A 71127-nucleotide genomic window follows, 5' to 3' on the forward strand; every position below is an offset into this window, starting at 1 on the left:
AGTGTCCCCCCCCCCCCAAATTAAGTTTGGCTTCAGCAATGCTGAACTTGTGGATTGGTTCTTGAATTTACTCCTGCATTTTGTAGCTGCTTTCCTGCTTGTTTAAATGGGCCTAATTTTGTGTTTGCAGTGTCCTGTTACCCTGAGAGCTGCACTTTAGTTTAACAACCAGTACTGACTTCAGCCTACAGTCTCATCCAGACAACATTTGCAAGCTCTGATTGCACCTAAGAAAGAATTGACTAATGTTCACCCTTATGAATCTTTTGCAGCTCAAATCACAGGCTAAATACATTTTTGCTCATATGAAGGATGGCTGAACATGTCAAGAACCAGACTCATGATTCATGGAATATTTTGCTGTTTGGAGTCTAAAGAAGCTGGATATGCTGGATATGGTGTGCTCTTGATGCCCCAAGGTCTATGCACACACTCCAGGTCAAAGGCACAGACCTGACTGATGAAGAAATGAGTGTGTGTGAGAAAAAGAAGGGGTGGGGTGTAGTGGTGGGGGGTTATTATCCGCAGCAGATGTCCCTCCCAAGGACAGAGGAGCTCAGTGTGAGATGGAGCTCGACTGTGGGATAAGTACAGGTTGGACAGAGCAAGGGGTAGTTAAGTGGAAAAGACTAACAGATGCTGGGGCTAGTTTACTCAAGGGGGAGGAAGCCTCACCACAGTCGAAGCACCGACACCCCAACACATTTACACACAAGCACACTGTGTCTTGGAAAAACAACTTTACTGTGATGGCTGCAGAACAGTTTGTGTCTCTTTAAGCTATTTTGACATCAGAGGCAGCATGGAAACACGTCTGACTCTCCTCAGCAAAAACTGATGCATTGTTGAATTCAACTTCAAAACAGTAAGGGCTCTATTCACCAAAATGATGAGAAACTCTTTTTTTCTATGTTGCTGTTTAATCATGCAGAGTTCAGTGAAAGTTTGTGAGTCCACAGCCAAGGCAGCAGATCTGTGAGCTAAAGAAATAAGGGTTGGGGTTACTTTGTGGACATTTAACTATAGTATAGTATACAGCAGCTATGAGCAGCACCTATGATTACCTGCACATGACGTTCATAAATGACCTTTAAACCTTCAGATTTAAATGGTGAGTTAGGGCAAAGGCATCTCTCCTCATGAGGTTTTAAATACATGTCCACTTATTTTGCAGTGATGGAGCAGTTTAACTGATTAGCATCGTAATAAAAAAAACACATAATATTGCAAGGAGTGAATTCCTTAATCCCAGTCACAGTCACTCATTACATCCCTTACAGGTGTAACTGATGTCAAATGTTCCAGTGTGACAACACTGATTTGAACAATGCATCACTGTTTTAAAACTAAATAATAAAAGCCACAGCTTCAGTGTGTCTTTGACAGTCACTGCTGTAAGACTTTATTTCTCTCAACCACTCGCTACTTATCACATTACAATGTTTGTACATTATTGTTATAAAAGGAAATGTATTCATATGCATATCGTGTGACATTTAAAAAAAACAACACACAAACAAGAAGACAAATTGGCAATAAATAACCAGCACAGCAAGCAGCCAGAATCTTTAACTTAGATTTCTTCCTGACACCATCTGTGCTTCGTTTGACTACATTTTCAGGGGGGCAGGGCAGCAATGTTTATGTCGCATCAAACTGAACAACAATTTTCAATCATTTCACTGAGGAAACACACTCATACACTCAAGCTGTCATGTTTAATGCAGCACAGATGGAAAAATTGGAAATATGTTTGTTCCCAAAGTTCTAAATTCCCAAGATCGCGTGTACGTTTTTGAGTTCCCAAAGTTCCTTTTATCGATATCTTAATGACAAGGTTAGTTTCCACGTTGCTTTATTCCAAGGTTATATTCTCGGGCGTTCCTTTAGTTTTCTATGGTCTGATTCTGAGGTGTCCAGCTCTCATGCAAGCCCAGGTCATATGTGTCTGAAATCCTGAACTCCAACAGTCTTTACAGGATCTCAAAGTATTTCAGGGTCTTGAGTTTCTTCTTTTTCTTCTCAGCCTCTAATTTGCTAAGTTCTCAGAGCCCTGAAAAACGTCCTATGTTCCCAGGATCCTGTGTTTCCATGGTGGTCTGTCCATAAGGTCCTAAAAAACCTTTCAGATCTGGAGGTTCAAAATCCGGAAGAAATTGTTGGTTGTGTCACAGACTGGACATTGTATTTAGGCTAAAGCCTTTCAGGAACATCACCCCTTTCTTTTACTCTCATATTTTTCTCTAACCTGACCTCTAAGCTAACTCGAGAACAGAAAATGTCTTTGACAAATTCTCACAATAGCTGATGCTACAATAAGTGAATCCAACTAGAGGAAAATGTTGCAGGCACCTATTACCTATGGTGGAGCTCTGGACAAGCGTACATTAGCAACTAACACCAATTAATATTCCTACCATGCAAACGCAGAAGGAAATCATTACTTTCATAACGAGAGAAATTTGTTGATGACTCATCAAAACATTTCAAATCAATCTTATCAGAACTTGAATGTCTCTTCATTATTCTTTTTCTGACTTTATTTTCTGAAGAATTGCATATTTTTTTCCTTTCTTATGTCTTTCTTTATTAGATTTTGGAAGGCATTGGCTAGCCTGCCAGCTCAGCCTGGGGACTTGCCGCCATCCACTTGTACAGTGGGTGGAGCAGCCGATGGTAGCCAGGAATGAACCTGAACACTGGCGACTGTTTTTTGCCCAACCCTGCCCAGGTATTGTATGTATCAGGTTGCACCTGCCCTTAAGCTATTGTTGTCCTTGGCTATCATCTTCTCTTCGCGTTTGCTAGCTTTTATTTTATCTGGTCCTCACTGCATATGGCAAAATGCAATATTGTCATGTAATGATAACAGAAGTGTTTCTATGTCGTGCAAAAACATGAATGTGGTGGATAACGTGTATGCTAAATGGAGTTCCTGCAGTTCAGGAACTACAACATGACAGTGGCCAGGAAGCTGGAAAAAAGGAGTTGTGCAGGTGAAAGAAGTAAGACTACCAGATAAATCATGTTTTTTCTGATTAAAAAACAAACTATAACATCTTTATACCATTTTTTGTTATCTTTTCTTTAGTTTTAGATGTTTATGCTGTTAGATTTTACACTGCAGAGAAATAGGAAAACATGAGAAAACATGACATAAGCACCATTAAAGGCAATTTTAGTCTTATACACAACATTTTCAACAACACGAGGGTGGAGAAACACACACTTTAGATAAAACAAAAATATCTGGATACAATCTCAAAAGATGTGGGCTGAAATACTCTTACTGGAGTAAGGGTGAGGGTTCCTTATAGTGTCTCAAATACTATCTTGAATCAAAGAAAGATCCCAAAGCATAAGAGTCACCAGATCATTCATTTAATCTATGCTGAATACTCATATAGAACAGCTGTTGCATAAAATGTTGACCAGAATAATGTTTGAGGTATCCAGTTACACAATTTTACAGCCAGCCAATTCAAAACCGATATTTCCTGTGGTCACAGTATGACTCCAGTAAATTCATGAAAACCACTGGCTCGCTTAATACATCTATAACTGGTTGTTGTTGTTGTGGCATCGTTGTATTTGTCTATACTGGACTGCTTCCTGTTGAACTAAAATTTTTATTGTTACCCATGTTTTTTTATGTTAAATAAAATTTTAAAAAAAACACACACACAGACACACCTAAAATAAACAAAATAAAAATCTGAAAAAAAAAAACCCATTAAAAATCCACATCTCACTTTTTGTTGTGTAACAGAGAAAACATCTGTTGCAGATGTTTTTCATACACAATCACAATAAAACTCGCAATAAACCCATAGAATAACGTCTATGCTATCACACATGACCTCACCAACCACACACACACACACACACACACACACACACACACACACAAAACACACCCAGTTGCTCTCTGTCTCCCTCTCACACACAAACCACTGGCATACCAGAGAACCTATATTTAAAATGAGCCCCGGGGATGTTTTTTATTTCCAGCGTTTAGACATTCTATCAAAAGTGGTCAATGTGGATAGTTGGGTGTAGAGAGACTGAGTGAATCAGTGAAGCTGGTGGTAAACATAGGTATGACAAAATATAATCACAGCATAGGATGAGCAATGAGTCAACAGCTTTTTACAATAAGATAATGAATGCATATTCAGAAAAAGAGCATGAGAGTGTGATTATGGAATGTTTCAGTCAGACCCAAATAGTTACAAATTTGCCAAAGCTGCAAAATACCACCTTCCAAACGTGTAGCTGTTCCAAATACAGCCCTATCATCCCACGTCTCATTTTCAAAGCCTCTCTTTTCTCCCTCTCTCCTCCCACCACAAATCCCAGAACCTCAAGCAACAGAGAGAGAGACAGAGGAGATGAGGGGAGCGTTTAAATCTGGCGTTCCGTGAGTGGTCGGGTCGGTGTCTGGAAACCTTTCACATCCTGTTTACGCCGGGCAGATTTCAGCTTGGGACCGCAGAGAGCTGGCACGGCCTCTGCCTGGACACAGCTTCTCCCTCTCTTTTCTATCTGTTCCCTGCTTCCTCTGCTTTCACATCTGAGTTGGCAAATCTTTTCCACACCGCCTCCTTCCAATCGACACTTTCAAACTTAAAGCAAACAGGTACAAGTCTGGCTCTCTCCGCAGCCCACTGCCTCAGGAAAACGACTCAGGCGGAATCAAAATCCTGATTAAAAAAATATCCTTTTTTTTTTTTGCAGCAGGGAGACCAAATGTGGCAACTTCACACAGTACTCCCTTCAGATTTTAACATCCAGGCATTGGTTTAATAGAACTATGTTGTCATTTTCACAGCACCCGGTATCAAACAAAAAGTTCCAGAAAATGAATATCTGACAAGCTGTCATGACTGTCAAGAAAGGGAGCAAAATCCTCAGTTTTTTTTTTTACTCAGAGAGCATAAAAAATATAACATCACAGTCTGCTAAAGCTGATCAAACGTTGAAGCTTATTAAGACGGAGCATCCAATCTGAGGGGATCATTCTGTAATTTCTATCCCATGCTGTTCAGACTCCTTTAGCGGCACTTACAAGATTTGACTACCATATTAGAAAGCTGCTCCACACGTGGGGTGCGCCCTATGAAATACATGATGGTGAGGGGCTCCAGGTCCTGAGGAACGCAGCAAGGCGAGGCAGACGCTTCAGGGTTCAACTTGTTGTACAGGGGCAGGATCTAAGCCGGGAACAGAGACGGAGATTGTTATTGAAGACCCTGAAAATATATTTTCTTTCCAAGTTTTTTCACTGTGAACAGTGAGGTCATGTGTGAACATGATTTTTGGCCGAGCTTGCGCTCTTTCGGGTGTTACACAGAAGAGTTGTGTGGTTGTTTTTCTTACACTGCCAGGCAACTAAATCATGCTTTCACTTGGTAGGAAACAAGCTCGTTCAGTTATATAAGAAGATGGATGCCACTCGCTCATCTGTTCAGAAAAATTAAGTTAAAGCCAGAAACCAATTAAGACACAGTGCTTATGAGACGTTTTTAAACTACTCTTTAAATCAGCCGATCCCATTTACATAACTATTAAAACCATTCTCTTCCTTCTTCTTTTAAGCTCCTTTGGCAGCAATGATCAAGACAAGTCTACCGGGAATGATACAAACTTGAAATACTTTTCCTTTGGCGGTTGTTTTGGTGGAAACTTTCACATTCTTCTGAGTTGGAAACTCAGTGTCAGTGTCCAGCCAGATTAAGGTCTCTCCAGAGATGTGCTACTGGGTTGAGATCCAGAGCGTGGTTCAGTCCTTTACATACTTCTCCTAAAGACACTCCAGTTTTTTCTAAGTGGTGTCAACTCAGTAACTTATTGAAATGTAAAACTTGACCCCAGCTTATCCATTTTGATATGCATAATCCTTCCTAAATGTGCCCACTGAAATTATTAAGACACATGTGGACCCTTAACTTTCTCCATGGGTTGCCTTACATCAGCATGAAAGTTGGGTATCATTCATTCATTCATTATCCTGACCGCTCAGTCCAATGAAGGGTTGTGGGGAAGCTGGAGCCGATCCCAGTAGTCTTTGGGGCGAAAGGCAGGGTACACCCTGGACAGCTGGCCAGTCCAACGCAGGGTGAAAGTTGACAGATAATAATCTTGTCATCAAATCAATTAAAAATCAATAGAGTGCTGATGATATATGTAAGAATATCGTGATTTGATGTTGCCACTAAATCAAAACATTATTAAATACAGATTGTTTTTGAACAACTGTTAAAGTTTCCTACTTTGCATTTTGAGAGCCAAAAACAACTGCCAATATAAAACAGAAAAAACCCACAGAAACAGAGATCAATCTTTTTCTTTAAATCAAATGTTCATGGCTATTGGAATAATATCATTATTGTTAATACTTTTGGACACAAAATGGGCCCCACTTGAACATCAGCACTTTAAACACTGCCAAACTCGGTTTAAAACTGTTTAACAAAACAAGTTATTATTACAAACTCAAACACATTTTTAAAAAAAAAATCTGCCATATATACACAAGAATTCAGTTCATGAAGGGCCTGAGAGTAAAATCAGAAGGTTTTGTAACACTCGTGAAAGCCACACTCTAAATGATACAAACACAGTGTGTTCTGTAAACATATATATTCTGTTACAGCCTTCTGTGAGGTGACAGCCCACTTATGACCCTGTGGGTTAACCAATCTCAGCTAACCGTGGTGTTCAGTCACCACAAACAATGCACTTCAAACTCATTTAAGGAAAAACATCACCCGCAAATTTAAGCTGTCTCTGTATTAAAGTCAGACTGAGAGGTGATTGGAGTTTGGCTCAAACCAGACTGTTTTACCAGAAAGTCTGAGAAGCTACTCAGCATTTTCTGACAATCACAGATGTTTCTGCTTAAATAATTTGGCTGTCTATGCACTGACAAATCTGTCACTGTTTCCACTGAAATTATTCAGCACAAAAGGTCATGAATCTCCAGATTGGAGGAAAAATATCATTTGGAAAAAAGAGCTAATTTGTCTTCACTTGGACTGAAGAAGAAAACGTCTTGTAATCCTGCTTGTAGAACCTGCAGCCTCTAGTGGTCGTAGCAGTAACTGCAAATCTAAAACCGTCTCAATCAACAGAGACGATCACAGATGTGTTGTAGGAGGAATGGATTATCATGCTCATTTTCCTAACTAAATGATAACAATAATCCTAACTAAAGAGTTCTGATTTCCACGTTTAGCCAGCAGTGTGTATGCCTGAACCAGGGGGTCCTGTTCTGGTGATCCAGCAGGTTTTAGATGTTTCCTTTCTCCAAAACACCTGATTGAAATGAAATGACTCTTCTCAACAGATTATTGCTAAATGTTGCCCAACCCTGATGTGCAGCAACAGGAAACATCCAAAACCTGTAGGACAGCGGCCATTTGGACCATCCTGGTCTAGGCCAAAGTGGGACAAAGGTGTCCTAGGTAACTGTTGTTTTGTTGTTAAATGAACATTAATTAGAAGTGGAAAAACTTGTATGTTGGCCTTAAACTTGTTACTCATATGAACCATATTTAAGCTCCTCTAAGCTTTAGAGAAGATGAAAGACGTGATTCATACGGCCTGAAAATTATATCAGATAATTATGAGAAATAATACTAATAATTTACAGACATAAAGTCCTTCTTTCTACACAAAAACTAAACTTCCTGAATGACAACTGGTGGCAAACGAAGAAGCAGCAATTCTTTCAGTGAAATTTTGGAGCACGAATTTGGTGACGCGTTATCTTACAGAAACAGATGACTCCAGACACCCACCATGTTATAGTGGTTGTTGGCACTCCAGAGGTAAGGACAGTTGCCGGCACAAAAGTTGGCTTTGTAACCTTTTGGTTCGTGGATCCACTTCCAGTTGAGGTCACGCCTGAAGTCGATATACAGCGAGCGCAGGCAGCAGCCCTGGTCGGAGCCACTATGTCACACAAAGAAAGACAAGCAAAGTGCATTTCAGCTGCCATCCTGCTCTGCAAGCACTGAGGCAGCGAGCCAAAGCCGGGTCAGGGGAAAATTACAACAGGTCACCACTGAAGAAGCAGCCATCACAAGGTAATGATTATGTAAAGCTGCCAGAGCTTTTCCCCTGCAACATGAGGGTTTAAATAAAACACTGCACGCCTGTTGGCCTGCAGTCTAAACACAGGGTCTGAACTGTTAGTTTTACCACACAATAGTCCGCTAAGTGGGTCAGAAGGTAAAAAAAAAAAAAAAGACCAAAAAAAAAGAAGATACAACTAAAAGGCTCAAAGGAGTGTCAGCACTGTCAGTCAAACAAAACCACTCGAGTGGCATGTTGTCGGCCTACCGGGAGCAAGTTGTGGTATCTATGGCCGCTGCCCTCTTTTTGCGGCTTTTCTTGGCCGGGTTGTCCACTCTGTCACTGGGAAGCAGGGTGAGGATGAGGTGCGGCGTCTTGGTGCTGAAATCTCCCTGGCCTTTAACCTGACCGGGCTTCCTCATCTGACGGAGTCGTTCATCATCCACACCTACGAGAGAATAGCGTAAAAAACATAAATAATGTTCATTGTTTCACATTTCCTCTCTTTTGAATGTTAGACAAGTCGTAGTTACCCCTCTTTGAGCTCATAAATGCCATATTTATACAGCTACTGTTTAATATTTAAGCCTGAACACAATCTATACATTACTAAAGTACGAATAAATTCAATACCAGAAAAATATTAGACACTCTTTTCGTGTCAAACACCAACTATGTAAATTGGCGGTGCTGTTTCCACTGTTTTGCTTTCATTCTCAATACTTTATTTTTCATGACACAGCAGTAAAACTAATTAATTTTACAGGTTTTGAATTGAATTTTATAATAAATGCTGATAAAAGAAATGTGATACAGATGTTTTCGTGAACCAGCAATGTGCCACAGCAGCACAAGAACTCCATACAAGCTCGTGCTTGTCTTACATCAGTATCACAAATTGCATTTTTTTTTTCCCAGCGTGAAAAAGTCCAGACTTGGCTGAGCTGTGTGTAAATCCTGAGAGTGCCATAATTTGAGGGCCTACATGAGGCAACACAGACAGTCTGGTATTTAACAGTATCTCAGTGTGTGGAAGAACAGTTTCTCCTTTATTTCTGTATGATAGTGTTGAAGTGATTCATGAAAAACTGGGGGCACCTTTTAGAAGATTTTTTCCTCTTTACATTCACATCTTATGACTTGCTTGTCAGCGAGGTGGTGAAGTTTGACTTTGCTCTTGCATCTTATCAAAATCTCTGACAAACTGGCTGTCAAATTTATTTATATGCTACGGTTAGCATATAAATACAACAAACGTTCATCCTGAACAGCCACACACAACCACCTGCATGAAGTCCCCTCAGGCCTCAGGAGAGTAAAATCTTTCTGTGATGTAAAAAATAAAAACCAGCAGCAACCAACCGGCAAACAAGGCCTCCAGCTCCTCGCTCTTGTTGGGAACGATGTTGTTGGTGGAAGGGATGAAGGTGCAACAGGGACAGTGAATTCCCAGCTTCAGGCCAAGATTATTTTCTGGAGCAGACAGCAACAGGAACAAGAGCATATATTGGGGTGAACTAAACCCTGCTGCCTGGATCAGAATGGGCAAATGGATTGCTGCTGCTAGAGCTGACCTGGATCAGACACCCAGTCCTTAATGGTTTCTGTGACATCAACGGAGATCCAGGATCCCTTGGCCCTCAGCTGAACGGTGCGGGAGTCAATGTAGCGTTGAGTGGAAGTGCTGTCTTCATCTGGCTTTAATAACTGATGCATTAAACACAGGAGAGAGATGAAACAAATATGCATGTGGATTTACAGCGCACACATATTTTTGTCATTTGAAGTGATTTTATCCTGACCTAATGTCTGACATGTTCATCAATTTGACTCCTTTTCCTACTGCTGGCATTTTAAAACAAAATGCATTTCGTTTAACTGATGAAGATTTTGCTTCAGTAAATCTTGTGAAATGCTGAGGAGCTCCTGACTCAGCTTCACTCTAAGTGGAGCCAAATATAGATTGATTTTATTCTACTGCACTCTAAGTGATACAAATATAACAAGAAGCTGTTGCTGTGGTTACCTGATAAACCTCCACTCTCTGCTCCGATGCCCGGGCCTGTGGGTTAGGAGCTCTGAAGATCCTGAACTCAGCCTTGACCAGTGTGCTGCTGATCAGGTCAACTCCACTGACATCGAAGTGGACAACTCTGTAATAGGGGTTAGGTGCTGCTGGCTGCACAGCATCTGAATGGAAAAAACCCAAACATAAAAGATAAGTAATGGTCAAATGACATGTTGTTCTTCTTTAGACTGTGGGACTGATGCATTGTCTTGGACATAATTATTGCTGATAAGTATCTTCACTCTAAATTACAGGCTTTAGGGTGGTAACTAAATGTGTTGGCTCTAACAATTAATGCAAGGCTGACTGGTGGGTTTTAGTGTGTAAAAAATCACCTACTGTTGGGTAATTACATAGTATCCAGCATCGTTAATCTTATATCTCCAGTTTAAGGTCTGACAACAGCAAAGGTTTTGTCTTATGGTGAGAGCTGTCTGCTGTCAACTACAAGCTCCTCCGCAGTGAAGTACTGCAACGGGAGGCTTAAACAGCCCCAGTGAGCAGAGAAATCATGTAACATTTGTGCAAATACTTGGAATAATAAAACCCTGAATAGAAACATTACTGTTCTGTGAAAACTTGAGAAAATATTTTTACACTGTTTACTGACTCCAGACCTCTGGATATTTTTTTCTTCTGATGAATCAGTAATGACTGAATGATGTAATCATCAGTAAATATGTTTCTCTTTGACTGTAGATGTTTGTTGGCAACTGTTACAACTAGATGCTGGTATATAAATACACATATCTGCAGTATATATATATATATATATATATATATATATATATATATATATATATATATATATATATATATATATATATATATATATATGTGTATATATATATATATATATATATATATGGTTGCTATGAAAAATACAGGTATGCCCTCAGGCTGCGTTAGAAATGATCACATATAGTGTTAATTTATATAATGATTATGCCAGTTTGACTACATGAATCAAATATAGTCTGACTGAAAACTAATTACTTAAAGGGTTTTATTCAATATTGAGAATAAAACACAAAAGAGAACGAGGGAAAAGTCAGAGGACCAAGTTTAACTGGCTTGTAAATGACTGCTGATGCAGTGCAGGACCTGCTGGTAATAAATGATGCTGAGCTAAGGTTTGGATGTGATGTGGTCAGCATTGCCCGGAACTGATGGATGTGGAGCCGCTTTCTTTTAATTCCAACTTGACAGGAAGGGTGGTGCGACTGCCACCTTAAGACCTGACTGAATTTATTTTATGGCTCGAGTATTGTAAGTGCTACTTACACCTTTTTAATATTTAAGCAGTCTTGAAACAGAAAAAAAAAACACTCTTTCATAACATGTTTCAAGGATGTCATAACTACAAATTAAGCTTGAACCACCCCACCATCAAACACTGGAGCTACAGGTCATAATATCTTTAACTGAACCAATATCTTCAAAGTCTGCAACAGGTGGGAGAGCTTTCTGGGGTCAGCATGTCATTCTTCAGGTTATGGCTGCATTTTCTCTCATTTTTTTCCTGCTTGGACACTAAGCATAGATGATAACTGAGCACAGAAACACATTTTCTTGTCAACATTTTTTTCACCTTACTCTCATCTCTTCCTTGATATAATAAAACACAAGTACAGGTCTAAGTGACACCTTGATAACCTTTCCTTCACATCACTCACTTGAGTCTGTGCGGGGGGGCAGCATATCAATCCTCTGCACCTCTTTGGCATAGTAGTCCTCCTCGCTGCTCTCGCGCTCGCAGGCGGACTCAGCCAGCCGCGCGCGCTCCTTGAGCAGCTCTCTCGTGCTGTTGTAGAGCAGTACGACCTCTGGGGGCACCGAGCCGGGCGGCGGGTCGTCGTCGTCGTCGTCCGGCGGGCTGCGGATGCGCAGTTTGCTGAGGATCTGTCCGCGCACCGCCTCGATGCGCCTTGACTTCTGCGCGTCCAGGTTGATGGACTGACACGTGTTGATCCCCTCCACCAGCAACAGGTCGGAGAACCGGAGCAGCAGCTGGAGCAGCGCGAGGCAGGGGAGCCACATTGTCCAGCACAAAGTCGGCACGGTGGGGAAAGCTACGTCTCCAAACCAGGCGCCAAAAAGTCCGCGATAAGTGATTTAAAATGCCGAAATACTGGACAATACCTCCAGTGTAAAGTTCTTGTCTTTTTTTGTCCAAACTAATTCATGTGGAAAAGGAAAACTCTAAAGTCCTTTGGCGCATTTAAAACATTTTCACCTACATGTTCGCCTGCTGTACCTGACACACAAGGCTGCATTGTTGTTCAACATTTAGGGTTTATCTCGGGAAATTAAGTATAATTTAAACTGTACTATATGCTTCTAAAACACACCAGACCCAAAATCGACAAAAGAAGAAGAAGAAGAACTTTACTTTACTTTAAATCTAGCATCAATTCCAGGTTGGTGCCTTCAAAGCTGTGGAGCCTTGTGCCGGTGCCTAAAGATGAAGATAAAAGAATCTGACCCAGACATTAAAGCTTTATCCGTATCCCTTTTCCTTCGTCCATCCTCACATAAGTGAACAGCTTTCATGAGAAAAGAGTCCACGCAGGAGCTCAGCCCATGTCGCAAATCCTCCAAACAAAACCCTGGACGGAGCAGTTTATCTGGAGCAGCACGGTCCCAGCGCGTTTGCCTCTGAAAGAGCCATCGGTGGAGCAAAAAACTGGCTCATATCCACTTCCAGAAAACATTTACGGTTTTAAAAAACCCAATAAGGTCCTCCCATCCCCCGATATATGTAAACAGAGAGCAGCCTGAGTTAAAACGTAGAAGAAGAAAATAAAAACTGATTTATGTTGGAAAAACCATGGTGGGCCAGTTAGTTCCCCTCACATAAACATCAAAACATACGGGGAAAAAAAAAAGAAGTCAGACGATGTAAAAACACATGACGCTGAAAATCATGAAAGAAATCCTTGTTCTGGGAATTTTACAGTGAATTGAGAATTCCTGTTTTAAATGAGCTCCTGTCTGACGTGTGCAGGACTGAACACACCGCTGAAAACTCGGAGATGTGCTGCATGATGCCACTCCATTATTCTGCAGATCCCCAGTGAGAAACAGCTCCAGACAGACACAGTCTCTGAGGGAGTGGAGGAGGAGGTGGTGGGGAGGCGGGATGCCACCAGGATGAAGAGTGTGATTATGTAGGCAAAAGCCATCCTCTTTTCATCGGTAGCAGCACACACAGACACACACATAGCTGCACCTTTGCAATTATCCCACAAAAATATTGCAACGCCCGTTTTCAGCAGGTAAATCTCCCCACAGGCATCGCGCACCAGTGTTCTACCATATTCTGTCACCCATATGATGTGTGACCACAGCATTATTATGGTCTGTGTAGCTATTAGTGCAGTTCAGTCTTCAGATTGAAGCAACAATTGAGGTCCCACTTCCGAGCCTCTGTATGCTCAGTGGTGATATTAAATGCTTTTTAATCAATATCACTTAAATAAAACATGTCACAATTTGTTGCAACTACATTTTTACACGACAGCAAAATGCTAAAAGTCCACACATCTTTCCTTGTTCCCACCAATGAGTATCATAAATGAGCGTTTTTAATGCTACATGTGGGTGGATATTTGGTAAATATGTACAGAAACAGTGTTTTTGCTGTGCCCAGGCTAACTGAAGTTGTGTTGCATAAATATTTCTCCAAAGCCTACTTCCTATTCCAGCCTTAGCTTGTCCACACTGACAGCCAAATACTCATCCTGATTTTATTAGATCAATAAAAACAATTTAAAAACAAACAAAACAAAAAAAATCCCCCTTTTATCTTTGTTTTGTAATTGGCTTTTCAAACTGTCAGTCAAGCTCCTTTCTTTCCTATTCCTCCCCGGTCTCATTGTTAATTACAGCTCAGCCCTTTTGGAGGACTATTAATCTGCCAGGGGTGGCTTTTATTGCTGCTCTGCTGCCATCCCATTATACCGCTATTATAGTTGTGGGTGGAGGCCTGTAATTGCTGTAAGTAGAAGGGAAAGGTAGGAGAGACTCAGGCAGCCTTGAGGCTTCTGGTCAGACCAACCCCTTCGTTTCATCATCTGTCCTGGCAAAGTTTCTAAAAATGATAACACTGCCAGCAAGCAAACAGGTTCTTGTTCCAACTTGACTGCTGTAGCTTCATGTCAGACAACCAGAAATGATTGGAAAGACATTCATCATCTGTCAGCAAGTTTCACATCAAGTGGCATCGTAGATCACAGGATCCCGCCCAGGTGGGGTGTTGTGTGAGAAATAGCTGTTATGTGTGGCTGTTAGAGGAGGGAAAAAAGGACTTCCTTAAAAACAACTTTTAGCCTGCCTGCTTTTTCTGACTCTTTTTTCCTCAGCCAAAAATAGACAAGCCACTGCCACGTCATCTGGCCCTGCGAGAGGGCGAGCTGGGGTTCAGAGCCTGCCTCTCTGGGCTTGTATTTTAGCATGTCTGTAATAAAAGTCAATCCATATTTTCCACAAAAACCTAACGATTTTGGCTGTCAGGAAAATCTGGACAGTTTTATTGAGAAAGAAGAAGAAAAGGGGGAAAAATGCTCAGTTACAAAAATAAATAGATACAAACGAGGGTTACATTAATTTCTGTCTGTTATTCCTCAAATCGTTTCCATCCGTTGGCAAAATCAGCTACTTAAAATGTCATAAGAACAGTTAACTAAACAGTGAAAGTCTTTTCTCATGGCAACATCTCAAACCGAAGTCCAGCCCCTCTCTGAAAACACAGTCCTGACTGGGTGATGGTTAGGAGTGAGGTTGTGTGTGAGAATCACTGAGACGTCGTTTACACCTCGTCTTCATTCAGAAGCATGTTGGGGATTCCTCTGGAGATTGGAAACTCTCGCCCTGACTCGGGGCACTGCAGGCATCCTTCTACTACCTCCACCTGCAACACACAGGCAAAGAAACACCACTAGATGTCACCACTTAGTAAAACTGTCTGTTGGAAAGTACCCACAGACTCCACCACCGTCTACACCAGGGGTGTCCAAAGCCGTTCCTCGAGATCTACCATCCTGCAACTTTTAGATGCAACTCTTCTTCAACACACACACTGTCTTGTTACAAGGCCTCTGCAGAGCAGGATAGTGTGTTGGATATGGGTTGCATCTAAAAGTTGCAGGATAGTAGGTCTTGGGAACTGGACTTGGGACACCGAGTGCTGCATCGGATACATTTTAGGACAGCAACTGAGTAAAATTTTATTTGCATTTTATTCTGCCCCACAAGAACATTTCTGTTCTGAGACAAAAACCCCAAACTGCAGTCATGTTGCCTGCATGAGTCACATGTCAGGCTTGAAATGACTGCCACAAACAGGATGAAGGGAGTTCAGTTTGTCACATCGTCTCTGCTCTGATGAGACCTGAAAACTGCTCCCCCCTCCATCATCCATGAGGAGTTTCCACGTAAAGAAGCTCAGAATAAAAAAAAACACAGATTAGATGAACTCTTTCACTCAATGGCATGCTCTATAAATGTTGCACTTTCAGCTGCCAGCACAGTTGCCTGACTTCCACACATGAATGAGATAAAATAATACACGTCTTGTTTAGACTCTACAAATCTTAATGGACTGAAGTAGAGCCCTGTGTAGGAATGTTTTCTTAATCCCACTCATGCCCCCTCCCGGGGAATTTTCTGACCATTACCGTCTGTTTCTAAGATCTAAATTATTACAACTCTCCACTCTATAGTTCCCCTGATTTCATACTTTCTCTCATCTTCCATTTAATGGATAAAATTTCCATTTGTGTTGTAACGTCCTGCTTTAATCATTCTGTCGCTGGCATTTGTTGACTTCTTTACTGTGGTGAAAGCTTGCTCACAACCAGGACCCATGTTTACATTTGTGTTAAATTTGGCTGTTCCTGCATGATCTGTATCAACTCCCGCTATTCCGAGGCAGCCGTATGGACTAAATCAAACACTTTGTTTTGGCAAAATCTACAGACTGCATTCAGTGACTTAATGCCACAGAGGTCATAGAGTTGCAAGTTGGACACAACTCTAAACTTATTGCACCACATATTAAAGCATCGATTCAAATATTTGGCTGATTCTGTATTTAGTCCCCGTAGTTACCCGCCCCCCTCTCCACACACACCAGAAGTGACTGAATATATGTTCATAGTTGGAATTATTTTCAGAAGAAAACCAACAAATAGATCAAGCTTGAAGTTAGCTACTAACAGCATGATACTGCAAAAAAAAAAAAAAAAAAAAAAGAGTTGATTAATAAAAGTATTGGTTTAATTTAATTTCCAGTAAAACTCCTTACTACTTATTTTTTGTCAGACAAACAAACATTTCTGATCATTTCCAACATTAAAAAGTAGATCACTCAATCCAGAAGTGACTGAATATATGTTCATAGTTGGAATTATTTTCAGAAGAAAACCAACAAATAGATCAAGCTTGAAGTTAGCTACTAACAGCATGATACTGCAAAAAAAAAAGAAAAAAAGAGTTGATTAATAAAAGTATTGGTTTAATTTAATTTCCAGTAAAACTCCTTACTACTTATTTTTTGTCAGACAAACAAACATTTCTGATCATTTCCAACATTAAAAAGTAGATCACTCAATCCAGAAAACAAATGGTTTACTATTACCTCCAACTATGATGGATAAATTTAGAGCCAATTTTCAAGAAATGTCAGAAGTGGAATTAGGAACAAATGACGACACAGTGAGGGTAATCCAGATCATCTGTGTCCAAGAATTTCCTTTTATTGGATTCTTTACATTTGGAAGATATGGATCCTTTTTCCATTATAATTTCCAACTCAACAGATAATGCCCTGAGTAACTGGAAAAAACAAATTGGAAACAAACAAACAAAAAAAAACAAAAAAAACAAAACAAAACAAACAAAACCAAAACACATTATGGTCGATGTTAAATCTAGTAATGTCTGACTCAAACTGCTGCCATTAGAGAAAACGATAACTTCAAGACTGTTACCACTGTTTGTTTCATGTTGGTGTGTAAGGCCATGTTGGTGTGTAAGGCCATGTTTCCAGGATCGAGGATAAGAAATAAGATCTCCGTAATGGAAATAGTGATATTTGCTTGAACAGCACATAGGAGTGTTGGCATGGGGTTGATAACTGGTGGACTGCTGGGCCTTACTGAGCATTTCCTCAGGTGAGAGACCCAACGGCTTGGTGGAGGTCTGTGCTCTCTGACTGCTTCTAGTCAGAATTAAAAATTGCATACAACACAATATTCACATTTTATCAACAGAAACATTCTTCATTATAGAATCCCACAGCAATGTGCAGATCTGACAGATCTTTACCTCTAACAACACTCGATGCACTCTCTTCAGGAAGTCTTCATTTTTCTCATAGTCTGGCACCAGCTCACCTGGAAGGTCTTGTCGATGACCCAACTGTGCAAGGCAAAAAAAAAAAAGGGTAGGTTATGCTCCAATGTTAAATCGCTGTTAAGAAAAACATCCAGTTTCAACATAAATAACACCATTTGTCTTGCACGACTGCCGTTCATACAAACTGGTCTTGGTAAACATTGCACGAGGGTTATCTTTATATCATCCCAGCGTACCATCGAATAAGAGTCTGACCATCGCAAACTTATTCTGTTGAAACTCTCAAAATGAAGCCTGACTTGTAAGGCTCTCTCTTCTTAGACAATATGATCAAACTGATAAATGAGTGATGGTGTTGTTCCAACAGAGCTCTGATCAGCATCAAATCAGTACAGAACCACAGAAAGTTAGTTTAGAAAACATGCTTACTTTTCTTTCTGTGCTTTTAGTAAATCACCTGGGAAAAGTTCTGTGTTCAGACTGTAGCTAACATGGAAACATTCGTCAAACTAATAATAAAAAAAAGAAGACAACAAACCCCAAACAATTACAAAGATTCAAAGAATTCCAGTAATTTAATTTAATTTAAAAGTAAAAAAAACAAAAGAAGCAAAATGGGCTTTAGCACCGTCTCTCAGTAGTAGGAAATAATGCATTAGTAAACGCTGCAGCCAGCCAGTTTTTCATCATATATTTGGATATATGTTGAGGTAAAACTGACTGATCATTTCTGTTAGCTTCAACACTTTAAAATAGCATCTGTAATAATACTTACCAGCAATATCTTGGCTATGTTTGGATGGAAAACTTATTTTCTTTCATGTTAATATCCACGAAGAGCCAAATGACAAATGCATAACAAATGATACTGACTGTTCAGGATGCATTAAAAGAACAATATTCACTCTTCATTGGTCTCCTTATTTGTTTTGGTCTGTTAAGCCAAACCCATCTTAAACTTCTTATGAGGATTTTAAAGACACACTACAGAACTTTTGTCATTTGTGACGCCAGCAAAAGACTATTTTATGATGACTCGTTTTGTCCCTTTCTCTCTTTCAATCTTTTTGCGTTTCTTTGCTGAATCAGCGACATTGCGTGTTCAAGACAGCCAATTCCTTATTTCACCGCAAAGCCAAACGTCATATCCCAGAGGTAAAAGTTGTATAGTGCGGTTTTAAGCTTTAGGACACTGCTGGGTAGCAGCAGTTTTAGAAACGCACATGATAGATGTCACTGTGTTATCAAACAAGTTAAGGACGTGGCGTTTTAAGGTTAAAAAAAAGTTACGGAATGTGCCTTTAAAACATGTACCAAACACAATTACTATTCTGTCCCTGAAACAAAGCTTCCTATTTGTGATGATAAAATCACGAACACATTTTTAAATTCATTCTATATAGACACACTTCACTGATGGCATACAGACAAAAACAGGTGTTTCTAAGATTCTGGTCATATTTCAATACAGACATGTTCAACTATGCTAACAATGTGCATCAGGTCATTTTTAGCCATATTAATCACTTAAAAATATTAACAATTTGTTTTTCTTTTCAATATTTCTATTTTTAAAAACATGTAACACAATACTTTCCAAATTTGAGATGATTAAGTTCCATCTCACATAACTTTTATTACATGAACAGGTGACGTTAGAAGTGCAAAAATGAAAAGCTGAGCTGTTGGCATCTCTGCCCTGAGGAGGCAACAGCTCTTTGCATTAGATGTCCCCCTGAGAGGATACAAAAGCAACACAGACCGACTTTATTTCTGAGGGCAATGATCCAGCAATGTTCCAGAAATGCTTGTGCGCCAAGCAGTTTTCTTTGGACTGTTTTAACAACCTGGGTCAGTTTTAAAAATGACTTACAAAAAGGTTTTACCTAAAAGATGAATCAGTATAAACAGTTTGAGGCAAAACTGCAGCTGATAAAAACATATGCACGTGAGGAATAATTCCACACCGCGATTGTACGATTGCTTGCAAAGTTAGCACGCTAGCTGATCTCCTGTAATTTGGCCAACCTACTTACTTTGCAGTGTGTGTGTGTGTACGTGCACAAGTTTCTGCTAGGTGAGCTCTCTGTTTCATCTAGTCTCAAATTTAACATTTAATACATCAGAAAGTTAAGTATTTATATGTCACTTTGGTTTGAGATACTGGGAACTCTCAGGGGAGTTACCATATTATCATTGAATGTTTTAACAACAGAGAACAATTTATCTCCATATTTATGTGTGTAATGGCACAAATTTGCACCACAAGTTTCAAAGCTTAAAGCAGGGTTTAACTAGTCACAGTGGGGTTTTAATTCTGAGATATTCTGACTAAAACATGGTGAAGACATTTTATTAAGACTCCAGAGAATTGTGTCTGGTGATCTCGGACTCACCTCGTCTGCAGCTTGGACCAGAGCACCCCACTCCAGTTTGGGGATCATTCGGCAGACAAACTGAGGATTGAACTCCACCTCATTCACCTTCACCTCAGTGGCCTGAACAAACAGAAGGAAGAAAAACAGCTGGTTGGAGTGGACATTCAGGGTCCCTGCATCAGCAGCAGGTATCCTCTCCACTGCGTGATAAATGAGTTTGCATATAAATTTCACTGGCATTTAATGAAGTCAACAGGATTAAAATAAAATGAATATTTTCCATACAAATTAACTTTTATTTCTAATTCCAGGTACAGTGTTGTTGTTGTACACATGAAGCAATGCAGGCTTTGTTTAAAAAAAAAAAAAAATAAATAAAATAAAATTAGGTACTATATACATTTATTCTGGGACAATACATATTTTGTACTAATTTAATAGAATACAGTTTACAGTTTCTATTCTTACGCTTTCCATTCAAAAAGCCAATGTGTTAAATATATTTAATAATATAATAAATATATATATATATATATATTTATTTTTTTTTTCCAATACAAATGAACTTTTATTTTTAATTACATGTACAATGTTGTACACATGAAGCAATGCAGGCATTGTTATAAAAAAATATTAGGTACTATGTACATTTATAATACATATTTTGTACTAATTTAATAGAATACAGTTTATAGTTTCTATTCTTACGCTTTCCACTCAAAAGCCAATGTGTATGTTTAGACCATAGACTGTATGGTTTAGACAGAGAGAACTTAAAGCTCTGTTGCCTGTTTGCTAATCATCAATTGATCAAAATGTATTTATTACTAAGCTGTTGTGGTGACATACGATTTAAATTCTTTAACATCTCTTACATATTTAATTCGCACTTAAAGACAAATTCTAAGAAAGCTAAGCTGAGCAACATAAAACACATGACAGCAACAACAAATCAGTGTTAGCATTAGCCACTTTGCTACGACGTTTTACCTTAATGAGCAGCGGGTACCCCTTAGTGACTCCCTTCACGTGCGAAGTCAACATGTTGTGCGTAAGAAGTTTCATATTTATATATAAATGTTGAAGATTATAGTCACTGGTTAAACGATGTCTTATAACCTATGGGCAAGTCACGCTGAAGCGTTTGCATGTGGACCGGAAGAACATCTGGTGCAATGTTTAAAAGATTCCCGAAATTTTAACCTTACTTTTTGTAGTTCCTATATACTGTTTCCTAATCTAGCTTTGTAAAAGTGGTTTCAAATAAATACTAGTTATATTGCTTTTTTAAGTAATATTCCAGACAGGTAAAGGCGAACATTAGGATTTATTTTTATTTTTGTTTTTTTTTAAAGCGGCTTTAAGTCTACATTTCTTCATTTACAACGTGAATAGTAACCTGATAACACACTACATGACTGGATATTATTGCTTCAAGGACGTTTAAAAACTGCGTCCGCTGTAGTAGATTCACATTATATATTAAATTTACTAATGATTAGAAAAAAAAAATGTAAAAAATCTCTTAAACATGAAGCCAGTCGGGGGAAAGTAGTTTCATTATGCTGTCTGAATCTAGATGTTCAAATCCATCTAATACATCCAATTAACTAATCAAACAGGAAAGTGTGTGATGGTTTGCCACATCTTTGGCAGGTGTTATAGTACTCCACCAGAAAGCCACTGCAAGTGCCAGACTTGTCCATAATACAGCCCTTTGCTCCCTTGATGGTTTCGTGTGATGTGAAATAGTGAAACTTTGCATTCCAATTCTGTAAATAAGCACACTGTGTTGCAACCTGTTGAGATAGAACTGATGTTTACCGTTTCATTTATTGTGGCTAATACAATGAATATCATCTTATACTGCAATTAAAATAATCTCATATTACACTAAGTACTATGATAAGTATATGCCAATATTTATCCTATCTTTTAAGATAAAAAAAAAAAAACAACCCTATCCTAAAGTTACACATAACAAGACCACATGAAATCTTTGTGACTTGGATCAACAGTAAAAAGAAATGTGGGACATGTTCAATTATGTTCAACTTTTTTTTTTTTTATTATTTTTGTATTAATTTTGTATACTTGTTTTATAATATACAGGTCATTCATACAGTTCATGATAGTAAATAGTAATTACACACAAGTGGTGCAACAAGCGTCAACCTATCACCTGCACAGACATGCATCATTCATGCCCACAAACACACACGCAATCTCATTTACACATACACACAGAGGGATGTCTACCCCTTTCACTCATTAAACAAAAAAGATAAGAATGTAAAACAAAAATTTTCTTCCTCCATTGTCACCAGCTTCACATCCATCCAATCTGGTTTTAAAACAAATATAACAATACTTATGTTTTAACAATAAAATAACAAAACAAACTTTAAAAAAAAAAAAAAAAAAAAAAGATACAGGAAGGCAGCTAAAGATCAAGGGCAAAGCAAATCTGAGGACAGAGTGGGGTAATTAAAATCCCCGAAACAGGAATTTAACTCTTATGGAAACAGATGAATAGATAAGTTGCTATGCAGATACGAGAACTACCAACATCAATCTGAAAAAATAATTAACTTCCTGATGCTTCAAAACAATATGCTACAGAATTTGGAGGCTTCGTGTGTTTTTATTCAGTCAGGTATGGATCAACATAAGCTAATATGCGTTACACTTTTAGTCGAGAGGGTAAAGGGTTTGAGGAAGGCAATAAAAACTAGGTAAAAGGGCACTCTGCAAGGTTTTTATGGCACAGATGACAGCACTGAAGGGAGAAGGTGCATAGCAGAGCCAAAACTAAACCAACATTGCAGCATTGTATCATAAAGTCAGAATGAAAACCACCTTCCACAGAGTACTGAGGATGTTAGCAAAGGACACTTCAAAAATATTCCTCCTGATTTCTTTATGAGCACAAGTGGACCAAAGATGTTCCATCCATCTGCTGCAAACTCTGAGGTGAAGCCGTTTCAAAGTCTGTGACAATGTTTCCCTCACAGTAAACTTTTATGTCACTCTAAAGATCAATCTCCTTTGTGCACCTTGGAAGTGGTTGAATTTGTGTAAAAAATAATGCTTTTAACTAAAACAAAAGCAGCACTATTCATAGAGTACAATGTCCCAACAATCCATGTCTTGTGATGATCTTATATGCTGCTGGTTTGGCTAAAAACAAAGCCAGCTGAGTGAAAGCAGTGATATGTTTGCACAGACACTGAAAAGAACCTGAAGTGAGTAAAATATAACGAGAGCTGATCCTGATGAAAAACTGAAGAATAAAATGTGGTGTTTTCAGGTTACGATGGAGCCACATAAAACACTGGATGTCAGTAATTGCAGTAGTAGCTCGTTGTTGCTTTTGTTAGTCCACGCACACATGCAAATCCACACAACTGAGTTTGCCCCACATCACGGCCACACGCTTACATACATGCACTCAGACTCTCACACAGACACAAACTGCTGCCCTTATTCTTGAGCTTCTTCTGTGCGCCACTTGAGGAAATCCTCTTTCCGAGCATCTGGTTTGATCTGGTTCCGCATTCCACCGAGAAGGTTGGAGGTCGCCTCGGAGGCCACTATTAAGGGTCGGACTACGGTGGGTGGAATCTGTCGCAGGACACCACCCACAGCACCAGGGAGACCCTTCTGTTCATGGCCACGGGATGCTACATCGCACAAGGTCTGAGCCGTGTCAATCACACCCTGAAGAGCAAAGAGTTAAAAACAAAACAAGAAAAAAAAAAAAAGGAAACTTTTACACCCTCTGTGAAAAGCTCAAACAGAAATGGCATTGTGTGTCTGATCTGGTACCAAGATTATCTTTTTTTTTTGTTTTTATTTTAAATGGTAGTTTATGGCCACACCTCTCTGACTGTGTCGTAGGCCTTGGCAACTCCTTCTCGGAGGTCTGCAGGCTGGGCGGCTCTGCGGGGTCTGCTGGAGGGGGCCCGGCCTTCGGTGATGGTGTAGCGAGTCAGAGGAGGTGTTGGAGACAAGATGTCATACACGGTCTCTGCTGTAGCCTGTCAGAGAGGTACATAACTGTGTGAGATGTTCACGTACTTAATTCTCTTATTTGCAGAAAGAGGTTTGTCAGTATTATTTAAAATATTTTTATTATTTTGTGCCTGTCCTGAAAAAGAATAAAGCCTTTTACAAACTGAGTACCTGGATGGCCTGCACCAGCCTGTTGCTAAGTTCCAGAGCTGCTGATGCTGTTGAGGTGCCGAAAGATGCAGCCCCCCTCTGGAGACCTCGAATAATGCGGCCATCCTTCCTATACTGCTCAATGGGCAGCCAGAACAGGTCTCTAACTCCATGGACTTGACACACGCCGAGACAAACAAGAGAGGGAAACATGAGATAAATAAATGTAAATGCTAAATTGACACTGAGAACAAATGTATAAGAAAAGGAAACTGGTAACTTACACAGCTGAACCACTGAGTGCATGGGACCGACACCTCCCAGAATACCTGGCAGCTGATTCTTCCTGATGTCAGTCAGCCACTCGGTCACTGCGTACTGTATCACTTTGTCTACGCCGAGGAGACTGGAAACATTGCAGAAGAAACACTAAGAACTATATTTTTCCTTTTTAAAAATTTATTTAGTCCAGAAAGTTTTACAACTTAATGGATTGAACTTGAGACACTGAGATCCAAAATTATGTTTCATTTAATCATTGAAATGTTTGTTTTGGAAGAGAAGTTTGCATTTCTACCCATGTCTGCAGCAGAGTCTCTTCAGCTTCAGTTCAGAACAGTTTAACTGAGCCAGACCAATCAGAATCCCTGCAAATGTTCCCTGAGAAACAAGGAGAGACAGTGGGAAAAAAACAAATCAAAAAACCAAAATCATGCATAAGCTTTCAATCACACCCAAAGTGTTTGACTACTGATCTCCTACCTGCTCAATGACAACATGTTTCCCATGATAATCCAGCCAGATAGGCACTTCAGAGGTGAAACGAAACTCCCTGAAAAGGACAGAGAGCAGGTAAGACTACTCACTTTACAGTTCATTGACACCTTTTATGAAACACCTTTGTTGTTACATACTCAAAGGTTTTTTTCTTGACTGCTCTCTTGAAATCTGTGAAGAATCATTATTTGCATACCGGAAGTAAATTGGCTGGTCTGAGGAAGAGGTGGAACCGGCAGATGAGGAGCTCTGCTCACTGTAGGTAGTTTCCACAGAAGCTGTGAGGTCAGGTCCCAGACCAGCAGCTGCGTCCGCCTCTTCAGAGCCCTTCTGGGTGGGATCTGCCTTCACTGTAGATAAACAAAAAAATGTAGTATGAAAATAAAATCTGTGTTCCTGCTACACAGCCTATTAGATAGAGCTAACTAATATGTTCAGCACCTTGTGGAGGCTTATCAAGCAAGAACAATGTTAGGTATAAGTTACATTCACTGCAGATCATGTTTACATTTACCATTAAAATCCATATTTTACCTTCAGCTGCAGGATCCACGGGAAGGTACGGGTTAACAGAAGCAGCCAGATTACTAAAAAAGTCCTTCAGGAAAAATAGTGCATCCTGGGTTGGAAACAGAAAAAGTTGTGTTATATGCTTATATAATTATATGCTTATATACTAACAGATGTTATATTAATGGTACTACATTCATATGTAATACAATATGTCTGGGATGGTAAAAGCGGAAACAGATAAGTAGCTCCCAGTGTTGTTTTTTAGATTTGAAGCTATTGTTTGTTTTTCTTTTGTTTTTTGTTTTTTTTACTTCAAATGTAAAAATCATCAAAAAACACATGGAAAAGGTCTCTGCTTTCTCCAATCCATCAGTTTTGCATTGTTAATGTGAAAAATAAATTTTCTCAAGTTGTTTCTACAAGCACCTGGGACATTTCCAGAAGAGTTTGTTTTGATTTTTTTAAAATAAACTCAGTGGAAATTTCATTCATAATACAGTTAAAAAAAAAAAAAAAAAAAAAAAAAGCTAAATCTAGGGAGCTTTAATCAAACACTTTTACTCTGCACCGTCAGCCACAAACTCTATTTGGATGGAGTGCATCAGTCCAACAGGTTAGATTTACCTGGTCGATGTTAAGTCGTAGTGGCAGCAGGCTGACCCGTAGACAGCACTCCGGACCACCGAGGCCGGACTCTGGACACACCTGCAGGGCTTTCACTGTCAGCTGCAAACACCAGATACAGCATAATGAATATTATTCTTCCAGTCTTCATAAACATACTGTGTTTAAATAAACACATCCTCCATTTTGGTTAATAAATGATTTTCTGTCAGTTACCCTCCCACCCCCACTATCTCACCATGTTGGAGTGGGCTCGGCGGGGCATGCTCTCACTGGTGTAGAGGTAGAGAAATTTGTTGATTTGTGAAGAGGCCAGCCGGTCCCGGACCTCCAGCTCTTGAACAATGAACACCTGCCTGGAGAGGGGCTGTTCCCCACAGGGTCCAACCCCAACTCCAGCTGCTACTGATCCCTCTCCATCTTGACCCACAATGGCCACTGGGTAAGACTCATGCTGGAAGGACACCTGGGGGAGTAGCATGTTGAGGAACAGATGTAAAGACATATACCCAGCCACATCTGCCAACTCTGCACGGGGGATCCCAAGGCGTTCCCAGGTCAGCTGAGAAATATAATCCCTCCAGCGTGTCCTGGGTCTTCCCCGGGGTCTCCTCCCAGAGGGACGTGCCCAGAACACCTCACCAGGGAGGCGTCCAGGAGGCATCATGACCAGATGCCCGAGCCACCTCAACTGGCTCCTCTCGATGCGAAGGAGCAGCGGCTCCACATTGAGCCCCTCCCGGATGACCGAGCTCCTCACCCTAAGGGAGAGCCCGGCCACCCTGCGGAGGAAACTCATTTCAGCCGCCTGTATACGAGATCTCGTTCTTTCGGTCACGACCCACAGCTCATGACCATAGGTGAGGGTAGGAATGTAGATCGACAGGTAAATCGAGAGCTTTGCCTTCTGGCTCAGCTCCTTCTTCACAAGAGTGAACAAGACCACAAGATATTTAAACTCCCTCGCTTGGGGCAGGACCTGACTCCCGACCCGGAGAGGACAATTCACCCTATTCCAGCTGAGGACCATGGTCTCAGATTTGGAGGTGCTAATTCTCATCCCAGCCGCTTCACACTCTGCTAAAACTCGCTCAAGCAAGAGCTGGAGATCACGGCCAGCGTACCTTGGTAAGCTGGATTTCCATCAGTAGTGTATGTTGACGCCCACTTCCTCCCGCCCAGCGCCAGGAGTTCTGGGGACGAGAAGAGGCGACAGAGCGAGATGGGGATCCACGAACACCAGCAGGTACAGAACGACTCCTGAAAGGAGGGAGAGAGGGGGACAAAGAAATTATAAATGCAGAAGAGAAAATGTTAGTTTTAAGAATAAATTACACAATAAACAAGTAATTTGTCAGCCTTGTAGTCAGTGTGTTACCTGTTGGCGCTTTGCACATGCACAGACATGGGCTTGCCACCAAAGTCTTTGCCCCCGTAGAGATGCCACACCACAGAGATCTCCCTCAGCACCACTCTGCTCTGTGGCACCGGGAAGCGACTTGGGGCTCGAAGCAGGTCAGAGCTGCCTCGAGGCCTCGAGAAATGACTGTCCTTCACTCTGATTGGACCCTGGGACAGGACCGTCACCACCGGCTCTCCGTCTCTTGGCTGCAAGTTCAAATGGGGAAAGGTTGTAAGCTGTTGTCAAGCAATGAGAACTAAAGAGGGAAGCAAGATGCTTGTGAGAGAAATAAACCAGGAGGCGTAAAGACAAAAAACACTTACAGGTATGCCCATGCCAGGAGCCTCCAGGATGCAGAAGTCATCATTGTCAGTGGAGCCCTCAGAGCCTTCATCAGACATCATATCTGCCTGTGCCTCTGTTGCTGTGGTAACCAGTCCATCCAACTCAGAGTCCTCCCTCTGCAGAACAGAGGGACTGTGCTTTGAGGCTTCACCAGGGAACAAGTAGACAGAAACGGGTGAGCCTCTTGGCATCGAGGCTGAACCTGGAGAAATGCAGAGAATCCATCAATCAGTTCCAACGTTAAAGCAGCAGCAACTATTTACCAAGCTGAAAATCTGAAGAGACAAATCTTTTTCCATCATCACACACTGTCCATCATTTAACCTCAGACTGTTATACGAGCAATGCCACAGAACGAGCCGACTTCCATGTAGATGGAAAAAAAAAAATCAATGTTAATGAAGGCTTTTAGATACTGCAGCTGAGATTCTTATATGGGACTGAATTCTATGTCCTCATGAATGTACAAAGGAGCCCACTTGGTGAAGTGAAAACAATCTTCTTCACACAGAGAAAAATCACTGACAGAAAACAGCATTCAGATATGTAATAAATACCTGTCTCTAAACTCTCCTCCCTATGGCTCCTCTCTGTGTCAATTAAGGCATCAGTCAAGTCATACTGGTTGATCTCTGCAGTTTCAGCAGGAGGACAGGGGGGTGCAGATGCAGGAGTTTCTGACAACTACAAGAAATATCACATTTATTAATAAGAGTTTCCACTTTAAAAATTTGTGGCATCTTTGCCTTTTTTCAGAAATTCTGCATCATTATTCATTCAAATGCTGAAAAATGTTCAAACTTGAATGTATTTTGTTTTGGTGTTTTTTTTGGCTTCTTGAATCAGTACAAAGCCATCATTCAAGCCCTGTTACTTAATCAAATGGTAATGAATACAACATCATACTGGTAACTTCTGGCCAGCGATTTCGGTGGGAGAGGTATGGCGAGGGGGAGGGTGCAGGTCACCCTGGGACACCAAGTACTGTAGCAGATTGACGAGGGCCGCACAGGAATCCGCACAGGTATGAAGGTGGACCACATTGTTGGAGCAACGGAGCTCAAAGAGAGGCTGAGACTGCAGAACAAAGAGGACAACATAGATGACTTCCTGAAATACTGAACGAGAGTGAGCATAGTAGGACAGAAGACACTGAGAAGAATATGAAAGGAATCGTACACAGGGAATAATTCAGTCTTGAAGATTCAACGTCTCCCTCCAAAAATGGACATTGCGGCTCCATTTGAACAATTTTAAAGAAATGTTACATCAGATTTTCACAGCTAGGCTAACAAACACTAAACATTTTGTGTATTGTAACACAGATTTGAACTGATCTTAGATATAAGCCTTAAATGTTTCTTCATGAACCTCAGGGCACCTCACTGTTTGCTACTTTCACACTGATTTTGGTTCCATGTGTGACCCTTGTGCTAAATTGCTGTCTGAGGCCATTATTGTAGGAAACAAGATTAAGGTAAGATAAATATTTAAAAAGCACTGCAAAGGTTTGACGACCTGTCCCTGCCTCTCGCCTAGCAGCCTCCTTCATGACCCTGTATTACAAGAAGTAGGTATAAACAATGGATGGATGGATGGAAATATTTACAAACATCTGTCCATGTGTTTGCTAGTGTTTCTGAATGAAATTAGGCCAAATTATGGTGTTGTCTTTAGTGTTATATATTCATGTGCTTTAGTAGTGTATTTGTTTGACAGCTGAATGTGAAGAAAATAGAAGTGAGTTCCCAGTTGGTTCCTAAACACTCACCAGCTTCCCAGTATCACTGCCTTTCCATGTGGTGATGGCGAGCTCCAGCAGATCAATGTCCAGAACACACACATAGTCTGTACACAAACACATACAAAGTTTTTTTCTTTTAATCAGAAATTACCAGTCACATCATTTTTGCAGATATTAACTACAGCATTGACTCATGAACCACGTCTTTTTGCAGCTGCTGTTTCTGGGTAGAAAGAGAGGCTCTGTTCCAACATCCATAAAGGGATGCAGCCTGAGGTTGAAATTTGGTTCATCACTAACTGTAGCAGGAGAAACGGGCTTTAAAAGACAACACAAACAATATTTTCCAACTTTAATAAAACTTGGAGATGAGTCACAGTGGTGCTGTTCCAACACACTGGACCAAAACAATCCTTTAAAAAAAAAGACATTTCTTTTCATGTTCCTCTGTGGTTTTTAGCAGCTTATCTATAAAATTCTGCAGGTAAATATGTTTTAATTCCTCAGCAATTTGTTTCATATAAGCTTGACTAGACTTCCTTCAAGGCCCAATATAAAAGCGTAAAAACACCAGTTGTAACCCTGATCAGCAGAGTCTTGGTCTGAACAGCCAAAATTAGGAGCAAAAGCTAATTTAGGTTCTTAAACATCTCACAGTTTTTTCATGAAGCATCAAGTTGTTGTAATGCATTAAGCAGGCAAAACAAATAAGGACACTGAAGACTGATTAACTACTAAGTTCGAATTAAGAGCTGCCAAACACAGGAAATCTTGAATCATCCTGATTTCTTAAACGTTTGGTGAAATCATAGTGGAGAATTAAACAGCAGAACTGATGAGAATGTGTTTCAATTTTTAATATAAAGACTGCGCTTAAAAAAGCAAAAAAAAAAAGTGATGTAATCTGTTGACTCCAGATATACTCTGTTCCAGAGAAAAAGGAGAATTGGGATAAAAAGAGCAGCAGATAAGATGCTGCACTTTTCACACAGAGTGCATTTGTCTGTGGGTGCAGTGCTCAAACCTGGAGCTTCTTCACAGGTAAACAGTGTGTTGTAGCCATAAAAAATTGGTTCAGCTGACTATAATACCAAATTTATTTTCATAAGGATATTTCAAGATGACAGTAACAGGATTCATCAGGCTCACATCCAGAAAGACAGGCTTGGGTACCATGAGGCTTAAGCCAAGTCGTGATCCCTGTTAAGTAAAATGCAAAAGTTTTGTTGAGTTTTGGCCTTTTGTTTACAGGGTAACAGAGTTTCGGGGAGATCAAAACCTTAAAGGTCTGAAAATGGGCTCCAGAGTGAAAGAATCTTAAATGCAATATAAGTCTGGTCACGTAAACACAAATTGGAATCTATTGGTGATGGTGATGTCTGTCACATCATCTTGCATAAGAGCACTTAGGCCCTGTTTACACCCACAAACAGCACGACAAACCAACAAAGGCGGACCTCCTCATTCTGTCTGTGTTGCTATTAAAAAGTGATTTTCGGTTTCTTCAAGCAAAACCTGTTTATTTTTGCAACATTCATGCCGCCAGTAAAGACACAGATAAAATATGCTCGACAACCAACGCAAGCTTTTGTTGTGTCTTCAGGTCTAACGAGGATGGAGTGCGTTGGGTGTGTTGTTGCAAAACTTCACCGTCCACCACAGCCCCAGCATGAACAGTACATTGTTTCCAGTCCTACTTGCATTTGCAGTCTGTATGGCTTTAGTTTTCACTCCACTGTTCTGTAAATCCAATGTTGCAATACAGAAAGGGAGAAATTGGGGTTTTGTATGGAACCGTTGTCATGTAAACAGAGCCTTAAATTTCACATATGGATTGGTCATCATATTGTCGAGACATTAACCACACTGACAATCCATGATATGCTGCAGAAGACTTTACAAAGTGAAGTGGTCTGTGGTCACAGTGGTCAGACATTCCATCATCAATGCAAAAACACAGTTTGGCAAACACAATTAATTCAACTCTAAATGAACTGAAAGGTGTAGATGTGCATATACTTTGTTTTACCTTTCCTCAAGTCCACAGTGTCAGCCTCACATTTGTCAGAGAGGTAGAGAGCAGAGTCATCCAGGATGAACCTAAGGACAACATAAGAAATGAATACACAGATAACTCTCTTTATATGATGTGGTATAAGCTAGAAAGAACACTTCATCATTTACTAGATGGTTTAACTTCCAAGACTTGACATACTGTAAATTCAATTCTTTTCAGTAATTGTGTTTATAAGAAGAATCTAATGTTACACTGGAGGTGAATCGTACCTGAGGTGGAAGGTGGCTGTGTCTACAATGATGTTACTGGACAGGGAGAAGGACTCTGCTGTGAACAGCACTCGCAGTGGCAGATACAGAGGCCTGGAAAACAACACAACCACAATATCTGTAGTTAAAGACAGAGATGCATAACATACAATGTATTTTCAAAGATTAAAAATGCTTTTGTTAATATATACCTGTAGTCTACTGCACAAGTTGCAAGATGTGTGTGAAGGACAGTTATGACAGCAGGTGCTGTGTATCCAAGTATGGGATCGTCAATAACATCCAGGAAGTCCACCAGCTGCAACAGAGGTGGATTCAAGTAGTGAAGAAAGTCACCAATTTAGATTTCATCCATTTCATTCGATTTTAATTTGGTTTCATTTTTTAAACTATAAAATAACCTTATTTTTGTGATAATAAGACTTCAGACTAAGTTCTCACCTGCTCGTGCCAGCTCTGGTTGGTCTGTGTCATGTAATGTCGCATTGTTGCACCTTGAAGCTGAAGGGCAACTAGGAACTCCTTATAAGAGACAAAAAAGCAGATTTATTTGGGGAAAAAAAACCTTGCAGTAGTTGCATGTTGCATTAGTGAGGAGGATGTACCTTGACGTTCCTCTCGAGGTCCAGTGTGATTTTTATGGCTGTGGACAACATCTGCTTTTCCCCCTCCCTACTGCTCACACTGCTCACTCCCACCTCTGTGGGGTAGATGGTAGGATCCAAGTGCTTCAGTGGAGAGAAGCTAGGCATCTCCAACCGCTGAGGGATGGGGGTGTCTTTCACCACAGCTGTGTTGGTATGGGGTTAAGAAACAAGTATGATAAGCTTAAACATATAATACAATTTCTGCCTGACAAGAATCTACTTTACAATGCAGTTCATAGAGACACATCTTAAATCTGTTATAACAGCACAACGTGCACCTCGATGGTAGAGCTCCACTCGTCTGCTTTCCAAACAGAGGAAACTGAGATTGGGGTCATTTTGATGCTGTGCCACACTGAACATCTTCCCCCCTTCCAGGTCAAGTACTATCTCTCCATGACTTTGGTCCTCCTGCATAAAAGGCAAGCAATGGAAGAGGTGAGGAAACAATTATATGAAAAAAGGGAGGCTGGTACAAAACTTTTCAAAATGCTAACTTGGTTTAAGGTAACAAATGTCACATACAGTTTATTTTAAAGCCTGTATTTTAATATCTAAGATCACTGTATAAACGTTTGTTTGCATAGTAAGATATCAAAATATGGTTGAAAGCAGATGTAAAAATACTTAAAGAGCTCATTAATGTGCAGTATTTGTTAATAATTGTAACTCCTAGACTGGTGAAACACAAAACCAGTGTCACAGTAGTGATTTTTGTGACTACTCATACAACTAGAAGCACTCAGGGAGTGCAGATCTCTGCCAAGCCATTGTCGTTTTTTTTTTTTACATTGATTGTTGCCATTATTTTTAGTTAAATGCTCTAAAGGCAAATGTATCTCCATCTACCCATAGTAAAGAATTCCAACATGTTTACTTTTGGCATAAATACTGAACAGGACTATATGTTGCTGTTGCACTACTTGAGCCCATTTTAAAACGAACGAACAAAATTTGTTTCACATTCAGCATCTCATGCAGTTAAACTCATCAATACTTTTACTTAATTTATCATCCTCTTGGCTTACCTTCTTGTCAGTTCTGGCTTGGAGGCGACCTTTCCCGATAATCACGGTGAGGGAAAGGAGGCTGAGGTTGTGGTTGGGCCGAGGAGCTGACTGCTGCATCCTTCCAGACAATTCACTGGCCAAGTAGAACTGAGGCTCATCCTCTTCTGAGTCAGAGTCTATGGCAAAAGCAGAAGCTCTGTTTTTATTTAATTCATCTATGAGGCGTGCATTTTAATCCAAAAACAATACAAAACCCAGCATTAGACGTTTTGGCGTGCGACTTGGAATGCTGTGTAATAAATCCACATCATGATCAAGTTTTTCCATGAGAGCAGTCAAACGTACCCAGTCTAAAAGCTGACTTGCACAGCTGGAACTCATCATGGCGATGGCGGCTCTGGTCGGGGCTGTGGGCTGAGGGGGGAGGAGGGGGAGGCGGCTCCCACATCAAGAGATCGTTATTGATCCTTTTGGATGAAGGATGAGTGAGGGAAAATTACAGTTATTTCATAATCATGATTTAAGACCAGCAATAAGACAAAAGAAAGTGGCTATAAGAGGAAGTGCTTAATAAGACTGTAACGTCAGCAAATACTGTGCATGTCGTTTGAAAAGTCAAACGACATGCACGCTGATACCACATAAACTCACAATAAAGCTGAATTTAAAAGTTGACTAAGATTCTTTGTGATCTTTTTAAAATATTTTCAGATATCAGTCAATATGAATCATGCAGACTGGGAGGACAGCGCTCGTGTCGTACTCTTCACGTACCTGTTGTAGATGCTCTGAAAGGCCTGTTTACTCGGCAGGAGGACATAGGCCAGTGGCATGCTGATGTCCACGGCACACTGACACTGGGCGACGCATTGTTCCTGAAACTGACGCATCTCTTCTGAGTCAGCTGGAATCACCATCTAAAACAAGGCAGGCAAACGGATTTAAGTCTGAGAAACCCACAATAGTGCTGATAAACTAAATTTCTCTGTTTTGTTGAAAGTTGGCGAACCTCTTCAGTCTCAAACATGGTGCGGTTGGAAGAAAATGGAGAGCTGGTTTTCTCGTTGAATTCACAGTGACTTTCAAAGAAAGCAGCCCCCAGGTCCCTCATGAGGCCCAGGTTCATCCCACTCAGACCTGCTGCTGGGCCCTGAGCCTCACCTCCACGCACACGCACAGATATCCTGCTCAGGGAATAATGTGAAAGTGTGAAAGGTAACACTGGGTGAGGCATTAGGAAACACAGCAAAATCTTCCCATTTCTATCTGGGAAACCTTTAGTACAGCATGGTGCATGTTTCTGGCAGATTAGAGCATTTTGTGTCATTTGATATAATGGGCTGAACTGAAGATTTCGTGTTTAGACTTTTCTGGACATTAGGTTGGAAAAAGCAGAGGTGATTATATTCTAGAGCCCAACTTTTACTTACTCATCAGTGTGTTTGTCCATAAGCAAGTATGAGGCAGTTTTCTGAAACAGTGCAAAGCACAACCAGTTGTTCTGGCTGTTTGTAACCTAAATGTGAATGTTGGTGAGTTAGAATTATTGGTGCTCATTTTACCTTGTAGGGGTTATCTTAAAGCATTTTTTCTACCACAGAGGTAATAAATTTATAACTAACATTTGAAAATGTTTGTGACTTACATGACTACTGAGCAAGTTTGTGACTGCTTTTATGTGTTAAGTCATTTCATTGCTTTCTTGACAGAAGAAAAAAAGTTCTTCATGTTCAGGCTTTTCCAGGAATTACTGCTATCCCATATTCACCAATATCCTACATTGAGGCAATAACAGTAATCATTTTCAGTGTCACAAGGACCAACCTTGGTAAAGAGTCCTGGTTCTTTTTTACTCTGATACAGGGGAAAGAGCTGCCCTCCCAGCCCTCATATGATCCTGGTGAGACAAATCATTATTATTAATATAATTAACTAGACAGGAATAAATATCAATCCTGCAAATTAACCTTAACGAAGACACATTTTATATAATGTATTATTTACACCAGAGAATGGATGTTTACATTGTTAAAACGGTGAAAGTAAGAAAACATGTCACTACAAAAACATAAATCAAGGCATTTTTCAGTCTTTCTGACATTATGATGCTAGCTTTAGCCTCTGGATGGTTAACTTGAAGTTTCATATATTCTCCTATTATACTGGATTACTTATGTTTTTAATACCCTGGAAATTGGAAATTGTAGTGTGGATTATCCTAATAAGATGTGATTATAAGAAAAAATTTGAACAAGAAATAAAAAAGAAGTCATTGGATTGCCTGAATATCTGCCTTTGGCTACTTTTTCATTGTTCTTAATTTACCAACAAGGACCATAGAGAGGTGTGTGTGCTCTCACCATGAAGGTCAGTAAAGGAGGCCTCTAGCAGCTGGGTGAGACAGGGAGCGCGGGGCTGTCCCCGGACACCCTGCTCATTCTGAAGGTCTGGAGCCTCCTGGTGCTTTAGCTCCAGGTTCATTAGCTCCAGCACCAAGGTCTCCTCTCTAACTGCCCTTTGAGTCGGCGGTCGGCGCTTTGGGAGGGGGCGCAGATCTGGTATGGGGAAACGGAGCCTGAGGACTGCGTGTGGGGAGAGAAGGGTGAAGGAAGAGCAAAGCTCACTGCTCTGGGTCTGGGAGAAAAAAATACAGAGAGAAACTTTTTAGTAATTCTTCCTTAATAGAAAATGTGGTCAAGTTGGATTTAAGGATCTGAAGTTACAATCATCCATGTAATAACACAGATCAGTGCAAGGCTTTACTGGGGAGCTGAGCTGCTTGAGGCGACAATGAAGGCAAGTGAAGTAGTGCTGATTCACTCTTAAAGCCCAGCAATTTTGTTGGTGTTTTGTGTTTTTGGTGGTGGTGGTGTGTTGCCACAAAAATGATCAGACATGACAAGACCATCTGATTAAACCATTTCCTCATGACTTTGGTTTTCATTGTCATAATGATGATGTAACAGTCCATGACTCTAGATAACCACAGTGGCTTACTTAAGCCAGAATTCAATCATGTGATTTTGAATGCTTTTCTTCACAGATCAGCTGGTTTGTTATTCAGAGACACCTGTAGGAGTCCAGAAGCAGTGGATTGTGTGGTGGGACAATGGCTGAAGGATTTGCGGAGGTTGTCCAGGCGGCTGAGGATGTCCAGGTCTAGTTCAGCGCTCACCTCTGCCAGCTCCACCCGCACTACACTGTCACGCCGCACCACCCGCTGTTTACCCTGCCAACACATTCACACACACACACACACACACACACACACACACACACACACACACACACACACACACACACACACACACACATATATATATATATATAGATATGAAGACAACATGTTCAGACATTAACTGAAACATTATTATTATGCTGTCATGAACCAGTAAGTTTTAACTTTCAGGATGATGTCAGATTATCTTAACATGAGTAATGAATATTTCAGCCATGCAACACTTTCACTAATAAATCTTTGACAGATTTTTTTTATACACCTCCTCTTATTCATTTCTGGCTACCACAGTGCATGTTTTACCATAAGGCTTTATTTTATTTTATTTTTTTTTAGGAACATGCTATTAAAAACTTTGAAAAGGTTAAATTTGCAACCAAGTTGGTTTCTGCTGTTATCTTAATTGCATGAGAGCAACTCACATGTACTCGCATATATTTGCTTTGCAGCAGCAACAGAACACAGCAGTTCAGACAGCCCCACATACAGTGAGAGAGCTATTTTGTGACAGTAAAGCAGCAAGAAAAAGCTAAAAAAAAAAAAAAAAAAAAAAAAAAAAACAACAACAAAAAAAAAAACAACCTGATTGCTGATTCATTGAGGTTCAAAATATCTTGCATAAAAATTGAGTTATTCCTTTACAAGAAAGTGCAAAACGTTCACGTGTATCAGGAAACTTAAATGAAAGAAACAAATTAGAGGACTGTGATAACTTGAGAACCTGATTGAGATATTGGAAATGAGCTGTTCTCAACTGGGATCACAGGTTCTGTTTTAAGAAAAAAAAAAGACAAAAAGGAAACATAAAGGGTATCATATCTGTAAATATGTTTTACATGTAAGATGTTAAATAGAGAAATACAAAAAGGATTGGAATCAGATGTAAGGAATCATTAGGGTGTCTCAGTCTCAGTGGCTGCGAGCCATCATTTCAGTTATGATGCTTCAGCCCTTCACTGCAGGGAGAGTCCTTCCATGATGCTATGATGTCTCTCCAATCTGCTTTCTTAATACTTAATGTATGCAGCATTATTCCTGTAATGACATTGTGTGTTTTGCTCTGCTTTATTACATTTAGGCATTTTTCTGACCTTAAAACTCTGCATTCTGGACTTGTTTGATGACAGTAACATCTCTCACGTGCATATAGATTAATTCCACCACAATAACATTTTCTATTGGTTACAATAATGTTCCTTTCATTATTTTGCACAGTACATTTGGCACATTCTTATCTTTGTGATAAGAAAGGTGCTGCTCTTATCCAGTCCAGCTCTGGGGTGTGTATGTTTGTACCTTAAGCCGGTGTTTTTCAGTGAGGCTGTAGTGTAGTTGGGCACATGGTTTGGCTGCAGCTCCGACTGTAAACAGACCAGCTTTCTGGAACTGAAGCAACTGGAAAGAAAGATTCCTTATTGTCTTGATGAAAGAGCAAACAAACTACATTCAGACAGCAAGTGAAGATTATCTCAGACATGATATTCAGACATGATGTTTTGAACTCCAGTTTGGATCACATTTCACTCAGCTGCAAATCTCTTACTAAAAACTTACTAAGTCACTTTGCATAATACAAAAATACTGCATGTAGTGGTTTCAATACAACTATTAAAAGTGCCACAACAGAGGAAATTTTACTAATTATGTGACCAAGTAAAGTGATCTATACTATGTAATAAAAGGCATTTTTTGCCATTTAAATAATTTTTTCTTGGTTACAACAAAGCTTTAAAAAGATTTTATTTTTCAAATACCTCACAGTACTGAGGCTTTCCATCCTCCCAGAGGCACTCTAACAGTTCCAGTCTGCTGAAGGAAACGTCAGAGGTCACAGCTCGACAGTGGTGCCTTCCACTGCGCATCTCACAGGCAACCTGCACTGCCGCTCCTGTCAATCTGTGACAAAGACAAGTGAGGAGGCTGTCAGTTGTAAAGATTTGTTGAATATACTGCAACATAATTTTTTGTAATTTATATGATGCAAAATTATGTTAATTTTCAGACAGATGAAGGTTATCTGTCTTCCACCACGCCCATCTTAGCATATATAGCAAAACCATATACAAAAATGAACCATCTTAGCATAGTCGTTGCAAAAACAAATCATGTGAAATCATTTTGCAGGAATCCAAAGACAGCGTTTGTGTGTCGCCTACCTGAGATGGGAATGTGGGCAGGCTTTGGCAAAGCCACTTCTTAGATGGTGGAAGTCTCTCTCACTGAACATGTAGTCTTTAAAGAAGACCAGTTCCTGGAAAAACACCTGAGAAACCTGAGCCAGGGATGAGGCTCCATCAGGCTTAGAGACTGGGTCCTCCTGCAGCAGCGTCAGCGTGAGTCCTCCAAGGGTGAGTCGCAACAAAGCGTCAGGCTTCAGCTGCTCCCCTTGGCCGCTGTGTGATCGTCCTGCAAAGCAGAAGATAGGGTTCACTGCAGCAGGATAGATACAGACACCAAACATTCAATGAAAAGGCTTATTTAGGTCATATAGAAAACCAGGGTATAGTCAGTAAATTCACTGTAATTCTGAGAGTAATATTTTAAAGACAATTGTATCTTCAACATGGAGATTTCCTGGGCCAGCTTTTGTTGGAAAGTGAAACTCCTTCATAGAGCTTAACCCATAATAAGTACCACATGGCTGCATTTACCTCTGGTCCGGCCAGTTGGTGGGATACTGGACAGGCTGCCCACTACAGGATATCTCCTGGGACAGTTCACCAGGCTCTGGCAGGAATAAAGAAATAGAAAGTCAGATCACTTCACATCTCAAGTACATGTGTTGTGACTCCATGTACATAAGAGAAACAAATCAACAACCTCAGTTCCAATGAATCTGGAATGTTGTGTAAAACACAGACACTAACACACCCCCATCCCACCACAGATTGTGGCTTTTGATTTTCTTACACTGAAAACAATCCAGATCGTCCCTTTCCTTTTGGCCTGGAGGACATTACGTCCATGATTTCCAAAAACAATTTTAAATGTGTGAACTGTGCAAACACACACACATAGTACCTGTGGAGATGATGCTGATGGCTGTGTGAGGCTGACTAGGCTGTGTGTGGAGGACTCCATGTCACTGTCCGACAGCTCGCTGCCAGAGCGGATGGATGTCACACTACTGTTCATCCCAGCAGGACCCATGGAGTAAAACATTTCTGCAGCAATGAACACACACAAACACCAAATGTTTAGGTCTCCGTGATGACAGTAAAAATAAGCACAGATGCTTAAACACAAACAAAGGCAAGTGATTCTTGCCGTAAGGTAAAGCAACCAGGGTTATTTTTCCTGATCTGTACTTTTTATCTAAGTGAAAGAGAATGACACATCTATTAGTTATTCCTCATTTCTCCTCAAATAAATAAATCAACTCCATACCTGCGGCTTCACAGTCAGGTGATGACAGATTGATGATTTGTTTCTCATATGAGTGTTAGAAATCCGATATGTATTATTAGCATGGTAGGAGTAAAAATTAATAATTCACTGTTAAAAAAAAAAAAAAGAAAAGAATTTCTCCCAGACTTTGAAATGAACTCCAGCAAAATTACATCAACTCTAAAAAAAAAGTCTTGGTCTGCCAACGTTTCAAGCTGCATGGCTTCAGGAGGAGGCTTGCTGATGTTTGGATTTATTTCAGGAAGATTATAATTGGACTTGAGTACCTCCATTCTCCAAGGTGGTGATATAGGGCTCCAGGTCAGGTTCATTTTCCCACTCCCTGTCTCTAGGACTGGATCCCAGCTGCTTACTGAGATCCTCCTCAATCATACGCAGGTCATCTGAGTCCAACGGACGGCTGTGAACTCCACCACACTTTGTCTCTGGCTCTGAGGAACAGAAGACAGAAAATAGTTTTATGTATGTGAAAGAAAAACAGAGCGTTCATGTGACATGACATGTATGTGTTTTTATTAGGGCTTAGACGATATGTTTTTGTCTCAATTTGATTCCAATTTTTTGGGTGCCAATTTGATTTTAATTGCGATTCTCACAATTCTTTGATATTGCTGATTTTTGTTGATTAAAAAAAATGTACTAAACTTTTTTTGCTCATCATTTTTCTTGATTTCAATTAGGAAAAAACAACACATTGTGCTGCTATAATGCCCAAGAAGACAAGTAAAAAGATCAATAAAAACAAAGATGACAAGAAATAATAATGGATTATTTTTATTTATTTTTTAAAAAATCTATTTTTGTGTTAACAAAAAAAATTATTTTAAAATTGTAAAGCAAAAAATCCAGATCTTCCATTTTTCGATTAAATTTTCCCACCCCAAGTTTTTATACTGTATGTGTCCTCACAGCTTTGCTTTGGGCTGCAGAACAACAGACTGAAGTCAGGTCAGAGACTTAATGACTGAGTTTATCTGTTGTTAAATTTCCTCTAAGACTTGTGTATTGTCTAATTTTGGGACATAGGAGAGGTCATTTGGACTAGATGCTACTTCATGGTGTAATTTTATGGGGGATGACAAGAAGTTCAAATCATTATGAGCATAATAGAGAAGAAACTATTTCTGCTTCTCCAGGAGGAGCAAGGAGAACATGGAATAATTTAAAAGTTAAAATCAAACTATGAGAAAAAGCTAATGATCATGATTCATGTCATCATATCTGACTGTACCTGAAATGTTATTAGGCTTTTACCTCTGGATTAATAATTCAAACTTCTCTCAAAAATGTCAAAGCTGATCAAAACTCCACAGATCAAACATTAAAAACAGAGAAAGCAGTCGTTTACTGTACCGGTGTCGATGCAGAGGGCCGCCAGCAGGTCTGTCAGGTGGGTTATTTGATCTGGAGAAAGCAGCATGTGGACACAGCCCACCTTCCCATCCAACTCCAACTGGTGAGAAGAGAGGAAGAGAAAACCAGCTGGATCAGTAAAAGAGAAGAGCTGTTTTTTTGTAATAAGGCCTTGGTTTACATGAGAGAGCCACACATACCTTTGGTCCGGGCAGCATGTCATTCTGTTTGATCTTGACAGTGGTTTCAATGAAACCGGAGCAGCTTCCTATGAGAAGAGGCTGAGATGGAGGACAAGCAGTGGCTGGTGTGGGCTTGTCATCCTCCCCATCACGTTCTTCCCCTTCTTCTTCCTCTCCTTCACTAGCCGTGGCTGAGTTTAAATATTCCTCCTCAGGAGGACCCTGAAGCATGAAGATGAAAAAATCTATTATTTCTTCTTCACTTTAACATCAATCTCCCTGATGGATTCAGATGTTCTATTCCCCAGATGGTAAAGATGAAACCCACAGTAAATGTTTATATGAGATTATACATAATGGTGTAATGCCTCAGGGTCAGAGTGTTCTTACTAAACAATATTGCAGTGTACAAACACCTGAAAAATATGGAAAATTCTGCAATTTTTTCTACAACTTCTTAGAAAAACACCAGTCTCCACCTGAACTATGCCAGTGCTGTCGTAGAACAGCTGAACGGCACTCAGCTGGAGGATCTTGTGCAAAAAGGCAGGCGGCTGGTGGATGTCGACAGGCACAGCAGTCTGGCTGGTTGGATCTCTCACTGCTTCATCAAAGTACTCCAGCCTAGAGCAGCACACACACATAGCAATGTCATTCAAAGATGTGGGACTAAAAAGGCTGCTGTTCCTCTGGAGTAACCAGAGTAACTGGAGTAGCTAGACCTGCAAAGCAAAACTTTTAAATAAGTTTGATAAAAAAAAAAAAAAAAAGAAGAAGATAAAAATAAAAAAATAAAAAATACAGAAGCTCCTGACAAACTAACATGACTGAAAACAGATTGTTTTAGTTTAATATTTAGTTTAATAGATGTGAATCTGATCAGTATGCATAATTCCTGGAGATGCCCAATATCACGGAACCTCAGAGGGGACCGGGCCTTTGTGGTGGCAGCACCTAAACTGTGGAATGAGCTTCCTTTACACGTTAGACAGTCCTCCACTATATCTGCTTTTAAATCTGTACTGAAGACCCATTTGTTTAAGCTGGCTTTTCACACAATAAGTTCACTTTTTAGATCTGATTTTATTTTGATTGTTTTAATTTGATTGCTTTTATTTTTTTATTTGATTGTTTTTAGATGTCTGAAATTTTTTTGAAGTTGTCCTCATGTATGTTACTTGTTCTGTTTCTTTTTAACCCCCCACAATGTGGCACTTTGGTCAACATTGTTTTTTAAATTGCCTTATAAATAAAGTTGTATTGTATTGTATTGTACCGGCCTACCAAAGTTATTGGCCAATATTGGCATTACAATGTAATATTGAAAATTGTCAGTATTAGTTTTTACTTTTTCTAATGACACAACTTTTACACAACATGCACATACAATACATCAGACTCTTCAGCAACTTCTTCTCTCACTCAAAATGTCAAGATATAAAAGATGCCATGTACAGTTTATGATATTTTTGTTTGTTTGGCACAACTTGCAACACATCCTGTGGCTTTCGCATCTCTGAGCTAAACTTGAACGTTGAGCTAGATGTCCTGATGACATCATCAAACCGTGTCAGCACTTGCAGCAAACGACACACTACTTATATCACTTCGGATAACAGTAAAATAGCCAATATTGAACATCTCTACAATTTTTTTTTTAAAAATTGTTTACTAAATCAGTTGCCAATGTCTTTTGTTGAATATCATCAGTGCCTTGAACTCAGTAGGAGAGATGATCAGTCATAAACCTTCTGCTCAACACTATCTCTGTTTCATGCATCACTAGACTAGACAGGGATTACTTGACTTGCTAAAAAAAAAACAAAAAACAGTTTGCTGAGGGGCCTTCTGGTCAATGACCACAGATCAGAACTGTCAGCCTGAGCAGTTTTGTCAACAAGCCAGGAAAACAGCAAAGGCTCAACAGTGTCACAGTGAAATGCCAACAAAGCCACAAACCATGTGGGACAGAAGGGTGCAGGTTTGGTTTCAGAAGTATGTGTTTATAACAGATACTTTGCAGGATTTATAACTACAAGAGGACAGGGATTTACTTTTGTGTTACTTTAGAGGTGTAATTTAACTCCAAAAATAACACAGTCATAATATATCATTTAACAAGAACAAAATATTAATAAAACCCTTTATTAATGCTTTATTTAATGAAATGTCTGCAGCTACTTCTTGCAGGTGTATTAACCCAAACAGGGCAGTCTGGATGTAGCCTATGGGCCACTTGTTGTTTCCCTTTCAGCTTGTCCCTCTGAATGGGGTCGCCAAAGCAAATCAATGCACGTGGTACATGTTTTTTGCCAGATGCTCTTCCTGGCGCAACGCTCTGCATTTATCCAGGCTTGGGACCGGCCCTTAGAGAGCAACAGACGTGAACCACAGACCATCAAGTCACAAGACCACCTGAGCCACTGCCACCTTCAAGAAGAACTGCATACTACTATTAATTCAATATTTTAGTCAGGTCTTCTTGCATTGGGTAGCAAGCGGTAAATATCAAGACATATAAGTGAAAAATCACATCACACATTCATGAATGTCAGGGTGCAGGCAACTTAAGTCCAGCCAGTCGTTATTTTCAGCTGCTGATAAAGACTCCCTGCCTGTATATGTCCATGAGTGAGTAAGAACCTCTTCCACTAAACTGCTGAAGAGCGAAGAAGATGAAATACAATTACTTGCTTTTACTTTCTTCCTCCTCTGACATGCACATGGTGCTGGTGCGAATATTACTGGGTACAGAAACACAAACTCTGGTCCATTTGCTCCCAGAAGATGCTTAAATTACTGCATTACCTTCTTGAAGGAACAACAAAAACAGGCATTTTTTTTTCTATACAGTTTGAGAAAGAAAAAGTATATAAATCAATCCAGGAAACATACGTCAAGTGTGTGTACGCGTAAAACTGTAAATGTTTGCAAAAACAAGCCAAATACAAAAAAAGCACATCTGAATTTGTGAATTTTAATAACATGACTTAACACCTACAGTATTTGAGTTAAAATTCCAGCCAGCTTCCATGTTTGATGTAAGACAGACTGAAAGATTTATATCTAAAGCAGAAATTAAGATAATAGGATGAGGTTTTTAGTCACTCTGTTATGTCAGGATACCTCATTTTATGCTACTCGATCACATAATCATTTTAGAGGTATTAAGATGCAACAAAGAGTGCATTATTGTTTGCATTGACTTCTATATGTTTGTTTTTTATCTATTTTTAGACCTCACTTTTATGAGAAATTAATTAAAAACTCAACTCATGCAGCAATATCTAAAAATACATGGTCACATGAACTGCAACAGTGACCTTTAAGGTTGCTTTTCTATCCACTGAATGACTCTATACCGTTTTGTATTTATAATTATAATAAAACATAAACAATGTTCAAATTAAATATCTAGTTAAATGTATTGCAGTGTTTATAAAGATAATTATAAATATGCTGAATATGGGTCTTGTGCTGAAAACAGTCTTGTTTTCTCCAGTGCAGATGATTTTCTTTGACTGAAGGTTGAAAAGGAAGCTACTACCTACCGTTTGATGTGCACCTCTAAGGCAACGCCTGTTTCCAGGTCCAGGGGCTGGTGCTCAATGCGGACGATAGTATCTAGAAAGGTGACTTTGATGCGACGAAGAACTAAAAACAGATGGATGAGAGAAGAGCAAAGGGCCTTTAGAACTTGTTTTCTCAAATAAACTTAGCTAGATTCCATTAAATGTACAGTAGTATTATGTCTCCATTCAGCAAATGAAACAGCAAGAGTTTATGGTGTAGGTCATGAAATTTTGATCCCAAACTATAAATAGTATATGAAAGTGGCAGTTATGTTAATGGTCAACAAATGCCACTCATAAAGAAATAGCATAAGTGTTAACATCCCTCCGCAGTCAAAGCTGAACAAGAGATGAGCTGTGAGATCAGGGCCAGGTGAACATTACACAGAAAAAGCAAATGCATGCTTGGATTTTTCTCTTGTTCATTTGTCCATTTAAGTTGACTTGAGGCTGACTGTCCTTGTTTTCTGGAAGAAAACATGACCGTACTTTGAATTTGGAGAGGTTGCCCTTACCGCTGCGCGATACTGTATTGTTTGTCTGTTGACACTGTCACTTGTTTACAAAGTGTGAACATCTGAAGTTTTCTCACCTGTCTCTATAGTCTGTGCAAACATCTCAAGGCCCTCAAGTGGGGCAGGTGGCTCCTCTGATGCCTCTGGGGGGTCTTTCAGGCACTCCTGAGCCAGCTGCATGCTGGAGGTCATGCTGGATGCCCAGACTTGGGAGTCCCAACCCCCACCTGAGGGAAAAAAAAATCCCAGTGGATTTGCTGATTTCTGTATTTCAGAAATTTGAAGACAGGCCTGCACTGTCCTCAGACTTTTTTTTTTTTTTTTTTTTTACCTCTTGTCTTCCTGAGCTTCAACAGATTTTGTAAAAGAGATGCACATGGCATACTTCATGTACATCCAAATTAATCCCTTATAAGGATCATTAAAACATATCATAGCTTTCTATAAACTATCAAAGAAATCTGATGATTTACTGATGACCATAATTCAATTAATTCAAGGTTTATTTTAAACCGAATTGATAGTTTCTAAAACATGAGGATAAACGCCACATTTATCTAATAATTTGATATTTGACCAATGATTAAAATTAAACAATAACTAACAAAGATGTTTAAATCTTTCACATCTTTTCTTCAGTCTTTTTTTTTTTTTTTTTTTTACGAAAAGACTAAACAAGCCAAACAAAAAAAGAACAGTCTTAACTTTGAGGTGCAAGAATTGGAGAGGTTAGGGTCTAGCTAGACTTCAGAATTTATCATTCTGCTTCTTCTGTCACATTATCAATAAACAGTATTGACCTAGTGCCACTGTAAATTATGCATGTCTGTGTTTATAGAACATATTGTACTTTTTTGGATCATGAGCAGTTCCAGTGCAGGGTTTATCTACATAAAGAATGCTGGTAAAGAAATGCTTTTACATTTCTCAGATGTTGTTTTGTGAAAGTATAATATGACCTTTCAGTTCCAGATGCTTGTGAATATTATGGATCTTGTCATGGTCTCACTTACTCTGTTTATAGGAATATAGTTCACTACCTGCCACCTACTTACTGTGTTTATTGTATCAAACCATTAAACTAGTCCCTTTTAATATTCCTGTAATCTGTCTAAAAGAGCTATTATTTTCTGCAGCTGAAGCTTAAGGATTGCCTTTATCATTTGCAATTGGGACTTTTTTAAAACCACAATATGTAAATGGAAATATATGTACAATTGCATGCATATGTAAAAGTTAATATATGATAAACCGATAAGGAAATCATGAAGGAACAGAAATATTCCTGATAATAAATCAACTGTTAAACTACTTTTTATTTTCTAAATAGGAGGAAGAAGCATTGAACCTTAAAATGCATAAAAATTAAAGCTGAAAGTGTGGTTTTCAAGTAAAAAAAAACTATTACATGACTTTTTAAAAATATTTATTTATCATGATTTTACACTACAGTTATATTACCATAGTCTGGCTGGCTGATGCAGGTATGGAAACCCAAGATAAAACAAAACAAAACTTATGGGTTGGCTCAAGAAGGTGTTTTTAAATCTACTTACTGGTCCGGTACTTTGGTCGACATGTTATCTGAAGACCTGAAACCTCTAAGGTGCAGTGATCATTTAGGAGAGCTTGCCAGGGGATTGTCACCTTTATGCTGCGGACAAAGCCATCCACTATCTCCAGAGGAGCCCCGAGAGACTCCAAAAGCTCATTGACCGCCTGGAAAAGTCAAGTAAGGAGGAAGCAGTGGGGTGTTTATCAGAAATAAAAACAGAAAGTAAATAAAGTAACTGGTTTCACAAGGTGTAGACTTGTAAAGCAAAGAGACTATTGCAGGTGCCAAATATTAATCAAGCATAGAAGAAATGCGAGCTAGCTATAAGTTATGACGTTGGAGATTGTTTTTGAACTCGAGTGCAGTTGCGAAACAAGCAAGAGTGCAAGTCCCATAATAACGCAACATGACTGCAACTACAGTCCAAAGTTGTCGGCACTTTCAGTCTAAAACTTACCCACACATCAAGGTTGATTTCCTTGATGACACCACTGCCGTTGTACAAATCCAAGCCCAGCTGGTCCAGACTCAGACGTTCCTGCAAAAAGTGACCGAGGTAGTGCTGTAAAAGGTACCGACAGGCCCGCTTCTTAATAGAGCCTGACCAGGGGAAAAGCCAGCGAGACATAGGGCCAGAGATAACGGGGAGAGGGAGCGAAGAGGTGGTGGAGGAGAACCAGTACGAATAAAGTCCTCTGGCAACTGCATAACAGACAAAAACAAAGTGTGCAAAAACAAGGAATGAGACACAGCTAGCTACAAGGAGCTAAGGAAGGGGTAGACCGTAGCTCTAGTTTTCCCCTAGGCTAGCCACAAAAACTAGTAAATCCTTTGTGTCAGGACCGATAAGACTGCCACTCTACGTGACGAGGTGTTACACCAAACAACTGAAGCTGTCTCGGTTCATATTTTTGGTTCGTTTGTGTCGATTTGGAGCGACAGGTCCTGTTGGTGCGTATCTCTTGTTTCAGGGTTGTTTATTGTTATCATACGCCAACTGATGGTCTGGTAAGCGTACGTGCGTAACGCGTCATAATGACGAAAACAAACCCGGAAAAGGTACAAAACTATTAAGCCGCGAACAAATTAATGTCAGTTGTGTGTAAATACAATTATTAGTTTCAATATTATTAAGCTTGTTTTGTGTTGGAATTCTTTCTTGTATATATCTCAAATTTAGGGAAATTGTAATTTCACATAGATTTTTCTTTAACGTTCATCACCATGGCATTTTTGCATTTTTTTTTTAAAACAAGTTTCCTGCATGGTTCCTGAGAATTTTAATCATTACATTCAACTTTGCAGAATAAATGTCCTGTATAGTCCGTCTCCATTGCCACTAGGTTTGCAGTCACTGCAATGGACTGGTGACCTGTCCCGTGTCCTGCCTCTATTAGTTGGTGAATTGGACTAAGTGGTGAAGAAAATGAATAACTTTGTATTGAATAAGAATTTATACATGCTTATTTTCAATATGTCATTTTTTTCAACTTGTCTAGTCAATAGTGCCCCCGCCCTCTGAAACAGATGGTATTTGGTCATTTGTAAAAAGGAGGTAAAGCTTTAAATGGATTGACTGAAATTTTGTGCATCAGTTGTGTGTCAAAATATATTTTATTAACATACAAGAACAATCCAGATGAACAAATTTAAATCAGTCATTTCCTTATTCCTAAGACAATATCTACTAGTGTCTAAACAAATGACCTTTAAGTAGGGTTGCCATGACAACTAAAACAGCTTTGTCAGTCCTTCGGTCAAACAGTTGACATTTTGTTGATAAAACGTTGGTTAACCCAAGTAAACTTCATCTACAATATTTTGAATAGAACAAAAAGGCATTAAAAGAAAACAGAAGCCATAAATAAAATAACTGCAGGCTTTATTTCAAGGATGTTCAACTCAGTTCTTCATTTTATGAAGGCAACATCTGGGATTTTGCCCTCCGTCTGCAGAGAGAGAAAAGATATTTCAGGGTCTTGGCTTCATCATTTCAGAAGAACATGAGAATTGATTTAACAGATTTTACCTTCAACTGTGTGAAGATCTGTGCTGCTCTGTTGAAATCCCACTCATTGTCTTGCAGACATCTGAAACAAAGTTGTTTTAATATATATTTTTCCCCAAAAAATTACATGTGATGAGACATTGACAACAAATGTCAGCTCAAAATAACAAAACAGCAATAAAAAGACCTACTTTTGTGACCACTCCAGATTCATTCCTGACTTCAGTGAAAAGGCTGTGAGCATTTCTTGCTGCGGTGCAGTGAGAGTTGGGACGGGGCTGGACGATGGAGTTGGTGCCGGAGCCACAAAGGCACGACGGATCTCCTCTGTAGTTGCCATTCGGATGAAAAGCTGGTCATTGACGATGCACAAACTGCCGTAACAGAAACACAATTGTTGAGGATTTAATTTTTCTTTCACTATAGGAGACGCTATACCTATTTTATAATTTTCCCAATTTACAGTAAAGTTAACTTGTCATTGATCATTTTCAGTATTTGCATCTTTCTGCCACAATACAGCATTGTGTCAGGAAATGCACAAAATTCTGTTCATTTGGAGCTCACTAAACTTACCCAGAATTTCCTGCTGGGACTGTAATGAAAACCCGAGAGAAGGCCATTGTGGATTCTCTGGACTTTCCGTCAACAACAACTGAAAACAGAACAGACACAATAATTCAATCTGTACTACAATTTTTTTTTTTTTTTAAAACTTGTTTGTTTTGTTGCAGTAATTTTTATTACAATAAACCCTCAATTCAGTCTGGTTACTTCACAACTTACCCTCTTTAAAGACTCCGCTCACCGTAAATGACAGTAATGTGGTCTGTAAAAGGATTTTTTTTTTTTTTTTTTTGAGAAAGTCAATAATTGCAATGAAAGAATGAAAAAGTCAAGACAGCAAAGTTAGTGACAGAATAATCACCAACTCACAGTGTATGTGTTGACGTCAATCGTAAAGGAGGCAATGTCATGCTGCGTTTTTGGCAGCTCGTTGAGGAAAGCCACAACATTGAGTCGTGTATGCTTCAGCAGTCGAAATCGCATTGCTAAAAAGGTGGCAAGATTCAGAAAAGTTAAATTATTTGTTTTATATGTCTAATAATGTTAAATTTTTTTAAAATCAACAACAATTCAGACAGTGGCAGACAAATAGCTCTTCAGGGAAACTCACTGGAGTCTTTGATCCTCTTGAGGTTTCGGCTATCTTTGTAATACTCCCCAAGACTGCTCCTAAACACCACAGGAGGAACAGGGAGAATCTATCAGGCTGCAGCTGAGACTTACGGTGTCAGGATTAGGATCAGTATAAACAGCATGTAATGTGTGGACCTCTGCAAAATCTTTCAAGTAATCTTTATATTAGAATTTAAGTTTAGGAGATATTTACATACTTTATATTAATTTCTTTACGTGTTAAATTGTCATACATAGATGTCTTTACACATATTTTTTACCTTGAGGGGTTCTGGGTAGAGTAAGGTGTTGTGAGGGATAATGACGCGCCATCATGATAAGCATCCAGAAGAGGCTGTCTGTCCCCCGAGTCATATATACTGTAATACCTGCAACAGTCGCAGTGTTAGAAGCAGCAAGAGTTTTGTGTTTATTGGCTGAGCCTCATTCCTAAATGAAGTAAAGGACTGACTGATCTATTGACTTTTGAGATGTCAAAACTTACTGCTGCAAAAACCGAAGAATGAGTGCCTTGATTTCGTCTGAACCAAAGCAGCTGCCCTGAATGAAGAAACAACAGCCTTCTTCAGGTAAATCAGGAACACCGACCCTTAATAAAGCATTACTGATAATTTAAATATTAATAAAAAGTTTATACAAAACAACACACATGGCCGAAAACATTGGTGTCTGTTTAAGTAAACCTACAAAAGCCAACTACAAAACCGAACTACCGAACCAACCTTGCAGGGGGGAATTGTGGTAGGTGTTTCAACGTCAAACCCAATAGGTGGGGGTAGGTCGTGCCCATCCTGAGAACAAACCATACACATCAAGTCAGAGGTACCACTTAGTATAAATATAGTTGAATACTAGGAGATTCTCATACAAACTTTTGTGTTTTACTTGTTTTCCTATACATTTGTGTAAAAAAAACACCCTACATGAATAAATGGGATCAGTGGAAAGGATGACGTGTACAGATACAAATGTGGATTTACCAGTTTAAGAAGCCGGGGAAACCTCTGCCGCACAGCACTGGTACGAGAGAAAGTGAGAACGTTATCCTATACCACCCCAAATACAAATACATAATGCTCATTACATTACCACTGTCAGTCACACCTGATGATCAACCTTGCATTGGTTTGGACTTGTATTTGTAATTTTAAGTCACTACTCTTTGGAAGAACAGTTCTTTACAATTATAAAGCAATTATATTTATAACCGATGTTGTAACCACTCATTTGTATTGAAAAGAAAATAACACGATATCCATGACTAACATACATTGTAAGTTTCATGCTGTGCCCTCAGACATCTCCCACCCAGGAATGTACTTACCAGCAGGTATACTCACCCTCTCCCCCAAAATGGTGATATACACAGATCTGACATCGAAGAGCAATACAAGCACACTTTTCTAGGAATACACACATACAAACATGCCACCATCTACTATACTGAGCTGGAAATCCAAGAGAGACATCCAATTTGAATTAGTAAGATCAAGAGGTTAAGCATGGTTGGGAGAGAGGTGGTTACCGCCAGTCAGTCTTGTTTACTCCCCCCCCAAAACACTGGCCAAGATGTCGGGGAACAGCTGAGTCTACATCACCAAAAAATAAATAAATAAAAACACAAAATATAGCAAGATCTGGGTGAAAAAGAATTAGGAAGAAATTCAGATATGCTCAACATTCAGAGTAGATGTCAAACTTTTCAGTCCATCTGCGCGTCAATACCAGCAAAGAAAGAACCTGAGAAAAGAGCTGAAGGACATCTGGTCTCAAAGTGAGCTGAACCCAGCAGTCCCACCACTAATCGCATAGTTTCCCACTGCTGAGCAAGAAAAGCAGTTGTGGTATCCTGCTCTGAAAAGCTGGCACAGCTCCTCATGCAGCATGACTGGAAGTGATGTGTCTTTGTTTTGTTTTTAATAACTTGCTTTAGGACCATGTCCTTGGTTACAGAGTGGCTTGCAGTTTATTAACCATTCAACTGGAGTGATAACACTGCTCTCTCTGCTTAATTGAGCTCCTTTGTACTGGTCACAGCCATCAGAAACTTGAGAAAATGTTTCATGCCTTTTTTCCCCCCTCATTCAACATTTTTAGGCATAACTGAACAATCAATTTCCTGTTCAGTTTACATTTCTCTCAGAAGTCAGTTAAGTGTATTTGCCAAACTCCACTTGATTCACTGGAAAGCAGAGGTCTGCTGTAGGCAAACAATCAGACAAAGTGGAAGAGAGAGACCGTTCTTTGTCATTGGCTCATCCTTGGTCATTGATGACATGTGTCCCGCTCCACCTCTGCCCAGTGGCTTTACCCGTGGAGTCCCATCTTCTCAATTCCTTCTCGTTGTGCTCGGTGAGTCTGAGCTCACGGGGACTGAGGTCGAGTAATCGTGACTGTGCCTGCCTTAGGTTGTCCCGAGGTTTCAAGGTGGGATCTTACCCGTCATAGGCTATCCAGCCTTCCATACTCGCCTTAAACAGGGGGCCGAGTGGGCAAAGATGCTATGAGGGGAGGGGAATCATTGCCGGTGGGTTTTTCTTTGCTTCGTCCAAACATCTGACGAGCTGAAATTGGATTTCTTTCTCCAAAACAGAATTTTAACAGTACAGCTCAAGAGATGATTTCAGGATTATTTTTTAAAAGCACTTTACAGAACATTTTAACTGAGCATTATGCTCAGCTGCTTTGGATTATTTAACATTGTGACTGTTATAACAGCAGTTTATGGGATAACTAACCACGATGTCAGCAGGGGAGTGCTGGGTAAAGCATCACAGAGAACCATAAAACAAGATAAGAAGAAAGCTTGAAAGGATGCCCCACTTAGAAACTGCAAACTTGCAGAGAAATTGCCTATACAAAGTTAAGACAGACTTTAAGCAAACTGAAAAGAAAAACATGGTGGGTTTATTCTGTAGTTTGATGTCCTGTCCGCAACTTCTGAAAATCAGAGGCGTTGAGTTTGCAGTTTGAAAAGAAAAAGTTAACCATGAAGTTGACAGAACATGTAAAACAAAACCAAAAAAATCTTTTTTTCCTTCAAGTCAACAAATGTTCAATGAATGAATGCATAATATGTCTTGTATGACAGCGTGTGTAGGTTACTTTAAAGTACACTAAGGCATGTATACATTTTAAACCATGCAAATAAATATATATATATATATATATATATATGTTAATCTTGCAACATATTTGTAGTATTAAATGAACATACACTTGTACATATATTTACCTAGATCCACATTGCCTTTTTATTGTTACCCAATCATCTTCACAAAAAAACAAAACAAAACAGAAATTAAAAGCTGATGCTTGTGTCTGACGTTTATCTTTGTGGTGGGAACAAGGTTCAGTAACTGCATGCAACGGAGGGACAGCTTTTGTAGCAGACTGCTTCATACTGTGTTACAGGTGGACTCATGAAGCCCCTCTCCTTACTCCATGCAGTCCCATCAATAACTTGTTTACATAAAAACATCTTTATCTCACCCCTCAGTGTCTTTGACTGACCTGATGTATGCAGCTTGGTCCTTAAAGAGGTCACACAGGGGGTTCCTAATCAGCCACAGCTCTGACAGTTTCAGGCCTTTCACTTTGTCCAGCTCCCGGTCTGTCTTCAGCTGGACAAACACACAGAAATAGAAGACGTTGGGAGGAGGAACAAAGGAAAAACAACTTTATGCAAACAGGGGATTTAATTATGAGTGCTGTGAACTGATCAGCTCGCCTCACCTCATTGTGAGAAAGGTTGAGTGTCTTCAGATTGGGCACCTTGGAAACCAACTCAGCGAGCTCATCCAATTTGTGAATACGGTTGTTACTCAGGTTCAAACACGTCAGCTGTAAAGATGGCAGAACAAAAAACAAGGTTGGGTTTTTAATCAGCACACATAGTACGTTCCCCCTATATGCCTGCTTTTTACAGGAAGATAAATCAGCATGATTAATCTTACCTCTGGAATGTTTTCTTCAATGATTTTAATGACAGACTCCATGTTTGTTTTCCTGTTCAAGATGACTTCAATGTTTTGGGACACCAGGTCTGTTACATGGAGGAAAATATTAGTGTGTGTGTACGTGAAATTAATTATTTTCAGTGGCAGTTAAGTTTCATTTCACCATGAGACACCTGGATCACTACAGCTGCTTTTTTTCCCTTGTCATGTTACGACCACTTCCATTGAAGCCAACATTGGAAGAGAAGATGTTACAGAAGCCCCCATGAATTCACTCTTTTAAATTTAAGAGACTTGACTATGGGAATTAGCGTAAATAATTAATGCTTCTGACAGCTCTCACACATCTAGGGCAAAATGTTATAAAAAACAACAGTGGCCAGGAAAGATATGGCTGGCCTAGTGGTGACGCCCTGAAGTGTGGGGTTCCATCCACACTTTGCACAGGGAGGCCTCACAAAACCTTTAAACCCTTATTCTTTACGGCTGTTTGCCCTCAGTATTCACATTCAATTATCCTTTGGACATTTATTGAACATGCATTCACAACAGTGTCATGCACCTGACAATAGCATGAAAAATTCTGTGATTACCTGGGTCAGTTCGAATGTTGTTCAAGTCTAGTGCTTGCTGGGAACCATCAAAACGTTTGGCCATGCATTGCTGGAAAGGTAAAAATCAATATTAGAAGCCAAATTGAGGGGAAAAAAATGAAAGAAAAAAAAATGCAAAAGTGTCGCAGTTAATTCCGCTCATATCCAAGTCTTCTCAACATCTGGGATACTTCTTTCCAAAGCACCTCTCCATTATTTGGATGAATTAATGACCCTCAGTAAAAGCATTCAGACCACTTAAACTGAAATAAAAACTGCAAAACAAGTATTTCTATCTACACTTGTCATACTATTTCTGAGAGGCACAAAGAGATCTAATTTATTCTAAGTAAACGACACTGTTATTGTAACAGACCTATTCAGGAAATGCAAAGAACAAAGTTGTTCCACAAGCTCACCTTTAAGTGCTCCAAATGTTCTGGCTTCAGGTCAGATTGGAGGAAGGCTGGTGGAGCACTTGGGTTGACATGCACTTCAACCTGGGAGGAAACATCAGTAATAACAACATAAATGTGTCACTAGAGTGTTGTTATAGCTGAGGTTTCACAGAGTTTGTGAATTTCTGATTACTGAGCTACTGGTTTAAATTCCCAACATGGAATTTAAAGAGGCAGAAGTTATATGCAGGGTATGGTAGTAATATCTCGCAATTAATAACGTAACATTTGAAATTTTTTTTTGTAGAAGGTCAAGAATAATCTTTTTATTACTGCCCAAAACATACTTTATATCCGTCTGAGTCCGTGATCTTGTGAGAGCATTTGTGCAGCGCATTGGCAGCAGCAGAATCGTCCACATAGAAATGCACCCTGTGATGGTCAACATGATACTGAACAGACAAGGGGAAAAACAAAACATTAAAAATTAGTTTTACTTGGGAGAAACAAGACAACTCATATCTAAACTGCATCACCCAGAAAATTACACAAGACCATGCTTTAAATGTACCTGCACAGGTGTGTAGGGAACCGAACAGATGTTCTGGAGAGCTGTCACTAACCATTTCTTGTCATACTTTCTGCCATGTGGTATCTGCAACACAGACATAGCAAAATATATCCTCTGACAACTCGCAATGTATATTTCTGGCTGTCCTGGGGCAAATGTACGGATACGCACCGTTACTTTGTACCAGCCTGATCGGGCTTTCAGTCCTCCTCTATCGCCTCTGAAACAGAAACCACCTCTACCACCTCCTCCACCTCCTTTGCCAGGCTGCCTGTCTCTATCGAAGCGTACATCTCTTTTTCGAAAATTTCTTCCATATGGGTTGCTGAGGAAGGCAAAACAAGGATTTACTTTCAGATATTCACTTTTCTAGAAACCTTTTCCATTTTCCATCTTCAGAAACGAGTGCTTCTTAGGGCAAGGTCACACTGCTGCAGTTTGGTCCGTTGTAAATGGACTGTGGGGAACTACTTGGAGGGCTTTATTCATTTGATTGGAAAAATGTTGCACAAACCAGATATTATCCAACTTTGCTGAGTTCAGCTGTGTTTTCCAATCCTGAATTACACAACCAGCAGCAGAAAAACATCCCATTTGCTGTGGTGGATGGTGAGAACTTTCCTTGCAGTAAGCCTAAGCTTTGGAAATACTCCTGCAGGGCTTCATAATAAAGGCGACCCCAACACCTGATCAGTAAAACACTCATCATTCCCACAAAAATTAAATACCCATGAGTTAACTCTGAAGAACAATAGATAAGCGCACAGGTGTATATTCAAAATGGCAGTCCAGAAAGTGTGTGTTTGAATGCTGCTTGCTGCACACTTTGCATACACCCTTAATGACCACCTACTGACGACTGAGACATTTGATTCTCTCACCAGCGCCAGGGGAGCACCACATATTGCTACCTTCTCTGTGGAAAACAATGGCATGCCATCTTAAACAATCGCATTTCTACATTTTGGCAATTAGTGATTTGTGTAGTTGAGACAGCCTTTTTGGATATATGCTAATCATATGGTCATTTTTTTTCAAGTTTCTTATCAGAAATAATTCATTAGATTCTTCTATGGGTTCATGACAAACTTTTTAGCTTGATTGCATTCAGTGTTTTTCAATGTCTATTTTTTTCTCCAAGTTTGGCTTGAGTGGTTTGGCTCAAAGGCTTGAATTAGGAAGAAGGGAATAAACAAACAGTTCAGAAACTTTTATTTACTTTTCTTTTTTGAGTAGTACTTTAACATTTAAGAAAAACTGCTCATGCAGCATAGGTGCTATGGGTGTATGTTGCCATCTTTTGTGCTACTGTCAAAGGAAATGAGTCCGCTGCATGACTGATGGTCACACTGCATCGGAGGCCTGCCTTAACTGCTTTTAAAACACCACTGCTGAACAGCTTGTACACAAATGAATGCTCTTTAGTTACTTCTAGTGTCAGATCAGAGCAATGGAAAGTTTGACCTAACATGGACACCAACTTTGTGACAGAGAACAACACCACCTGGAACCATGGCAACAGGAAAAACAAAACAGCAAACCTATTTTTTTTTTTAAATCTACTTGACTAAAACACACACACACACACACACACACACACACAAAAAAAGCCTAATAGCGATGACTCCACTGACCCCAGACTTGTGAAAGTTTGTGGACGAACTACTATTTTACAAGTGTTTTCTTTACCAGTATATTAGGAGGGCACCCCACTCTGCCGCCTCAACGCACTGCTAAACAGTCAGAATGTACTCTTATTGCAGTACTTTCAGATTTGTATTAAAGCTTGAAATGGATCCAATAGTTTTTGTAGGTTTCATTCCAATACATTTTCGGATATCTGGTATGAAAGTATGGCACAACTTACCACCTGAATGTAGCTGTCTAATGTTTATATTTTGTCATTATCACGTATCATGGATGGAATGAGTAGCTTACCCGTTATAGAGTTGGTAAATACAATATTCAGCAGTGCTGATTTTAAAGTTGTAAAGAAATTCCATTTATTAAAACCATATTAAGTTATATGTCTGAAACTAAGACCAAAGGGTCTCATATACCGTCTCTCAGCCGAACCTCTGCATGTTTTTTTTTTCCCGGTACGGTAAACCTCTTGAACACTGGGAGATACATAAAAAGACTAAGCAGCATATGTGCCCCTTCAGAAAATAGGATCTGCTTATCAGGCGAGTTTATCAGTCTCACTTAAAAAGACAATGATGATTGTTTAACAAACAAAACTTACAATCTGTTCTGGGAGCTGCTATCCTGAGGACTATCACTCATGGTTACATCTCCATCTGTATCCTCAAGCCTAGAACGTGGTCCAGGACCTCCAAACCCTCCTGCGTGACTCCCCCGCTGACGGTCTCTTCGCGACCTGTCAAATGATCGGCCTTTGTGGGAGCCCCTGCCTTTACGGTTACGGAACGGGGCAGTTCTGTCATCATGCTCTGTAAAAAATACAGGGAAAAATTAGGTCTCATTTACGACATATCACACCGTAAAGTATTATGTCCAGAAAAGTTATCAAATTCAACCTACTTCACTAAGTTATTGCACCAGTGCACCACAAGTGATGAATCAAAATTTTGATGATCACAGTTGCAATCTGCACCAGATATCAAATTCACACTGTTGATTCAACAATGTGGAAAAATGCTTCAACTGAGACCATGTTTGCCTCACATTATATTAGGAATATGGAAATGGTTCAGGGGAAGAGTTTTGACATCAAACAAAACCCTATCCAGTTTAAATAAAATAATGTAAGTCTTGCTGCTCCAGAAATGACAGCATGCAGTAGATTATTCATTATCATAATCAATTTGGCTTATTTATTTCTATAATCCCACAAAATAAGTCAAGGCCCAGGGCAAAGTAATAAATTTCCCACAAATGTGAAAGTAAAACAACTGGTATTCCAAAAGAGCTGTCAGTTCCTGTTGGTAGCGATAAATGCTGGTTTGTCAGTACAATTTAATCTTAAGAATGAAATATTAATTTTCTCATGAGTATCAATGACCAAATACAAATATGACTATGCTGAAAAGGAAATGAAGGGGGATTGTGTTTTTTAACACTGTACTATAAACACTGCTTTGGCCTTACCTGACATCAGTGTTAAACTATTTAAATATAATGAAAAAAATAAGAATAATAATCATTCAGGCTTTATATTCCAGTTGTTACAGCCAAAATCGAATTTAATATTCAAAGACTTTAATAAATCTGTATTTGCATCTTTTCATATACACTTAATGTAGGACCTGTCACCTATACCTACTTACAGTTCATAAAGTTCAGGCTTTTTTCACAACTATGCCACTACTTGGGTTAAAATACTTTAATTTTATGAAAATCTGCAAATTTTACACAGACAACAAAAGTCCATCTACAGGAGCTCAACAAATAAAAATCTACTGCTTTCTTTCTAATGTAATATTAGACAAAATATTGTCGACCAGAACAGCTGCAAGTTGTTATATTTTAGCATCGAGTATCTGTTGTCATGATTTGCTCTCCTGGGAACCAATGACTTTTGTTACCTCCGTCGACCAAGATATCTGTGCGTCTGACCTCTCTCGTCACCTTAAAGTCTCCTCGATCTGAAGAAAAATGGTGAAAGAAGTTCAGAAGAAGTGAGGTTGGTGCTGTAGTGTGCGTGTCTTACCGTTGTAGTAATGCCCGCCGTCCGCCATATTCCCGTAATAGTGTTGGATTTAAAAACAAAAAGAAAAACAGGCCTGGGTGAAATACTGAGCCTTGCCTTCCGTGCTTTTGTGGCTTTCTCACAAAACACCACGAAACGGTAAAATAGACATCTCGAGAAGCTTTACGGAAACAATAGACAGCACGTCGTGATCGCAGGCACGTCTTTACCCAGCCTGTAGTTCAACTAGCTTCCTCTGTTAACGAGCTACGACTAGACACCGGAAATACTAACTTTCCCTTCCGGGGCAAATTGGCAAACTCAGAGGAAAGCAACGCGATAGGAGTCTACCAGCACGTACATTTAAAAAAACAAAAAAAAAACAAAAAACAAACAAACCATGCAGCTTCAGTTGGTAATAAAGATTGATTGGATTTTGGTTAGCTGTTTTTTAAAATGCAAACATTAGTATCGATTTTTGTAATAATGTTAGCTTTAGCAAAGCGCTCTGAAGGGTTTGTGTCAGACCATTTCAACTGTAACTTTTCCATCATAAATTACATCGCTATTTTCTACATTACACTTTATGTAGATAAAAAAAAAATCATGTCAGACATGTTTCCAAATATATACAAAAAACCTGAGACAGAGGAAAATTACTTGGGCAAAACAAAACGTTCAGACACCCTGCAAACGCTACAAATGCAAAGATTTTTTTACTTTTGTCCCCAGAAGATCATTAAAAGATTTCAAATAAGTTAGAACACAGGTAACCATATTTGTTTGGTAATATAATTGTTACATATTAAAACATATCATGAAGGAAGCAGTGTTGTGTGTGGGTTTAAAAGTTATTAGTACTACCAAGTTTTTTGTAAGTGGAGTTATATACTTATTCAGAAAGTAAAAGACTATCTGAAATAAAATAAAGTAGTTTATCATTGAAAAGACCAGCATGTATAGCCATTACTACTACCAATACATTAATATATTTAATCTTGTAGTAGATATCCTTGTAGATACAATCCACATTGTTCATGATAAGATATTGCCCTCAATAATAATAACAATCCAAACGGTGATCCGAATCACCACCAAAATTCAATCAGTTCTTCCTTTTCACATTTTCAACAACTCCTGAAAATTTCATGAAAATCCGTCATAACATCCATCCATAACTTCTTGAGTTCTCAGGAAAACAAACAATTAAACGGCGGTAAAAACATACCCTCCTTGGTGGAGGTAATAACATTCCTCATCATCATTACCACCACAAATTTACATTGTACTGGATATGTAAATGTAGCTAATCCTTTTCAGTGATGATAAATCTTTAGCTGTGTTTTTTACTAGGGGTGGGAAAATCGAATCGAAATATTGAGTATCAGGATTTTTACATCACAATTTTATTTATTTATTTTTTTCAAATAAATAAAAATAATCCATTATAAAATTTTACTCATTTTTATTGATCTTTTTACTTTTCTTCTTGGGCATTTCAGCAGCAGAATGATGGTCTGGCTACTCGGTTGTTTTTTCCCCAAATGAAATCAATAAAAATGATGAGCAAAAAAGTTTTGTTATTAGTCTACAAAAATCACTACTTTTGGAAACAGGGTGAGAAGAGCCACTGCTCCTCCCCATTGGGAGGAGCCACTTGAGGTGGCTTGGGCATCTGGTCAGGAGGTGTTCCAAGCATGTCCTTGCGGAAGAAGAGCCTGGGAAAGACGCAGGACACACTGGAGGGATTATATCTCTCCGCTGGTCTGGGAATGCCTTGGAATTCCCCTGCAGAGTTGGCAGATGTGGCTGTAGAAAGGGAAGTCTGGGCTTCCCTGCTTAGGCTACTGCCCCAACAACCCGACCCAAGATAAGTGGCAAAGAATGGATGGATAGATAATTAAATGCTCGAACACAAAAATTAAAATCTTTAGTCACCTGTGGAAAGGATCAGACTCAAAAAACACCATCTAATCATTTTAACCGTCCGTTCTAAATGGTTGGATTGTGATAGGTCTGTCAAAGCCAACTGCCATTCGTCCATTCGCACTTAAGATTTGTGTTGCTGCGCATTGGAGACGTGGCTTCGGGGAGTCTGAAGAAAAAGCTTTGGACTTTTGAACTGTTTTACAAGGATCTCCTACTCTACCTGGAAGGATGCTGAGTGTCCAACTAGTCCAGTTGTCAAGTAACATGTCCCTTCAAAGGGAAGGGGACATTCCAAATTCATGTGACCCTCTGCGTGCCTGCTGGGGTCATCATATCACTGGATATATAAGGTGGATTTTAAAAGTTAATTTTCAGACTTTAAATACATTTTAAGGACCATTGAGAATTTAATTTAATGCCCATTTCACAGTCATACGGGCACAAATGAGTGACTCCTTGAATTTAACAAAATGTATTTAGCAGTGACTGATTATTAAACTTACCTAAGTGTTTACCTAAAAGCTGGGGTAGGTAATGTTGGGGAGCTAGCAAGATTTGAATAAGGCACCCTATCCTGGCTCCTCCCCCTCTAGTTTTACTCCTTCCTGATCAAAGGCTTTTATTTATTCGCAGCTTTTTCCACCAACAATTTTTTTTCTTTCTCAGCTGTTTTGCGGGAGGAGGCAAATAAACTGAGCCGGGTTGAGGAAATCCATCAATGTTTACCTTCCGACTTTTTCTTCAATACTATGTATTTTCATCCTAACACGCTATTTATATGCAGGGTGTGCTGATCAAGTATGCACTGCAGGAGGGGGAGGATAGGAGCCAGGAGAAGAAGCTTACAAAATATAAAAAATTAACAACTCCATTTCGGCCCGTTTGGATTGGACAAAGTTTTTACAGATTTACAGTAAACTGAAGGGTTTAACTATATTTGTCATTGTTCATGATTACAAAATGTATAAACTACTATCAGGACGAGGAACCACTTAGTCCAGATTTTTTTTTTTTTTTTAAATGTCAGCGCAAAATTACCTACCCCATCTTTAAATTGCAAGGCTTTACTTCACTCAAATGGCTTGATCACAAAAAACACGGTAATGCAACACAGTTCACTGTTCAATTAGAAAATGTCAAAAAAGTTTTGCATTGGTGTTTAACATCCATGACTCTTCAGCTCTTGGGTTGGGGTAAAGCCAGATGTCGTGTGGAGGTTAACGGTAGTTGAAATTACTGCTGAACATGCTGTTTACTGGGTAACAATATTTGACAGTCCAGAAAAACACAGAGGAAGTTTTCCTTTAGCTTTAAGGTCAGCTATGCACTTTGCTGATTGATCATGCGTCTTCATAACTTTGATCCTCGTCATTTTTAGTTTGATGCTCTTCTTGCACACAGTGAACTGATGTACAAATGGGTTCTCCACCCTGTCAACCAGGCCAAGAATGACCTTTTGTCCAGCCATGCAATATTAAATTAGCATTTTCCCATTTTACTCACTAAATCCACAAAATACGCAAGTCACTGTCAAGTAGATTTCCTTTGCACATAAATAATGGCTTTGTGTGTGTGTTGTGTTAAATGTTCCCCAATCATTTTTCTCTCAATGTCAATTTAGTTGGTTCCTAATTTCAATATAATGGTTGGGTTTGAACAGGACGAAATTAATTCTGTACTATCACTTTGCAGCTCGTACATTTCAATTAAATTAAATTAAATTAAGACTTAAGACTTTTTAAAACCCTGCTGAGGCATTCATGGACCTGCCTACAGCCCACCCTTGCCTGACAGCAAATGCTAAAGTACAGAATCCAATATATGATCAGAAATGCAATCAATATAAACATAGTGCTCAAAATAACATAGTAAACCATCAGTATTGCTTTGTTGTGCATCTCTAAAATGGAATAAATTAAATCTAAAAACAACACCAAGTAACTCTGCTCACTTATCATTCTAGGAGGTAGAAAACCAGACACCTGCTGAGCAGGTGCAAGCAACCCAGCAGGATTAATTTAAATCTGAAATATTTACCTTTAAATATGTCGAATTTAAACACAAACAATCCCGACATATAAGTACTTTAACACCCGAACTTAAATTTTCACCAAGTTATAACAAAACAAGGATCTCTGAACCAAAGCACAGCTAAGGATCAGCAACACTTACCGTCTTGAAGCACGTGTGTGACCACGGCTAAATTGGCGTAGTCTCTTCGAAACATGGTCATGATTTATCCAGAAACGACGTTCAATCTCAGCTGTCGGAATACTTTTCACAATATACTACATCATGGTGAAAGATAAAAATAAAATGAAGAAATAAAATCCAACGTGCAAGGCCCAAAATGTTAATTAAACATGGCTAAACATTTATCCGCGTCAATTTTTCCTGCATCATTACCTGAAGCTAAACGCTAACGCTAGCTGCTGGCGTTTGCAGTGTCGGTCGTTTTACTGCAGTTAAAGACGCACTGTAAGGATTGCCAACTGTACTTTTTCCGATGTTGGTCAACTTCAATCTTTCTTTCTTCTTATTTTCATGCACAGCAAACTTTCCGTGTTGCACCAGCCAGGCGGTCCCGCTCACTTTCCCCCCAACACAAACAATGTCATGGCGCCACCTTGTAAGAATGACTGAGATCAGCAAGTGTAACGCCAAATTCTGTGTCCCATTCAAATCTCTGACCCAAATGATGGAAAATACTTTTTCCAAAGCGCATCAAAATATGTGGTGATTAGTTTTATTATATCTGTATGGTATCTATAGACTTTTCTGTTAATAATACGACTAGTAAATTCTGTAGATTATTAAACTGTAACAAAGATTCTTGTACTTTTATTTTGCTATTTTCATTTGATGTTATGTTTTATATCAATGTTAATCTGATAAATATTGTCTTTGTTATAATTTATACTTCATTAATCCCATTAGGGAAATTCTGTCTTTGCTTCTACCCCATTCTAGTTGCACTCAGAGCAGGGGGTTGTTATTTTACAGTACAAAGGGAGCAGCCGGGTTAAGGGTTTAGCTCAAGTTTTGGACTAGTGATTTAGCTTTGTTACCAGTCTGGGAATTTGAAGCGGGTCCTTCAGGTCCAAGTATACTCTCCTAATCAATTGAGATTTAGATTGATATTGAAAATGGTTTTGGTTTTTTTTGGGTTTTTTTTTCAAATGTACAAATAATATAGTCCATATTAGTTTAGACTTAAAACCCCAGAGTGTTGCTGAAGTGATACCTGGCAGGCAGCTGAACACTGAAGACAATTCAAAACCTTTTATTTATCATTTTCTTTTAAACATCTAGGAAAACTACAGTCATGAAAGTCTGACGATTTGTTTAATTCCTCTGTCTTCTATTCGTAAAACTTCTAACTTATTTTACAGTTACTAGAAAAGCTTTGGGAGAGCCCAGGCTTTTATCAAACATCTAATTTCCACCTGTATTGTGAAGAACCTTTCCAGATCACTTCCAACATTCAAGACCTATATTCTAAAAAGAAAATCCACAGTAAGCCAACTAATAGTATCCATCCATCCCTTTGTGTTAAGTTACCAACAAACAAACGCAGCCAAAAACACAACCATCTTGGTGAAGGTAATAAATGCCACCCCAATTTTAAAAAACAAAGAGCTGGGATGCTGTATTTTATATAATGTATATTTCTTACAAAAACCACAATGCAATGTTTTGCAAATCTTGTAAACCTAGTTTTTGAAGAGGAGTGTTTTCCCATTTTTGTCTGATGCAGGATTCTAGCTGCTCCACAGTCCTGGGTCTTTGTTATTGGATTCACACAGCCTGAATCACCTAATATGGAAAGTCTTTAAAAATAACCCAGCTTGCTATAGGTAATGAGTTATATACCTACTGAAATAATAACACATTTTTACCAGTTTATCTTCACCTGCATTTCTTTTCTTTCTTTTTTTTTTTTTTTTGCATGTTTAATATTGGTCACATACTGTTTTAAAACAGACAGAACATAAGGCTGTTAAAGACGTGTGTGTTTGAATGTTTTTTTAATGACATGCAGTATATCTGATGCTGTAAACAAACAATCTTAATATGTCTAAACACAGCTGAAATAACTCAAACAAAACAGAGCCTCTGTTAGTTAAACAGTACACCAGCAGATTTTTTTTCTGTTTTTTGACTGATAAAACTTAAATAGAAAAAAAATGTCTAGAGCCTTAGAAAGAAAGGCTTGACTGCTTGAGTTTGTGCATACCAGATGTACAACAAGCAAGACAATTCATTTACTTCATAGCAATTCAAACCGTAACAGTAGTTGTTTTTTCTTCCTCATCCTGAGCACTGTCCTCCTGCTGCCCAGAGGCTACACAGATGGCCTGACTCAGAGCACTGATGAGGGAGGTCAGGCCGATTAGATAACCGTCTTCCCTGCTCCCTTCAGTCCATGGGATAGTATGCTGGAGTTCCCTCATTTCAGGCAGCGGTGTTGTTTTTCCAAAGTCTATCATCCACACGCTGGCCTTGCTGTGATCGTGGACAAAAAGAAGCGAGCTGCCAATCACCTGATCAGGCAGAGACAGATTTACTGTAAGGATTAATCCCAGCAAGGTTACAATAAACTAGATCTATGTGTTTATTTGCATCAGATGTTATTTAAAGTAATTTGTAGCAAAAGAAAATTTGTCTCTAAATGTGAACCAACCTCGTGGGTTCTGAAAAATTGTGAATTCTTGAGTGCATCTCTCAGAGCCAGGAGTCTGGAGTGGTATGCTTTCTGGGAACACAGATGTAGATAGTTGTATTGCTGTAGCAACAAACAGCGTATAGATTGTAAAGTGAATGATTAAAATGGCATGGGAGGAGGTCAGAATAAATAGTAAATGTGGGGGGGGAAAAAACGCAAAGAGAGTGAGGGCCCTTGCTAATTCTTGTTTTCATTTTGAGATTTAAGTTGAATTTTCCCTTTTTCAATATGTTGTTGTTGATTGTCAGTCAGAGCAGAAGAAGCCGTCTGGGATGAGAGGGGAAACAGTTTCACTGACCAAGAAACGGAAGTCCATTAAGCCTTTTTTTTTTTACACAATAAAGATTACATATTCAGCATAATTCATCTGTTGCAAATGTTTGTGAAAGCCTTGAAAATCATTTCAAGTTTCTAAAGCATCTCTATTCAGCTTCAGTTTTTAAAACAACTCGGTTCAGTTTACTCTGTTGTGACATCTGTAGGATTTAACGTGAAAGTTAATTAATATTATGTAACCAGTGTTTCTAATGAAAGAAAACTAACCAGAGTGTTCAGATGACTCCTAGTGAAGTACAGTAATGCCTCTGTGACCTGAGCCGAAGTCTGGATTTTTCTGAAATCCTGCTGGACACTGCCATCCTCCATCTGTGTGAGAGAAGCACAATAACATAGATATTGTGTAATAGCCAATCACACCATTCTGGGTAATAAAGATGGGGGAGAAATAGCCCTCTCTCCCACCATAATGCCCTCAATTCTGAAGCCCAACGTGGATGTAGAACTGGTTGCATCCTTCCACTGAAGGTAGCGCCACTTAGTCACCCCTTTCTGTGCATGTTCCTGTGCGTATGGTGCTGAAGGGTCGATTTTTACCATCTTCTGGTACATGTCACTCCTCAGAGTGCCTTTGGCACGTGCTTTGGTCAGTTCCTCCTCCTGGTATGTCCTGAAAAGGCCATATATGGTGACATGAAAAATTTCTCAGACTTTGTTATTGTGAATTACTAAGAAAATAAATTACCCATTTTATAAACTTTTATAAACTTTTTATAAATTTATTTAAACATGACATTTTTTATATTCTTTAATAAGAACACCTTTTTTCCTCCTTCTTTTAGGGTTTAAAAATCTCATGAAGGAAATGAGCCTGTTGGGGTTTTCACCTGAATCAATCACCTGACCAAGACAAATGCTGCCACTCACTCTCTGAGAGCTGGAATAGACTCTGTACGGCTCTTTTTTAATCTGCACATTGATTTGCACCTCTGCTTAAAATGAAAACTTGTAGGGTTATGCCAAAAACTTCAACTTGCACTTGTTTACACAGTTTATTTAGGATGTAAATCCTGTTGAAGCAATATTCTAAATACATTCACCTAATTTTTTTGGCTTGATGTTTTCTCACAAAGTTACTGCTCAGTACTCGAATCCTCTGCTGCTGGTGCCAACCAACTCAAGGGAGGGAGGGTTAGAGGGAGACCAGCTGATCAGGGCTTAAGCTGACAAAGACAATTACTCTTAAGTGACATATAATTAAATCAATAAAATATTTCATCTTTCTGACTTGACTCTTTCTGTATGTTTTAATGATAATTATTATTATTATAAAAAAAAATGAGAACTTATAATAAGTTGTCTAAAATGAGCAAATTCAGTTTAATTTATTATCTTTAGAATAAACACAATCCTCCACACAGCTTGTTTTTATTTGTTTTAAACCTGTTTTTATTTACAGGTCTAAAAGTCTCTGTTTTACATTTCACTAAGCCAATCAGCTCCTCGTTTATCTAAGCAAAACTTTCCACACTCAGAACTGGTCTGGCAACCGGCTGAGGAAAACCTACCTGACTCCCATCTTGCAGTCCATAATCACAGGCCTCCTCAGGCCGCTCAGCAGGTCCTCCAAGCGGATGTAACAGTGCTCCCCTCTGTTGACCAAACCGTGGTACTGTGGGACAAATGGTTTGAGTGGGTCCATCATCAGGCAGTCCAGACATTTTGCTTCTGGTTCACTGTACAGTTTCAGCACCTCTCCCACTTTACTCATCTGGAAATTACCTGGTGTCACCAGTGACAATAAAGGATTAAAAAAAAAAAAAAAGGTTGTGAGTAAGGTCACTGCTGATTACAAGACCACAGGCAATGAACTCATCCTCACCTAATGAAACTATAAGGGCTGAATCAGCAATGGCATTCACATAGGGAGCAGTGTAAGTTATATGCATGGAGTGAATGTAAAGGGGGGTGATCTCACATTCCCAAGAGTACTCAAGCTGCTCACAGAAATCCTCAGAATCTTATAAAATAACTTTTTTATGAGTTGGAAATTTGTTCACAGTGGTTTCTGAACGTGTGTGTGATGTTGATAATCTGTAAATACACATGCCTTGATGTCCAGCCAGCTGGACCCAGGAACTCTGCCGTCGAAGTGACCAGTGCATCATAGTCAGGTAGGTTTTCCAGGAGCGGCTCTGAATTATTAAAGAAGAGTTGATTTACTCTGATGTATGTTCAGACAGTAATTCATCATTCATTCACCCTGTCATGTTCAAAGATTCAATCCTAAACCAGCATGTCCAGTTGAAAAAGCAAGTTTCACCTGCTTTACCACCCTACTTTACTTGACAGGAAGCACATCCAGCTAAGCTGAGTGTCTGTGGTATTATGTCAGAAAGAGAAGACCTGCAATCAGAGTTGAAGTAAGATGGCTTTTAACCCAAGAGCTATAAATAACAATAGAATCCTGTGTGACTTGTCAGCTAAAACAAGTTCCCATTTGACAAAGTCCTACCTGATGAGTCCGATCCGTCACTACAAAACTAGATTAATGACAACTCGTTCTTTTAAGCTGTGATGGTGTGAGACAGCAACAACTTGATAGATAGATAGATAGATAGATAGATAGATAGATAGATAGATAGATAGATAGATAGATAGATAGATAGATAGATAGATAGATGGATGGATACTTTATCTAAGTTAAGTATCTAAATAAGTAAACACAATGCAAGATTGAAAGTGACAGCAATAAGTGACATATGTCAAGCTAAAGGGAAATGCAAGTGACAGTCTTTTATCCCATCTGCAGACTCTCTGTGGTGTTCCCCTCCCTCCACTGCCCCCCAGTGAGCCATCAAACAGTCTGATGGTCCTGGGTAGGAAGTCAACTCAACTCAACTCAACTCAACTCAACTCAACTGTGTTTACTATTCTGATGGTTTTCCCTTTGTTTTTATGCTTGCACAAAATCATTAACCTTTATTAATTTACCTTTTTCATGTAAAACCATATTGAGGCTGCATGTAATGATGTGATACATTTCCGTAAACAGACATGCAGCTGAAGTGCAACGTTTTCAGCTTAAATTCTACTCATATATTTATTGAAAAATGATTGAACATAAATATAATACAAAATTCTTCCACATCTCCCATTTTATTCCCTTCAACAAGTTTACGTAGCCTCTACATCATCTGAAATTGTACAGTGAAAGTGTTTAGTATATCAAAAGTGTTAAATGTGCTGTGCACTTATGATCTACTTTGTATATACACAAAATGGCTGCAGGCAGACTTGAATGAGCCACAGAAAAACGTTCAACACCTGGAGCTAAATCCAAGCTGAGCATGCTCAGTAGAGATGTCAGAAAAAATGTATTAGTCAATGGAGAGACAATGTGCTCCATATATTTTAGCTTGGTTCTTTCAAACAGAATTCTTTTTGTTTTAAATTTCTTTTTCTGTTAATATTAATGTTAATTTACTTTCCAGTTTTTCACAGCGCATGCTTTGAGCCCAGAGAGTGAAGATCTACTCCCAGGTTATCCTCCCACTGTCTGCTTTTCCTTCCTCTAATATCTTTAGCAGCAACAGTAGTCAGGCATGCAAATGCCATTCAAATCTGACAGTGTCAAAGTCCTCTTTCAAGCGCATGCAAATCAGCAGGACCGCACGTGCAAAGAACAGTTGAGAAATATGGTTTTATGTGTTTTCCATGGAAAAGCAGAGCAGCCACAGGCATAAGGGGGTGATAGGACATAAAATCAGACAAATAACCAAAAACTGTGTTTTTAGGAAGTAGTTTCCAACACACCATATATCCAGGAGTTGTTCTCACCTTCTTGAAGCTCTTTCTTTTTGATGCTGCATCCTCTCCTTCGCTGAAAACTTCATCACTCTCTGCTGAGGAGAAGATGACGGAGGAGCAGGAAGAGGTGGAGGAGGAGTGTAAGATTTTGGAGAGGATTGGATGCCGATGCGCCGTGTCCTCCATCATTCCATCAGCCTCCTCATCCTTCCCCTCGGCGGCCTCCATACTGGTGCTGTTCTCCCCCTGCATTGCTGAAGTTGGAGATCTCTTCTTGTCATCTTCTTCTTCTCTTTTCTCATAGCTGGAGCTTCTGTCTCTCCAGTGCTTCCCCTCACTGTTTGCTCCAACTTCCCTCTCCTTAACAGCATGCTCCTTCTCATTCCCGCTCTCCTCCACCCTTCTTTTCCCACTCCATCGTCCTCGCTCACATCCATCTGTTCCAACTTCAAAGCTCCCCCACAACCTCTCCTTTCTTCTTGACCTCCATTTAGCCTTTATTCCTTCCCTTGAACACCTTGCTGCCAAATCAGTTTTTCTCTCCGTGCTTTGAGCTTCTTCACTTCCATCGTCCTTAAGGCTTGCTTGGCAATTGATGACTGATTCTGAGTTGAGCTCCTTGAAGTCTCCGTCCTCTCCTAGTCCTCCAATACACTGACTGTAAGGGGGGAAGCTTTTTGTTGTTTGGAATTTGGGTCTGAATCTACCCCTGCTCCATGTAGAGCTGTTGGATGGCTTTTCACTTATTGACAGATGCTGATGTGTCTCATCTGACAGTCCGGTGCA

At 39.4% G+C, this 71127-nt stretch overlaps 4 protein-coding genes across 5 annotated transcripts; all 4 read right to left on the reverse strand.

Annotated features, from left to right (window-relative positions):
* Nucleotides 1–1424: 1424 nt before the first annotated feature.
* On the reverse strand, nucleotides 1425–12740 carry tgfb5 (transforming growth factor, beta 5). The gene is made up of 7 exons (XM_079250388.1): nucleotides 11824–12740; nucleotides 10106–10269; nucleotides 9654–9786; nucleotides 9442–9552; nucleotides 8347–8527; nucleotides 7803–7956; nucleotides 1425–5213 (listed from the first exon to the last, which is right to left on the reverse strand). The coding sequence occupies exons 1-7, from the start codon at nucleotides 12185–12187 to the stop codon at nucleotides 5055–5057; spliced, it is 1266 nt and encodes a 421-aa protein (XP_079106514.1). The 5' UTR covers nucleotides 12188–12740; the 3' UTR covers nucleotides 1425–5054.
* Nucleotides 12741–14636: 1896 nt separating this feature from the next.
* Nucleotides 14637–21529, reverse strand: trmt112 (tRNA methyltransferase activator subunit 11-2). Its single transcript, XM_079250324.1, has 4 exons — nucleotides 20875–21529; nucleotides 19903–20004; nucleotides 17477–17569; nucleotides 14637–15059 (listed from the first exon to the last, which is right to left on the reverse strand). Exons 1-4 carry the CDS (start codon nucleotides 20947–20949, stop codon nucleotides 14958–14960), a joined length of 372 nt encoding a protein of 123 aa, XP_079106450.1. The 5' UTR covers nucleotides 20950–21529; the 3' UTR covers nucleotides 14637–14957.
* A 181-nt stretch (nucleotides 21530–21710) lies between these two features.
* Nucleotides 21711–48179, reverse strand: atg2a (autophagy related 2A). The gene is made up of 42 exons (XM_079250286.1): nucleotides 47677–48179; nucleotides 47221–47383; nucleotides 45742–45891; nucleotides 45129–45231; nucleotides 42057–42201; nucleotides 41596–41799; nucleotides 41396–41495; nucleotides 40309–40473; nucleotides 39656–39798; nucleotides 39286–39361; nucleotides 38791–39040; nucleotides 38389–38530; nucleotides 37931–38029; nucleotides 36467–36625; nucleotides 35757–36030; nucleotides 35221–35293; nucleotides 34406–34580; nucleotides 34171–34313; nucleotides 33742–33863; nucleotides 33415–33572; nucleotides 32665–32797; nucleotides 32345–32529; nucleotides 32181–32261; nucleotides 31931–32037; nucleotides 31740–31832; nucleotides 31483–31553; nucleotides 29481–29557; nucleotides 28616–28786; nucleotides 28267–28393; nucleotides 27688–27911; nucleotides 27341–27570; nucleotides 27087–27222; nucleotides 26201–26428; nucleotides 25963–26064; nucleotides 25360–25444; nucleotides 25022–25175; nucleotides 24811–24880; nucleotides 24626–24708; nucleotides 24333–24454; nucleotides 24070–24224; nucleotides 23766–23924; nucleotides 21711–23604 (listed from the first exon to the last, which is right to left on the reverse strand). Exons 1-42 carry the CDS (start codon nucleotides 47845–47847, stop codon nucleotides 23368–23370), a joined length of 6045 nt encoding a protein of 2014 aa, XP_079106412.1. The 5' UTR covers nucleotides 47848–48179; the 3' UTR covers nucleotides 21711–23367.
* Nucleotides 48180–48977: 798 nt separating this feature from the next.
* Nucleotides 48978–59864, reverse strand: nxf1a (nuclear RNA export factor 1a). Of its 2 annotated transcripts, XM_079249514.1 has the most exons (22): nucleotides 59622–59864; nucleotides 59497–59556; nucleotides 58194–58401; nucleotides 56120–56273; nucleotides 55949–56032; nucleotides 55725–55829; nucleotides 55399–55479; nucleotides 54980–55049; nucleotides 54384–54472; nucleotides 54163–54270; nucleotides 53941–54050; nucleotides 51408–51444; nucleotides 51150–51218; nucleotides 50912–50967; nucleotides 50688–50795; nucleotides 50405–50463; nucleotides 50164–50279; nucleotides 50014–50056; nucleotides 49804–49882; nucleotides 49419–49601; nucleotides 49249–49309; nucleotides 48978–49168 (listed from the first exon to the last, which is right to left on the reverse strand). In XM_079249514.1, exons 1-22 carry the CDS (start codon nucleotides 59647–59649, stop codon nucleotides 49130–49132), a joined length of 1947 nt encoding a protein of 648 aa, XP_079105640.1. In that variant the 5' UTR covers nucleotides 59650–59864; the 3' UTR covers nucleotides 48978–49129. The 2 variants fall into 2 exon arrangements, with proteins under 2 accessions (XP_079105640.1, XP_079105641.1); XM_079249515.1 differs by lacking the exon at nucleotides 59497–59556.
* Between the last annotated feature and the right edge of the window lie 11263 nt (nucleotides 59865–71127).

This window comes from Telmatherina bonti (assembly GCF_933228915.1).
Source record: "Telmatherina bonti genome assembly, chromosome: 12".
Classification (NCBI taxonomy): Eukaryota; Metazoa; Chordata; class Actinopteri; order Atheriniformes; family Telmatherinidae; genus Telmatherina; species Telmatherina bonti.

What these genes read in the sequence shown, in the direction of transcription:
- tgfb5 (XM_079250388.1), bottom strand. Translation starts at nt 12,187, where the DNA reads ATGTGGCTCCCCTGCCTCGCGCTGCTCCAGCTGCTGCTCCGGTTCTCC. An exon ending in GCCCCCCCGCACAGACTCAA is followed by an intron (nt 10,270 to 11,823) that starts GTGAGTGATGTG and finishes TTTTCCATTCAG; the next exon opens with ATGCTGTGCAGCCAGCAGCA. An exon ending in AGAGAGTGGAGGTTTATCAG is followed by an intron (nt 9,787 to 10,105) that starts GTAACCACAGCA and finishes TTAATGCATCAG; the next exon opens with TTATTAAAGCCAGATGAAGA.
- trmt112 (XM_079250324.1), bottom strand. Translation starts at nt 20,949, where the DNA reads ATGAAACTTCTTACGCACAACATGTTGACTTCGCACGTGAAGGGAGTC. An exon ending in TGGTCCAAGCTGCAGACGAG is followed by an intron (nt 17,570 to 19,902) that starts GTGAGTCCGAGA and finishes TGCCTTGCACAG; the next exon opens with TTGGGTCATCGACAAGACCT. An exon ending in TGCATCGAGTGTTGTTAGAG is followed by an intron (nt 15,060 to 17,476) that starts GTAAAGATCTGT and finishes TGTGTGTTGCAG; the next exon opens with GTGGAGGTAGTAGAAGGATG.
- atg2a (XM_079250286.1), bottom strand. Translation starts at nt 47,847, where the DNA reads ATGTCTCGCTGGCTTTTCCCCTGGTCAGGCTCTATTAAGAAGCGGGCC. An exon ending in AACCAGGACTCTTTACCAAG is followed by an intron (nt 34,581 to 35,220) that starts GTTGGTCCTTGT and finishes TTCCCTGAGCAG; the next exon opens with GATATCTGTGCGTGTGCGTG. An exon ending in CAAGTCAGCTTTTAGACTGG is followed by an intron (nt 33,573 to 33,741) that starts GTACGTTTGACT and finishes CTTTTGCCATAG; the next exon opens with ACTCTGACTCAGAAGAGGAT.
- nxf1a (XM_079249514.1), bottom strand. Translation starts at nt 59,649, where the DNA reads ATGGCGGACGGCGGGCATTACTACAACG. An exon ending in AGCAGCTCCCAGAACAGATT is followed by an intron (nt 56,274 to 58,193) that starts GTAAGTTTTGTT and finishes TGCCTTCCTCAG; the next exon opens with CAACCCATATGGAAGAAATT. An exon ending in AATCTGGAGTGGTCACAAAA is followed by an intron (nt 49,310 to 49,418) that starts GTAGGTCTTTTT and finishes ACTTTGTTTCAG; the next exon opens with ATGTCTGCAAGACAATGAGT.